Here is a 72,089-nt window from a genome sequence, read left to right as displayed (position 1 = left end):
GTGCATTCTACACCCTCCCCCATGCTTGAATGACACTGTCCCAGTGGCACTCCCCCATGCTTATATGAAACTACGTGAATGCACATGAGAGAAATAAATGAGAGAAAAGAGTAGAATGACCTGACATGAATTAAAAATACACGTTCTATGAATGTAATAAATGCAATGTATACATGAAAAAACATGAAACTCATACAAAAAGATAGAAAACGAAAGATAAAATCAAATAAAATCTACAAATCCTAACAACAAATGTAATACTGTACAGAATATGGGTTGCCTCCCATAAAGCGCTAAGTTTCACGTCTCCAGCCAGACGGATCCCTGAAAAAATCCTTCATCGTCCATGAGATCAATGGACATGAAGTCAGGCTCAACCGGGCTCTATGTAAAAAATAGTGTCATCTGTGACACTACGCACTGTGTTTCCATCCCTTCTACCTCCAAATGTAGCACCATGACTCTCTTGACATGAAGAACGGAGATTAGTCTCATCTGAGAGACTGGTCAAGAATCGAGAGTCTAGGACCGACCGAGTACCAATGAATGCAACTTCAGACAAGTGGTGAATATGATCAGGCTTGACTTGATCAAGCACCTTCTGCATCTGTACCTCTTGCTTACTAAAAATTGGTGATCCTAAAGGCTGAGAAAATGGGGCTTTATATGAAGACTGTAACAACTGAGGGCCTTGCCCCTTCTGCTGAGGTAATATGGAAATCGACTCGTCAGTAGAAGTGATATGGGGCTCATGAGTCGATTCCTGAGTGGAGTGACACGCCTTCCCATACTGAAAGGATGTAACAGATTTGACTGGCTCATGATGTGAAGTAGGTTGCAAGTCAAATGACATGGAATCCTTTCCCTTGGATGTGACAACAGACTGACTAGATGGGTTCCCCTCGCTTTGCCTATTGAAGGTCTCAACCAACTGTCCCATTTGAATCTCTAGCTTGGCTATTGACTGCGTATGGGAGCTCAAAACTTGTAATATCCTATCTTGGAAGGATTGACTAAATGAAGGCTCATGAGGATGGGGTTGAGTATAAGCATGTTGGGCTGGGGGATGAACCTGTGGAAAAATGGGATGCGAGTACCCTTGTGAAGGGTTACTGGGTCTATACTGTGTCTGGGAGGGCTGATGGGATGGAAAAATAGACTGGTTTCGCCAACCTGGGTTATATGATGATGTAAACGAATCAGGCATGGGTCTAGCAAAACCTTGGGCAGCATTCACCTGCTCCTGAACGAATTCAGGATATAATGGTGCTGCCGGACAATCTGAAACATAGTGTGCAGGGCTAGCACATAGCTCGCACACTCTTTCTACTGGACTTCTCGAAGAATTGGCTAGGAATTGATCTAACTTCCTAGTCAACTGGTCAACCTTGGTACGCAATTCTAACTCAGACCCAACTTCAGAAATCCCAACTTTCCTAGGACCACTAGACAGAGATGTAGTCCTATCGAGCCGTGAAGACAAGGTATGATGCATCGTGTTTTCACTCAAGGTCTCGAATAGAGACCACGCCTTGTCCTCACTCTTGAGCATAAAAGTGCCCCCACAAGACGAATCAACCATTTGACGATGCTTTTCAGTAAGCCCGTCATAAAAATACTGCACCAACTGCCAACGAGGCACCTGGTGATAGGGACACTTGCGGAGAAGATCTTTCAATCTCTCCCAAGACTCGTGAAATTGTTCTCCCTCAATTTGAGAAAAACTGGTTATAGCTTTACGAAACTGGTTCGTCTTACTAATTGGGAAATATTTTTTTAAAAATTCTCTTTGCATTCCTTCCCAAGTAGTAATATGAACCGTCTCAAGAGATTTTAACCAGTGCTTGGCTTTATCTTTGAGAGAGAACGGAAACAAAGTTAACCTCATAGCATCATCTCCAAAGTTATTGATTCGCACAGTCGAGCAAATCTCAAGGAATTCGTCGAGATGACGATATGGGTCCTCATTGCTAAGGCCATAAAACGAAGGTAACATTTGAATCACACTGGCCTTAATCTCAAAATGGCTCGCTCCTACATCAGGTCTCGTGATGCACAAGGCGGGAGTATACATATTTGGCATGAAGTACTCCCTCAAAGGACGGATCAAATGATGATCGTCAGCCATTTCGTACACCTTGGAGTAGACCGGTGTAGCACACGTCCTAACTTTGGGTTTTCTACCTAACTAACGCACTAAGCGGCCAAACCACGCAAACCACAAAGCGAGTGAACTAAAAACAATACAAAATTAAACAAACACCACGCAGTTACACATAAAAGAGATTATACATAAGAAATATAAAATCTATGTGTACGGTACCAATCGTACACAGTCACCTCTAAGGGAATCCTATTAGGTGGGCTGTGCAGAAAAGTAAGCTCGTCTCTAAGATATGCACATATGTGGTTCTAAACCTAAATGCAACACAAACACTAGGCAATAAAGTGAATACTAATATTACGCCGTCCCCGGCAACGGCGCCAAAAATTTGATGTCTTCTTTAAAATCGTTGTAATTTTGAAAAGATTTTTATATGAAAAGCATGTGAAAACCAGACATCAAATAATATAAACCGGTTCTCACTAGTGGATGAGACCGGGTCGAACTCAGGGAACGGGAATATATCGTATTCAAGTACACAAGTCTAAACTAATCTTTATTGCCGAATTATTGAAATATAAAATGTTCAGAAAAGTAAAAACAACTAGCTATTACAACAAATGAATACCTTTCGTAGAGGGCGTAAAGTGCAATATTTACAAACCCAGAATTAAATGCCTAAATTCTAAAATAAAAGAAAAACATCTTCTATTCTTGTACTTCCCGTGTCACGTATTGCTTTAGCTCCACTCCTGTGCGATCCTGCACAAATCAAATGAACACAAGCAGTACAAGAGAAAGAAGTAGAAAATATACTCAACAAAACATACTACTAAGTGCTAAACATTATGAAAGAACTCTAAATGACAAGTAAAATTCTATTAATTTTGAATTATTTCAAGTCAATTACGTAATCTAATTGCAACTTGTTAAATCAAACACATGCTAATGCATAAAATGCTACTAACCTAAATTGCCAAATACTAATGTAAAGATCTAATACTAAACACCTAAGTAACCATATGCTAACTATTTACAACTCACTAAGTTAATGGTAATTACTTCAATTAACTAACACTTAACTAGTTACCTAGCTAACATCTAAAACTACTACTCAAAACAATAGAAACCAGTGAAAATCAGTAAAAACAGTAGTTAACGATTAACAAACAGTGAATCACATTTATACAATCAACTAAAAACCACACCAGGAATCAATTTTATTTAAGAAGATAGCAACATCAATAGAAATATTAGCTCAGCACTCAAACTGGATCCAAATATTCAGTTTAACCAGCTTAATCGATCCACATCACAACCGATAACCGAATGATCAAATTATTGCCCAAAAACGGATGAGAATCGATCAAATGCAATGATAATCCTTCACACAATCAATTATCAACGATTCACGATTGAATCACAATACACGACCTCACACAGATGAGTTCGGTTCCCACCAATTCAGGGAGCTGAACCACCAGAATTTCCGAGGGAGCTGAGCCACCAAAACTTCCGGCGAATCCTCCACCGGAAATCACAACATCTTCCACCGGAACTCTCAACAGCTTCAACCGAAAATCTTCAACAGCCGTGAAATGAATTTCACGGCAACTCAAATAAAAGTGCCTCTTTCACATTTTCACGATAAATGTGATGTGAATCCGGCTACATCAGAGGTTTTCAACTATCAATTTAGTAAGCTTTGAAAATAATGATCGCCGGATAAAAAATTTAATGGAAATCGATCCAGATGATCGATCAAGCTTCTGTAGAAATTTGTTGAAATCCGGCGACAGATTTCAGATCAAAGGATCGATGAACTTTAAATCCAATTTCTGAAGTCAATTATCAATATGCTCAAAATACAGCAGAACAAAACATTTTGAAGAAAAAATAAAAAACTAAATTCTGAAACACATGATTAAACAAAATGTAATCTACATTTTTTTTCATTTTGATTTTAAGCAACCGATCGACTACTGTAATGAACAATAGAAAAAAATTAGGAAAAGAAGATTAGGAGAAGAAGAAGATGATGAAAAAGAAGCTGAAGAAGAGGAAGAAGAAATTGGAAGAAGAAGATCAGAAAAATAAGATTCGGCTGAAGAAGAAGAAATGAAAAAGAATAGGAAGAAGAAAACTCACCGTGAACCAGAAAGGAATTGGAAGGGTTAGAAGAGAGGTTGGAATCCTCTCTCTTGCTTCAGCCGTTGTCGGAAATCTCCACCGGAAAGAGGATGAGAAAAAGAGGAGAAAATAGGGAGAAGGAGAAGAAGAGGTAAGAAGAGGTGGAGAAGAAGGGGAAGAAGAGAGGGCTTGGGCAAAAGAGAGAAGACAAGCCTCTCTTCCCCCTACGTATGATATTTATAATTTTGAACTTTTCTCCATAAGTCCCTCTTCTTTGTAAAATTGCATTTCGAAAACCTCTCTTCAAAAAGTTATTTACAAAACAACTCAAAATGACTATGTTTTAGAAAATACAAAACTAAGTCTATTTTAACTCTAATTTTTTTTATGATTTTCAAAAACTAAACTACTACAATTATGTCAAACACTAAAATATGCATTAAAATGTAAAATAAAACTATTTTCATGCATTTTCTATTTTTAAATCATTTCAGCACATTTACTCGAAACTAACATAAAATTGGGTTTTTAAATTATTTTCTCATGAAATCATGCATATTTTTATATGAAAAATCCCTAAAATATATGCATGATCATCCTCACCCTGCGTGAGGGCTATAAACGCCCTCACGCAGCCTCCCTCCACCGCATCTCAACGAGCGGCAGAGGGAGAGACAGAGAGAGAAGGGGAGCAAGAGAGAGAGTGAGGCGCTTATCGGCGACGACGGCGACGATAGTGACCACGGCGAGGTAAGTGTCTGCCTTCCCCATCTTCTTCTTCGTTCTTCTTTTCTGATCTGAGCACAAAAGGGGGCCGGCAGCCATTGCTGTCGGCGAGTTGCAAGAAAGGGAAAAAAAATCGATAGAGGGGGGTCGGTCGGCCCCGATGACCGGCCGACACCGATGGCCGGTCCCGGAGGTCGGCCCAGGCCTGATGGGAGCAGAGAGAGGGTCGGCAGGGGCCGACCCCCTGCACCTGAAATCAGAAGGGGCGCAGCCTCTTTCGCTCTTTTAATGGGGACCGGTTCGGTCTGGGTGCGACCCAGACCGAGCCCACTGGTCTAGGTCGCGCCCAGACCGAGCAATAAAAAAAAAAGTCAGAGGGGGGCTGGATCGGCCTGGGTGCGACCCAGACCAAACTAGGTCGGTCCGTATCGCACCCAGAGTGAACCGAGACAGGCGGTTTGGGTGAACCGGTTCGGATCGAACCGGTTCAGGCCAAACCGGTTTGGGTCGAACCGGTTCAAGCCAAACCGGTTCAGTTAACTCTGGTTCAAGTAGAACTAGTTCAGACCGAATCGGGTCTAAACCGATCCGGTTTGAACCAAGGTCCGAACTGAACCAGTCGGGTCTGGATCTGCGTTTTCAGTCCGGACCCAGTTCGATCTAGACCTGAATTCAGATTAACTAGGTCTGGATCCGAGTGGATCAGTCTCGGGTCTAGACCCAGTTTGACAAGTCTGGACCTAGTTAGATTATCCTGGATCTAGTCAAGCAGATCTGAATCTAATCAGACTGTTCAAGATCCAGTCAGGCAGGTCCAGATCCAGTCAGGCAGGTCCAGAATCCAGTCAGACTATTCTGGATCCAATCAGAATAGAATGGATCCAGTCAGACCAGTTCAGATCCAATCAGACTGTTCTGGATCCAGACTGGATGTCCCAGATCGGTTTGGATCAGTCCATATCAGGAATGGATATGGATCAGATCAAACGAAAGTCTCGTATGGTACCGAAATCCAAAATGTACCAAGATATCCAATTGGATATTTGAGATCCATTTTAGTAAAATAGACATATCTTCGCACTCCGAACTCAGAATCAAGTGAGGTTTGGTGCGTTGGATTCATATTGAAGAGGGAAATCCATTGGTTCATGAAATTTAGTTAAACCAGTAATGCAAAAATAGAGGTTTCTTGAGTAAAATTTGGGAAGGGTATTTTGGTAATTTGGTAAGAGGTTTTGTGAATTAATATGTTGTTTTAATGACCAGATCCTACTGATAGAGCATCTTGAGACTCACTTTTGGTGAAAGTACAATGTTCTCACTTAAGCTAAGGGATATTATAAGCAATCATAGATGTCAATAAACATTTTTACGTTGTTTGTTAATGTAATGTTGTAATTGAATAACATGATTGTTTTTGGGTGAAACTACGACATGCATAACTTCTATGCTTGACATTATAAGTAGAATTATATACATGTTTGTGTGATGTGCAAGTTAGTTTTGATTTGCCATGCATGATGAAAAGAAATTTTATTGTGATTGCATGTCTAAATATTCATTAATATCATGCATTGTGATGAGAACATATTTAGATTTGAGTCCCAATTAGTCTATTCATGTTGTATGAATGAATATTTAGAGTTCAGCATGCATGACACCTTAAATCCTGAAAGTGGCGACCTGTGGCAAGGGCTACCTGGTTCGTGATCAGAGTGCAACCACCATGGAGAGTGGGCCGTCGGTGATTTAACAATGTAGAGACACTACATCATTGCGTGCTAAGTGAGAGAGGTGTGAGTCTTAATGTCATCATGAGATTAAGAATGAGATTGTTGTGATTAGTCATGACACCACTCGTGAGAGAACAAGTGAACTTTGAATTTGAGAATATTGTTCAATGTATGAACTTAGATATGACTTAGGATTTCACTCACACTGTTTTGGGACTCTGGAGGACCTTAGATGGTTGATAACCATCATGGTTAGGAGGTAGCATGAACTATGCCGAGATTAAGAGCTTGACCTTCAGGCTAGCTACCGGTGGGGTCTCCGTGGTGGTTCACTGTAGTGCCTGGTGGTCCGGGGACCACTGGGAGTGTATGGTTCATTGTCTGGACAACTTGTAGAATTGGGGTATTCTACAGGGTTGCTACGCTTATAGATGGATATTACCGGTATAGTCAACCTAGTGATAGTTGTGTGAATAAGAGTATTTGAGAATGATAATGGGGGTAATTAAAATATACAATATGTGTGGTGTGTCGAGAACTAAAAAAAGACTAGGGGCTTAAAGCCCAGTACAGTTGTAAATTGATTGTTTATTTACTTATAATTATTTCTTACTGTGTTGTAGACTCACCCCCATTTTGTTTAATTACAACTGTAGGTTCCAGGCATTAGTATCAGTCAACGTGTGAGCAGTCTTCAGTAGAGCATTTGTTTTAATTTATTTTCCTTGTCATTGAATAAATTGTAATTACTTTTATTTTGTTATGAATGATGAACATTGTAAGAAAAAGTTGATTATGAAAATAAAATGAATAGTTTTTTTTTAGCCATGTTTTCTCTGTGTAAGCTTTGCACTCTTCTCTCTGGGAAGTAATACCAACCGAACTCGAACTCCTGAGTTCTCAGATCGGGGTGTTACAAAGTGGTATCATAGTCAGGTTTACATAGAAAAAAGGTTCATCATTCATAACAAGATTCAATGACAAGATGTTAGTCTCTATTTGAATAAGACACGTTAGTGATTAAATTATTGCGTATTTAGGAATGACTAACGAATAATAAAACAACGAAGTCCCACGGGCTCAAGACTCTGCTGATCCTCCCATGGTAGGGAGAAAGGAATTCTTCGCCGCAATGGCAATGATTACCGGAGTCATCACCAGCATGACTCAAGTGGTTAGAGAGTTGACACCACAGTCTCCTCTGATCTACATCATACTTGGAGATCGAGACTCTTACCATCAGAACTACCCCTACACTATACATGGGCGACATCCACCACCTTACGAAAGAAGGAATCACCAGTGCAATTGTTAGAAAGCGAGGTCTGCACGTGGACGGATGGGGAGAAATCGGATGGCGGCTCGAAGAGGAATCGGGAGTAGAGTATCTCCGAACACAAACTTTGTGCCTCGGAGAAGGTCTCGTATGGCCAGCGCATGGGGATGACATATGTCCTGAGCTAGATATGTGGCTGCCATGAGTGGGGAAAACCAGAGGCTTCCACCTCCATTATAAGAGTTTCTGTCTGAAGAAACTTGAAGAGCTGCATTCCAGGCAGCCAAAGAAGCTTGACGAACAGCGGGAGTCAACCGAAGCGACTCAGGGTTTGAGCAAGGGCGAGCAATTTCGAGAAATTTGGAAGAGGGAGGCGAGGATGAAGACTCGAGTGATGATCCTGCCTCACCTACATACACTCCTGCCACACCTACCTACACATCTTCATCACCAACGTACACTCCTGCTTCGCCTCAGTATGACCTGAACGCTCCTTCTAAGACTCAGACTCAAGGGAGTACAAGGAACAGGCCTTGCTTCGGATGGATTGAAGAGTCGCATTAGTTTGCTAGGTAGAGTCGCATTATTTGAATTGCATTGTTCTTTCTTTTTGCTTGCTAATAAAGTTTCTCGTGCATATATGAGACTCTTTGAATGAAATAAAATGAATAATTTTATATATATTACGTGAGATGCGATAAAATCTTGTATGAATCCAATGAACCATGTGATGTTAAGTGATAATTTTTCTACAGTACAAATGGCCACTCGCAGAGGAACATCTTATCTTTCAAAAGACACAGTAGCAACTAGGTGGGAAAGGGAGCTCCTTGGCAGACCATCGCGAAGGGCACCCTCATCATCCCCTACTACAGAAGGAGCACAACTTCAGGAAAGCCACGCAGCAACACACACACCATAAAGATATACTCCACGAGAGGGTAGAGAAGAAAGTATGAAGATCCCACCTAGATCCTCAATGAGTCAAAGTACAAGGATACCGCCAGAGTACACTACCAACCGCATATTGTATGAACTTCTACAAACGACCCGAGCCCAACAAAGTCAACCTCAGACGGTGATTTCTGGTATCACCTCACGGGTGGAGAGGTTCAAGAACATGCAACCTCTGCTCTTCAATGGCACTCCTGACGGGGTCGTGGCAGAAAATTGGTTGATGCAGGTCGAGAAGGCATTGAATGCCATCCATTGTCCAGAGGTTCAGAAGGTATGGATAGATGTATCCAATCTGACCAGCGATGGAGAGCACTGGTGGAGGTCCATCAGGGACACCTTGAAACCGGATACGTACTTGCCTTGGTCCACATTCGTGAGAAGATTTTACAGGCAATTCTTTCCAAAGTGTCAGAGGGTGGAAAAGGAAGAAGAGTTCAGGAAGTTGAAGCAGTGTGACATGACGGTCGCCCAATATACTGCTCGTTTTAACTCTCTCTCGTTTTGTCAAGTCCTTGGTGGCAAACGAGAAAGAGAAGTGCAGGAGGTTCAAGAGGGGTTTGAGGCCCGAAATTTTGAGATTGGTCGGACCACAGCAAATAAAGAAATACAGCCGACTCATAGACCATGCCTCTATGTACGAGTTTTGGGAGATGCGGACAGCTGAGAAGCCGCAAGCGAAAGAAAAAGCCAAGACGGAAGAAAAGACCTAGCATAGCGGTGGAAATATGGTAGAATCCTCTCGAAGGAAGTTTTATTCTAAAGGAAGATTCCAGCGGGACAACAAGAGGCATTTCGGAGAACAAAACCCTGGTCAGAACCAGGGTAAGCAAGTCAAGTATGCAAGCAATCAACAAGCCAAGCGACAAAAGTTCCAGAAGTCGGTCCAGTCGGATAACGCTTGTAAGACTTGTGGTCTCCAGAGGCACGAGGGTAAATGTGACTTGAGGTACGTGAAATGCTTCAACTGCCAGCAGATGGGTCATTATGCCAATGATTTCCCACAACCTGATTGAAGAAACAACGCCCCACCAAAGCCGAAGCCAGCAGTACCAGGCCGCACCTATGCGACTGCTCTTCAAGAAGCTCTTGCCAACCCTGAAGTGGTTGAATATACACTTCTTATTTCTGGTGTTCTTGCTCGTGTATTATTCGACTCAGGAGCCACACATAGTTTCACTTCTTCAACTTTTAAAAAACGGTTGCTAGTGGAACCTTCTTGATTGAGTGTTTCTTACTTAATAGAGACACCTATAGGAGCAACCACCATTGTGGATATTGTGTATTCTAACTGCATTGTAATAATCGAAGATTGCGAGTTGCTTGTGAACTTGTTGCAACTCGACTTCAAAGATATAGACGTTGTTCTGGGCATGGATTGGTTGTCGAACCATCATGCCACTATTGATTGTAGAAGAAAGTGTGTCAACTTTCAAATACCCCATACTCCAACTTTCACATAACAGGGTGTTAAAAAGTTACCTAAGCCAGCTATCATATCTTGTTTAAAGGCCAATATATATATATTGAAAAAGGATGCATGGGATTCCTGGCTTACATGAAAAGTGAAGAGAAAGAAGACCTCTCAATATCAGATGTAGACATAGTTCGTGAATATGATGATGTTTTTCCAGAAGATCTTCCAGGTCTCCCTCCTGATCGTGAGATTGAATTTCAAATCGATCTAGTTCCGGGAACAACACCCATTTCAAAGGCTCCCTATCGGATGGGACCTGCGAAACTCAAGGAACTCAAGGAGCAAATACAGGAGTTATTAGAGAAAGGATTTATTCGACCTTCAGTATCTCCTTAGGGTGCTCCAATTTTGTTCGTGAAGAAGAAGGATGAATCACGGTGTATGTGTATTGACTATCGTCAATTAAATGCAGTAACCATAAAGAATAAATACCCATTGTCGAGAATTGATGATTTGTTTGATCAACTTCAAGGAGCGGCATGTTTCTCAAAGTTAGATTTGAGATCGGGTTATCATCAACTGAGAATTAAGATGGAAGATGTAGCCAAGACAGCATTCAGATCAAGATATAGCCATTATGAATTCATGGTCATGCCTTTTGGTCTAACTAATGCACCAGCTGCTTTCATGAATATGATGAATAGAGTCTTCAGACCCTATTTGGATAAGTTCGTAGTAGTTTTTGTCGATGACATTCTCATATACTCTACCTCGAAGGAGCAACATGAAGAGCATCTGAGGATAGTTCTGCAGACACTTAGAGAACATCAGCTTTATGCCAAATTCTCTAAGTGCGCTTTTTGGTTAGAACAAATGTCCTTTCTTGAACACATTGTTTCTAAAGACGGAATTACGGTAGACCCTGCAAAGATTGAAGCAGTTACCAATTGGTCTAGACCCAAGAATCCTACTGAGATTCGCAGTTTCTTGGGAGTAGCTGGGTACTACCGATGATTCGTAGAAGGATTTTCCTTGTTAGCGGCTTCTATGACCAAGCTCACAAAGAAAGACATAAAGTTTGAATGGAATGATAAATGTGAGCAGAGCTTTCAGGAGATAAAGAAGCGTTTGACCACTACCCCAGTGTTGGTCTTACCTTTTGGATCTGGAGGTTTCATTATTTATAGCGATGCCTCTCATAAAGGATTGGGTTGTGTTCTGATGCAACACGGAAAAGTGATAGCTTATGCATCTTGTCAACTTAAAACTCATGAAGTCAACTATCCGACGCATGATCTGGAGCTAGCAGCGGTGGTATTTGCCCTTAAGATATGGAGACACTATCTCCATGGTGAGCAATTTGAGGTCTTTATCGACCATCAAAGGCTTAAGTATTTATTTTCTCAGAAAGATTTGAACTTGAGGCAAAGGAGATGGTTGAAATTTCTGAAAGATTATGATTTGGTGCTAAAATATCATCCGGGTAAGGCGAATGTAGTCGCTAATGCTCTTAGCAGAAAGGCAGGAGCACTAGCTAGACTTGCAGATTGGGAGTTATTCTCCTCGGTGGCTCATCAAAAGGCAGAAGCTCAATGCTTAACAGGTCAGTTATTATTCATGCAAAACACATTGAAGTCAGAATTGTGGGATCAAATTAAGGAAAAGCAACCCTTAGATCCAGAATTAATCCAAGTAAGAAAGAAGATTTCAGAAAATGAAGAATCAGAATTCAAAATTGATGATCAAGGACTTCCTAGATTTCGTCAGAGAGTGTGCATTCCTAAGGATGATCAACTTAGAAATCAATTGTTGGAAGATGCACATCATTCTAGATATGTCATCCATCCTGACAGCACCAAAATGTATCGAGATCTGAAAGATACTTTTTGGTGGAGTGGTATGAAGAGAGACATTGCTGAGTTTGTTAGCAAATGTCTAGTATGTCAGCAGGTGAAAATTGAGCACCAAAAACCAGGTGGTCTTTTGCAACCACTTCCCATACCCGAGTGGAAATGGGCGGATATCTCAATGGACTTCGTTTCGGGGCTTCCAAAGACAAAGAATGAGATGGATTCAGTATGGGTGATCGTCGACAGGCTAACTAAGTATGCCCACTTTTTAGCTTGTAAGACAACTCACTCGTGTGACCAATTGACTCAATTGTTTATTAGAGAGATTGTTAGACTTCATGGAGTACCTAATTCAATTGTTTGAGATAGAGACTCAAAGTTTATATCACGATTTTGGCAAAGTTTTCAAGAAGCAATAGGAACTCAATTAAAAATGAGTATAATTTTTCACCCTCAGTCAGATGGACAGTCAGAGCGATCCATTCAGACCTTAGAAGACATGCTCCGGGCATGCAGTTTGGAATATAGTGACTCGTGGAATGATATTCTGCCATTAATGTAGTTTGCCTACAACAACAGTTTTCAAGCAAGTATAGGCATGGCTCCATTTAAGGCATTATATGGTTGACAATGTCGAACTCCCTTGTGTTGGGATGAAGTCGAAGAAAGGAGTTTGTTAGGGCCCAAGATGGTTCAGCGAATGGCAGACCAAGTGAGATTCATTCAAGAGCGTCTTCTCACAGCACAAAGTCGACAAAAGAGTTATGCGGACCAAAGATGTCGTGAGTTGGAATTTGAGCAGGGTGATCACGTATTTTTGAAGATATCTCCGTTTAAGGGAGTAATGCATTTTGGTCGAAGGGAAAAATTGAATCTCAGATATATTGGGTCATTTGAGATACTTGCGAGGGTTGGTCAGACAACATACCGTTTAGCCCTACCACCTTCCTTATCTCAAATTCATAATGTGTTACATGTTTCTATATTGCGAAAGTACGTGTCAGATCCCTCTCATATATTGGATACAATCGAGACTGTATTAGATATACAAGATGACTTAAGTATGAGAGAAAAGCCCATAGAGATTCTGGACACGAAAGTGTAAAAGCTGAGAAACAAAGAGTTATCTCTAGTATTGATTAGATAGAGTCATCACAGTAATAAGGAGGCTACTTGGGAGCGTGAATCTGATATCCGCGAGCAATTTCCATATTTGTTTCTAGGTAAGATTCGATACGAATCTTCTTTGAAGTGGGGTAGAATTGTAAAAAACCCTCCGGCAAAGTCACCAGAGGGGATAAGCATAAAAAAAACAGTGGTTTCCCCAAAGGGGAAACCGCGTAACGGGAGGGGTGAGGATAAACCTCATCCCCCAAAATCCGCGGAGGGTGAGGGTTATCCTCACTCTGCGTGAGGGCTATAAAAGCCCTCATGCAGCCTCCCTTCACCGCATCTCAACAAGCGGCAGAGGGAGAGACAAAGAGAGAAGGGGAGCGAGAGAGAGAGTGAGGCGCTTACCGGCGACGACAGTGACGACGGTGAGGTAAGTCTTCGCCTTCCCCATCTTCTTCTTCGTTCTTCTTTTCTGATTCGAGCACAAAAGGGGGTCGGCAGCCATTGCTGTCGACGAGTTGCAAGAAAGGGAAAAAAAATTCGACAGAGGGAGAGAGACAGAGGGGGGTCGGCCGGCTCTGATGATCGACCGACTCCGATGGCCGGCCCCGGCAACCGGCTGACACCGATGGTCGGCCCAAGCCTGATGGGAGCAGAGAGAGGGTCGGCAGGGGCCGACCCCCTGCACCTGGAATCGGAAGGGGCGCAACCCCTTCCGCTCTTTTAATGTGGACCGGTTCGGTCCGGGCACCCGGACCGAACCGGGTCGATCTGGGTGCGACCCAGACCGAGCAATCAAAAAAAAAAAGTGAGAGGGGGCTGGTTCGGCCTAAGTGCGACCCAGACCAAACCAGGTCGGTCCGGGTCGCACCCAGACCGAACTGAGACAGGCGGTTTGGGTGAACCAGTTTGGATCGAACCGGTTCAGGCCAAATCGGTTTGGGACAAACCGGTTCGGTTAACTCTGGTTCAAGTATAACCAGTTCAGACCGAATCGGGTCTGAATCGATCCGGTTTGAACCAAGGTCCGAACCGAACCAGTTGGGTTTGGATCTGGGTTTTCAGTCCGGACCCAGTTCGATCTAGACCTGAATCCAGATTAACTAGGTCTAGATCCGAGTGGATCAGTCTTGGGTCTAGACCCAGTCTGACAAATCTGGACCCAGTTAGATTATCCTGGATCCAATCAGACTGTTCAGGATCCAGTCATGCAGGTCTAGATCTAGTCAGACTGTCCTGGATCCAGTCAGAATAGAATGGATCCAGTCAGACCAGTTCGGATCCAATCAGACTATTCTGGATCTAGACTGGATGTCCCATATCGGTTTAGATCAGTCTATATCAGGAATGGATATGGATCGGATCAAACGAAAGTCTCGTATGGTACCGAAATCCAAAATGTACCAAGATATCCAATTGGATACTTGAGATTCATTTTAGTAAAATAGACATATCTTCGCACTCCAAACTCAAAATCGAGTGAGGTTTGATGCGTTGGATTTGTATTGAAGAGGGGAATCCATTGGTCTATGAAATTTAGTCAAACCAATAATGCAAAAATAGAGGTTTCTTGAGTAAAGTTCAGGAGGAGTATTTTGGTAATTTTGTAAGAGGTTTTATGAATTAATATGTTGCTTTAAAGACCAGATCCTACTAATAGAGCATTTTGAGACTCACTTTTGGTGAAAGTACAGTGTTCACACTTGAGATAAGGGATATTATAAGCAATCATAGATGTCAATAAACATTTTTACGTTGTTTGTTAATGTAATGTTGTAATTGAATAGCATGATTGTTTTTGGGTGAAACTACGACATGCATAACTTCTATGCTTGACATTATGAGTAGAATTATATACATGTTTGTGTGATATGCAAGTTAGTTTTGATATGTCATGCATGATGAAAAGAAATTTTATTGTGATTGCATGTCTAAATATTCATTAATATCATGCATTGTGATGAGAACATATTTAGATTTGAGTCCCAATTAATCTATTCATGTTGTATGAATGGATATTTAGAGTTCAGCATGCATGACTCCTTAAATCCAAGAAGTGGCGACCTGTGTAAAGGGCTACCTGCTTCATGATCAGAGTGCAACCACCATGGAGAGTGGGCCACCGGTGATTTAACGATGTAGAGACACTACATCATTGCGTGCTAAGTGAGAGAGGTGTGAGTCCTAATGTCATCATGAGATTAAGAATGAGATTGTTGTGATCAGTCATGACACCACTCGTGAGAGAACGAGTGAACTATGAATTTGAGAATATTGTTCAATGTGTGAACTTAGTTATGACTTAGGATTTCACTCACACTGGTTTGGGACTCTGGAGGACCCTAGATGGTTGATAATCATCATGGTTAGGAGGTAGCATGAACTGTGCCGAAATTGAGAGCTTGACCTCTCGGCTAGCTACCGGTGGGGTCCCCGTGGTGGTTTACTGCAGTGCCAGTTGGTCCGGGGACCACTAGGAGTGTATGGTTTATTGTCTGGCCAACTTGTAGAATTGGGGTGTTCTACAGGGTTGCTACGCTTATAGATGGCTATTACCGGCATAGCCAACCTAGTGATAGTTGTGTGAAAGAAAGTATTTAAGAATGATAATGGGGGTAATTAAAATATACAACATGTGTGGTGTGTCGAGAACTAAAAAAAGACTAGGGGCTTAGAGCCCACTACAGTTATAAATTGATTGTTTATTTACTTATAATTATTTCTTACTGGGTTGTAGACTCACCGCCATTTTGTTTAATTACAACTATAGGTTCCAGGCATTAGTATCAGTCAACGTGTGAGCAGTCTTCAACAGAGCATTTGATATAATTTCTTTTCCTTGTCATTGAATAAATTGTAATTGCTTTTATTCTGTTATGAATGATGAACATTGTAAGAAAAAGTTGATTATGGAAATAAAATAAATAGTTTTTTTTAGCCATGTTTTGTCTGTGTAAGCTTTGCACTCTTCCCTCTGAAAAGTATTACCAACCGAACTTGGACTCCTGAGTTTTCAGATCGGGGTGTTACAAAGTGGTATCAGAGTCAGGTTTACAGAGAAAAAGGGTTCATCATTCATAACAAGATTCAATGACAAGATGTTAGTCTCTGTTCGAATAAGACACGTTAGTGATTAAATTATTGCGTATTTAGGAATGACTAACGAATAATGAAACAACAAAGTCCCACGAGCTCAAGACTCTGTTGATCCTCCCATAGTAGGGAGAGAGAAATTCTTCGCCGCAATGGAAATGATTATCGGAGTCATCACCAGCATGACTCAAGTGGTTAAATAGTTGACACCACAGCCTCCTCCGATCTATATCATACTCAGAGATCAAGACTCTTACCATCAGAACTACCCCTACATTATACAGGGGCGACATCCACCACCTTACGGAAGGAGGAATCACCAGTGCAATTGTCAAAGAGCGAGGTCTGCACGTGGGCGGATGGGGAAAAATCGGATGGCGGCTCGAGGAGGAATCGGAAGAAGAGCATCTCTGAACACAAACTTTGTGCCTCAGAGAAGGTCTCATATGGCCAGCGCACGGGGACGACATATGTCCCGAGCTAGATATGTGGCTGCCATGAGTGGGAAAAACCAGAGGGTTCCACCTCTATTACAAGAGTTTCTGTCTGAAGAAACTCGGAGAGTTGCATTCCAGGCAGCCAAAGCAGCTCGACGGGCAGCGGGAGTCAACCGAAGCGACTCAGGGTTTGGGCAAGGGCGAGCAATTTACTACTGATAGGATCCCCTATTTACTTTTGTTCATAGTTACTGCATTCCCTATTTACTTTTGTTCAACGATTCTTCACAGGTTTCGGAAGTTTGCTTCTAAAAGCAAGGATTGGGGTGTATAATCTTAATGTGATGAGCCTGAACAGCCCAAGCTTGGCTAGTTTACCACCTACTTGAACCCCCTGTCCACAAACTCAATCAAATGTTCCTGTTAATCTCACCCATCACGCTGGGTGGGATTACTAATCTCACCCAACGTTTTACATGATCACCTCTCGCCCCATGGCATTAAGGGCATTTCGAAAGTTAAAAAATAATAAAAAAAAGTGTGGATTATAAAACATTTAATAACAATTCCATCCATTTCAAATAAAAACAAATTGAATGGACGCTTTTTTTAAAAATATAGATTTTTGATGATAAAAATTCCTACCCACTGGGAAGAGGACTTTTTCTTGCATTAGGGCAACCATTTAACAAAACGCTCTCGCTACCTTCCTCTCAATCTCCGTCAAACACCCTTATTTCATTTGCTGCCTTTCTCCTTACTCACCTTCTTGCCTTAGTACTGCAGGTCTAGGTCTCTCTTTTATATATATATATATATATATATATATATATATATATATATATATATATATATATATATATTACAAATGATTGTACCTACAATCTAATTTGAATAAGTTTTTTAAAGAATCCAGCCTCATAAATGTATTCTGCTCAATTAGTAGGAATTGACTCTAATAAGGTTTTTTTTTATGATAACCCATATTTTATGCGTTGAAAAAAATTGATGCCTTTACAGCTGTTGATTTTTGGATCATCTAAAAAACCTATATACAAGTAGGATTCTTTGAGGTTACTGTCGCGAGCTGAAACCATCGGAATTCATAAAATGACCGTTTTGCCTTCAAGGATGAATAAGAAAAAAGGATAAGGTAGGATGGAATGAGAACCATTAATAAGATAGGGAAGAATTTGGAAACCGAGTAAGATGTTGACAAATATAGAGGTTGTTTATAAGTTGGTGATAAATTTGGTAAATGAGATAAGATAGTTTCGTAATTTACCACTTGTGTTGATCTGCACATGGCTCTCCTCTACCTATAAAACAAGGGTAAGAAGGTGGGATTTGATCCATCACATTCATCAAAATCAATGGCGGTTTTCAAGAACCAAAGCTTCCTCCCTGCTCTCCTCTTGCTCTTCTTGCTGCTACCGGCCTTTGGTACTCTCTCTCTCTCTACTCAATTTGCTAAAAGAGTAATAAGCTGGCCATTTTTTTTAAAAAAAATAAAATACTTTGAGAAACTGTCCCAGGCGGCAGAGACCTAGCCGCGCTGGCTCAGCCAGTCGTACTTATTATTCTGTCAGTGTAAAACTCCGAAAGCTTACCCCCTCGACTAGCTCCAGATAGTCGTCAAGCTTCAGGTTACCCAGGAAGGTGACGCTCATGGGATTTTAGCCTAGACTGCGCCCCGTCAAACGGCCTAGGCCCCATCCCATTCTGATTCACAATTGGAATCTGCAAGGCTATATTGCACCTGTTTGTTTTGCTTAATTTACATAAACATATGAACTTTTCTTTTCCCAAACTTTTAAACAGGCCGGGGAGCAATCAATGAAGATCACTACTGCTCAGCAAGAAGCGAAAGATTCACTGGGCTGTGTATCAGTAGCAACAACTGTGCAAGCATCTGCCGCTACGAAAACTTCGAGGGTGGAGCTTGCAGTGCCTTCCTAAGAGAGTGCATCTGCACAAAGCCCTGTTAAGTTTTAAGCTTGGTAGATCGTTCTTACGTAACCATCTTGGCCTGCAAGGAATAAAGCAACCAGAAGCGTTCTTTTGTACTGCAATCTTGGCATCCAACTCTTTTCTTTTGCTTCTATGCTTGTGCTGTTTCTCTGAGACTTGGACAAATAAAAGAACGGCAGTGCCGTTCTGATGTATGTATGGCTTCATCGATCCTATACGCATATGGGTTTCCCTATTTACTTTTGTTCATTGATTCCTATTGGATTCCCTATTTACTTTTGTTCAGCGATTCTTCACAGGTTTCGGAAGTTTGCTTCTAAAAGCAAGGATTGTGGTTCGATTCTTCAGGCACACCTCTGCAAGGCATTTACTACATGCTTTTTGGGATGGGGATAGAAACACTGATGGTTTCTCTCTCTTTGAAATCCAAAATTTGGAGGTCCCTAAAAAATAGGAGGCCCGAAGCAACGGCCTCAAATCTCATAGAGGCCAACCGACCCTCCTTGCAGGGGAAGTTATGTTGGTTGCATCACAGACATATTCAATCATCGTTCCAGACATAGGCAATAGTTTTGATCTTCCTTTCCGGTCTTGATAGGATCGACGCTAGACCTTTGGTCAACACAAAATCTCATTCACATAAACCATGACATGCCAACATTAGTTAGAGGCGTGGTTGTCAAACTAAAAGATTGGATTTGATCAGGATCCCAACAAAGATACGTAAAAAAGTATTGATCAAAATCTGAATATTCCATAAAGATTCTGACCTTGTAAGCCGAAGACCAATCATAAAAATCTTAGAATCCTACTTTAAGGTCCATGGGTAAAAGTAACGATACAGATTTGGATCTGAGGTCTAATATGCTCCATGTACACATAATCAGGCCCCTTGTCTATATTTGCATGTAAAATGGGTTGGACTTGGTTTAGATCACTACCCAATTTGATTAATCGCATAACAAGATCCATGTCCTGACTTTCACATGTTAATGTCCTCACATATTTGCGGATGTCCTCAAACACTATTTTTTTTAGTAAGAGGAGGTTTGCACATATTTGCAACATTAAAAAATGTTTTGTAAGTGTCGTGCTATATTTGTGGAAGGATAAAAATATCATAAAAAGGTCTAAAATCACATTTTTGGATACGGAAAGGATTTTCGTAAATTGAGAGGCATTTCTGAAAATGTGCTATTTTACAAAGATATTATGGTCATTTTTTAAATATTTATTCCATCTCTTCATATGGATAGGTGTCTGGTCTAATCTTATTGGATCGAATCCAATGAACATTTGCAAAAAGAAAGTGAACGAAAAGATTTAAGAAAACTGCATAAGGGGGATTCACTGACCTAGTCAAGGCTCTCATTAACACTAATCCTTTGTTAAGAAACGAGTTTTTGCCTGAAATTACAACAATTAAGGCTAGTCACTATATCTTGCAGATTAAAGAAACAAAGAGGAGGAAGATTGAAAAGCCAATCAAGATTGCCATGAATCAGCATGTAGGAAGCCTCTGACCTAGATGAAGCATCCTTAAAACCCCCTCTCAATTGAAGCGAATCATTGTCTGTGTGGCAAAGGTGCAATGCAGAGGAGAACAAGAAGAAGAGAGAAGTTGGTTTCTTTCTTTATTGCCATGGTTGATCTGATCAAAGAAGATGGAACCATGTTAGGGTCCATATGGTCCGACTCTAATCTGTGTGCAGCAGGACCATGTTCGGGTACTGATGGCCGAAACTAAACCAATTGGGTATATTAAAGTGAAACCAGGGTGGGGGCGGTGGACAAGGTCTCCACCCATGCCCTGTCTCAAAATCCTACTCTCCATCCCTGCCACCATCCTCATACGGGTTTTGATTTTATCCTCCATCCCTCTTTCATGTCCTCCATCCCCGGTCCAATCGGGGCGCGGCGAGGCCTCGTTTCCCCTCGGTCCATTGCCATCCCAAAATACGGATTGGGGATGGGGCGGGGCAGGGCAAGGTGGGGATCCGTCCAGGGCGGGGGAAAGCATAAGTCCATCCCCACCTCCATTCCCGCACGGGTTTTGATTTTAACCTCCATCCCGGCCTCCATCCCCGTTTCATGTCCTCCATCCCCGGTCCAAACGGGGAGAGGCGGGGTGGGTTCACGTTTCCACTGCCATCCTTATGTAAAATTCTAGCTTGAATCTTAATTGGATCTTGGGTAAGATTTAGGATCTTGATTATGAATCTCTCAACTTGCATTGGGTCTGTTTACTTTTCAGGACCTGTGGATCCAGGGACAGATCGATTAGCTAAGCGGACCTGCAATAGTAGGTCCAGACCCAAATATTATCAAGTTGGTTCCACATATACTTGTGTAAGACCCGAGCCATTGACTCTAATTGGACCTACCACAGTAAAATCCAATACATCTGCCGCTAAACAATGGTAATATTCGTACTATCTTGGATTCACTTAATCTCGGTTGTCACAAATAAATTGACCCTCCTCCCAGAGCAGAAGACGATTTCCACACTTGACCTTTATTATCGGGAACAACAGATATTGGCTGGGAAAGGTATCATAAAAAATCAATTTCCCAAAACGAAACAATTTCCTAAAATCAAATGCTCACTGAAATTGTTTTATTCAAGAACACTGAAATTGCATAGTTTTTTGGTCCACCTTTTGGTGAAGTATTCCAATTTCTGCAATTACGAGAGTACCATGTAATTATTAGCAAATACTAACAGCTTTATATATTACAGGAGAAAATGTGAAGAAAAAAATATACGGTTGCTCCAATAAATTTGACTCCTAGGAAAAAAAGAGATGTAATGTGGCAATGTGATCTGTGAATGATATTTACAATAAGAATGCATTGAATGCACTATACCCATTTGCATGTACGGGCAGTTAATGCTCTCTTTCTATATATACAATGTTGGTGTTCAGGTGTAGTCATCCTCATCTTCAAACAAATCCTTTCTGAAAGACTCCCATCTACAAGTGACCATGGATGCTGGCAAGGACTCACAGTCCCACAATAAGAAGGCTGCAGGCACAGAGGGTGGTCCAAAGAAGGACCATGACGCCATGAAAGCTCCTGGAACAGGCGGGGCTGCAGAAATTTCAAGGAATGAATTTGAGGCCAACCCTCAGGCATATTTCAGCACTCTGCAAGAGGCTGAGAAGAACAAGAAATAGGGTCATCTGATTTTCTGGTCATGGGGTAGTTTCATTTTGGTATGGGATATTTTGCAGCCTCTAGATAGAATGACAATAATGGGTTGCATTGTTATTGTGATGGATCAGGCCTTTTAGTTTGAAGTTTAAAATTTGAACAGCAACTAAACTATGTGTTGTTTCTGCCTTATTCGAATCATTTTGTGTGTGTGTGTGCTTGCCTTGCTGAATACTTTGTCAAGGACTCGGCCCGGAAAATGGATTTAATCTCTCACAACAAGGTCTGTATTTTTTGTCCATTAAAGTCTGGACTTAACATAATTTATTCACAATCCTTTACCCTCTCAACAGATCCAACTCTAGATCATAGTCATAAACATCATCTTGCGTAACTTGAAAATTAATCGTTTTCACAATTTGAAAATAGTTACTTAAAAAAGCAAGCCCATTGGGAAGCCTCTTTTTTCTGTTTGTTGAAAGGCAAGCTGGGGTTAGGCAGACCCTCCATGTGGCAGAGGGATTACCACATGGCATACCACCTCGGTGGTGGGAAGCCTCATTTTTTCAAGCATGCTAATAATCCCACTTCTAAAATTAATAATAATAAATTAGAGCTGTTTTTTACATACCTCCACGTGAACAGCTACTTACAAAATCAATGCTGTTTTAAGTGGGGGAGTAATGCTTCTAAAATAGAGGTGGGAATGGGCATTCCCTCTCACCTTCGATATGGGACTAACTTTGCTATCGTTTACTATAAACCACAATAACCAGAATATGAGAACTGCCGTGTGAATTGGGCATTTTCAATATTTTTTTTTGGAATTCAACCATGTAGATGCGTTGGGCATGGTGAATTTGCTAGGAATCAGTTGTTGGATCATGTATTTTCAATGAAAAAATATGATTTTTGGGTGCTTGAATATTTATGAAGATTATGAGACGCTGATTTTAAAGTTTGAAAAAAAAATCTTGTTTTATAAAACCAAGCATTTAGATCACATCCATACCGTTAGATTCAAGAGAAAAGAATAAAAAATCTATGATAATCACGGTTCACATAGTAGTTCTCATATTTAGATGATTCTATAGATCATGAGCTTTTCTTTTACTCTTCGTATAAATACCATAAAAATCTTGCATTCATCCTCTCTACTCCAATATTGAACCGTATGAGTATGCATGTTTGTATGCTAAGGTAACATAACCTACCTGATATATATATATATATATATGATACTTTTATTATACATTTATTTATATTATTATTTAAAACTTGTATTTTTCCCGAACCCGACCCGCCAACCCGTCAACCCGACCCGACCCATTTATTAAACGGGTTAACCGTGTCGTGTCCAGTTACCCGTTTAATAAATGGGTCGGTTCGTGTTTGCCACAGCCGACCCTTTTAATAAACGGGTCAGGTTCGTGTTGAGGTATGCTGACCCGCCAACCCGACCCGATTGCCACCCCTAACATGTACCCACATAAGTAGATCCAAGATAATAAAAGATATTGGATCAGAAACAAGACCAAGCTACGCAAGTCATGGTTATGCTGTAAATATTATAAAAAACAAGTACAGATTGATTAACTGACCGCAATCTCACAGCTAGTGTGATACAGAGAGGGGTGGGCATCGGGCTGGGCTGGCCCTGCCCAGGCCCAATTAGAGTTCGGCTCATTGGAATTTGTGTGTGACCCGACACATTTATTAATGGGCTGTGTTTTGGCCTGGGTTCTTAATGGGCTTGGGTTTGAAAGGCAACCCATCACCCGGCCCTTTGGGTCCAATGTCCAATGTTTAGTGGCCTGCTGGTTTGAGTTAACAAATTATAGTTAACAAATTAATTTCAAAAGCAATAAATTAATAAAAATCATAAAATTTTCAATACATTTAATGCAATTGTTAGATTTAGTTTCTATATTACTTATAAAGCAATTAATCAGGTAGATCAGGACCATTGGGTCAGACCAACTCTTGGTAGTGTGGTATCGGTCTGCGCTCATATTTAACACCGACCTCACAGAAGAGTCCAGGGACTTGGCTAGGATCTGATTTCATGAACCATGATGCGGTTTCTCTAAAATGGGCAAATTTTGTTAATTTTCTGCTTGTATTAATGCTTAAACATTTTGAGAGTCGATTCAGACCGGATATGAGTTATGACTATCTATTTACTCAATTCTGACCTGAATTTGAATGGACCCAACATATTTGCTTTGAATTATATCAAATCTACAATCGGATATATATATATATATATATATATATATATATATAGTACGTGGACTCAGGAATACAAGCCAAATCTGTTTCAAACCTGGTTGAAAGTTGAGACTACAACCAATTTGCCTACTTAATGACAAAGATGACCCCTTTTAGCCAATCGGAGAGAGAGCAATCTGATCACTTTGTTTTAAAAGATTTAATCATCTAATTAACACTTCTCACAAATCTACAAGGGAATCACTTCAATACTTGTATTTATTAGTATTAGCCTAGTAGAGTATTAGGTAATAATTCTAAGAATTGGATCTATATGTTGTTGGAGGTTTGGCTCAAAACTATCTAGGTTTGTCTACCCATTATCCTCCATTTACCTAAGTTAGTGGGTGTTCATTTATTCCTATTAGTTTAGTTTCAGGTTGAAGGCTGTGAGAACTTCACTTGGCTTTATTTAGTAGGGTGTTGCTTTTAAGGGCACGGCATATTTGGGCTATATTAATTTGTACCTTGAACCTTGGATCTTAGGCTTTGAATTTGGGTTTTGGTTTCAATTTCGGTTCGGGCTGGCTAGGCATGATTTTAATCCCCAAATCTAAGATCGATCGTTGACTGACTCATTTATGAAGCTTGACCTAGACTTATTACTCATTAAAACCTTTTTTACCTTGACCAAAACATGCTCAATGTCTTTTGCATCGGGCATTTATAGTCAAACAGTTTATTAGGCACTCTTTCCTGTTGATTGTTGACCACAATCTAAGTTTTGAACATTTTTTACCTCGGTAGGGTCGTTTTGGATAAAGGTTATACCCTTTTTGTTCGTTGACCATTAGCCCCCTTGTCTAGACTTTTGAGACATTTTCCAGCCTAGGCCCTTTATTGCTTTCCATTTGGGTCCTTATAATGACCTTTATGGGCCTTGATTACTAGTTGTTGAGTTGAAGCCTATATATACCTCAACCCTCTATCTCTCTCTAACTCACTAAAACTCTCTTTGTTTCTTTAGTAATTTTCTTATTCTCACTCTAGTGAATCTAAGCCTTACCTCAAGGCTTTGCTTAAGTTAAGCCTAGGGTACCTATAGTTAAGCATATGTCAACCTATCCTAGTCAAGCGGCTATTCAAGGTGGGTTCGTGCGGAGTTACTCAGTCTCACCCAGCGTAGGACGTGAATCGATCTTCAAAACAAGGCAAAAGCTTGATCGATTGTATCCCAGGAACGTAGTTGCCCGAATACCTATTGTACCAAGAACTTGATCCTAAGTAGGGCAACTATTGTTTGAAAGACAACATGTGTAACGTGTATGTCTGAGTGTACCTGATTCAAGTTTAATAATTTTTAAATGATAGTTTTATAAATTGACAACTATGAATGTTGAAAATTAAGAGCTGCCCAAGTTGTCTCAATTGATGGCACACATTTCAAAAGGTGACAACACAAGGGTTCTCATTTTCTTCACAATTATAAATATGATATACATTATCATGAAGGAATGTCTAAACAAACAGAAAAAAGAGACCATCGTTGAGAACTGAAAGACACGAAAGTGGAAGGAGGATGACATCGTGTGTCGTTTCCACATACTGAATGCACTCTTAAAACCATGTTCGACCTCTACTCGAAAGTCTTTGTGGCTTTTCTTTTACTCTTCGTATAAATACACTAAAAATCATGCATTCATCCTATCTACTCCAATATTGCACCTTATGAGTATGCATGTTTGTATGCTAAGGTAACATAACCTACCATGCATATATATATATATATATGCCCACTTCCATATGCAGATACATATTCGCATCGATCCAAGCTAGATCCAATTGGGGCAAGATGGCTAGGGTGTGGACTTGAACTCACAGGATCTGGACCGAGATCAAGCTGTTCAAATATCTAGTCTAGAGCCATTCCAGGTCTAGACAAGCCAGACTAAATCTGGGTGCATCCCGATGCATAGAGGAACGGGTCCAAAATCCTAGATATTATCACATGGAAACATCGAGTCAAGTTACCCAAGACTGGGTCGACCCAGCTTTTGGTGTTTATTGACACTCCAACAAGCATCAACGAATGGGCTGGATATGGTCGGGTTATGAATGAATTGACAGTTTATCCAACTCTTGGTAGTGTGGTATCGGTCTACGCCCATATTTAACACGGACCTCACAGAAGAGTCCAGGGTCTTGGCTAGGATCTGATTTTATGAACCATGATGCAGTTTCTCTAAAATGGGCAAATTCTGTTAATTTTCTACTTGTATTAATGCTTAAACATTTTGAGAGTCGATTCTGACCGGATACGAGTTATGACTATCTATTTACGCGGATTTATATATAGTACTTGGACTCAGGAATACAAGCCAAATCTTTTTCAAACCTAGTTGAAAGTTGAGACTCCAACCAATTTGGATACTTAATGACAAAGATGACCCCTTTTAGCCAATTGGAGAGAGAGCAATCTGATCACTTTTTTGTAATGGATTTAATCATCTAATTAATGCTCTTGACTAGTGTAACACTTCTCACAAATCAATAAGGAAATCACTTCAATACTTGTTTTTATTAGTATTAGCCTAGCAGAGTATTAGGTAATAATCCTAAGAATTGGAACTATATGTTATTGGAGGTTTGGCTCAAGGTTTGTCTACCCATTATCCTCTATTTAACTAAGTTAGTGGGTGTTCATTTATTCCTATTAGTTTAGTTTCACTTTAAAGGGTGTGAGAACTTCACTTAGCTTTATTTAGTAGGGTGTTGCTTTTAAGGGCGAGGCATATTGGGAGTATATTAATTTGTACCTTGAACCTTGGATCTTAGGCTTTGAATTTTGGTTTTGGTTTCAATTTCGGTTCGGTCTGGCTAGGCATGATTTTAGTCCCCAAGTCTAAGATCGATTGTTGACTGACTCATTTATGAAGCTTGACCTAGACTTATTACTCATTGAAACCTTTTTTACCTTGACCAGAAACGTCTTTTGCTCCAGGCGTTTATAGTCAAACAGTTTATTAGGCACTCCTTCCTGTTGATTGTTGACCACAATCCAAGTTTTGAACATTTTTGACCTCAGTAGGGTCATTTTGGATAAAGGTTATACCCTTTTTGTTTGTTGACCATGAGCCCCAGTTGTCTAGACTTTTGAGCCATTGGCTAGCCTAGGCCCTTTATTGCTAGTCATTTGGATCCTTATAATGACCTTTATGGGCCTTGATTACTAGTTGGGTTGAAACCTATATATACCTCAACCCACTCTCCCTCTTTCTAGCTCACTAAATCTCTCCTTGTTTCTTTAGTGATTTTCCTATTCTCACTCTAGTGAGTCTAAGCCTTGACTAACTCAAAGCTTTGCCTAAGTTAAGCCTAGGGTACCTATAGTTGAGCATATGTCAACCTATCCTAGTCAAGCGGCTATTCAACGTGGGTTCATGCGGAGTTACTAGATCTCACCTAGTGTAGGACGTGGATTGATCTTCACAAGAAGGCAAAAATTTGATCGATTGTATCCCAGGAACGTAGTTGTCCGAATACCTATTATACCAAGAACTTGATCCTAAGTGGAACAACTATCGTGTAACGTGTGTCACTGAGTACCTGATTCAAGCTTAATAATTTTTAAATGATAGTTTCGTAAATTGACAACTATGAAGGTTGAAAATTAGGAGCTTCCCAAGTTGTTCCAATTCAATGGCATACATTTCAAAAAGTGACAACACAAGGTTCTCATTTTCTTCACAATTGTAAATATGATGTACGTGATCATAAAGAAATGTCTAAACAAATAGAAAAATGAGACCATCGTTGAGAACCAATGGACATGAAAGTGGAAGGAGGATATCATCGTGTGTCGTGGCCACATACTGAATGCACTCGCAAAACCATGTTCGACCTCTACTCAAAAGTCTTTGTGGCAAAGAAGTTGTGGCTTGTTCTTGAAAGCAAATACAAGATCGAGGATGCGGAAAATCATAAGTTTTTTATTAATAAATTTATGGATTTCAAAATTTTTGATGATAAGTCATTGCTACCTCACGTCTATGAGATGCAAATTTTAGCTAATAAAAATCAAGTTTGAGGATATGCACCTTGATGAATCATTTTAAGTGGTCGTAATCATTAGTAGATTGTCTCTATCTTGAAAAAATTATAGAAATAAATAAAAACATAAAAATAAAGAATTTACTTTAGAACAACTTCTTCAACATCTTAGAATCGAGAAGAAATCTTGATCTCGATATAAGAAAGATGAGATTAAAAAAGTTTGTACTAAAGTGAACATGGTTGAACACAAACCAAGTTTAAACTCGGACTTAGAATAAGAATAAAAAATCCAAGACCATTGTTAAGAAGAGAAATTGTATAGATTTCTTGTTATACTTGTAGTAAAACAAGTTAGTATGTGAGATAATGCCTACATAGGAAGAAGTTCCAAGATAATATGGCCAGTAAATTCGATGACAATCAAGTAGTTATAGTAAGTGACATATTTATGATAAATTCAAATAAAAAGGTGTACGTGAATTATGGATCAATGATCCATTCATGCAATGATAGAAGTATGTTTAAAATATACAAAATTGTGGGGAAAGACTATAAGATCTACATGAAGCTAAGGTTCATAAAAAAAATCAGTGTGGAGCTTTGCTTCACCTTTGAAAAGTATTTAACCCTCCAAAATGTGTATCACATACCTAAATAATCTTGTATCTACCTGCTTGCTTACAACTTATGGTTTCAAAATTGTAATGAAATTCGATAGTATTATACTGTCAAAGAACCACATGTTTGTCGGCAAAGGCTACTCCACCAATGAATTGTTTAAGCTCAATTTGATCAATAAAATTGAGAAAACCTCTATTTATATACTAGACTCGTATGATTTATGACATGCTAGATTAAAACATGTTAATTATAAATCTTTAAGAAACATGGGTAACCTAGGACTTATTTTTAAATGTAAAATTAAGAATGTTAGAAAATGTGATGTTTCAAGCAAAATTTGTGAAAAAACATTTTTCAAGTGTTGAAAGAAATTCAAAATTACTTGGCTTAATACATAGTGATATATGTGATTTAAAAAATACTCCAACTTTTTGGAGGAAACAACTACTTTATAACTTTTATTGATGATTTTTTAAAATATGCTTATGTCTATCTCATGAAAATAAAAGATGATTTTTTAAAAAAAAATAAATTTTCAAATAAGAGGTAGTGAATATATTTCAAATAAATTCATCAAATTTCATGAAATTCATATGATATATAGACAAAATACTGGTTCATGTACTCCTCAACATAATGGTGTAGCTGAACATAAAAATAGGACTTTGAGAGATATGGTTAATTTGATGCTCATAAGTTCAAAAATAAAATATAATCTATGAGGTGATGCTTTACATAGTTCATGTCATATCTCAAATAGAGTTTTATATTTAGATTCAAACACCACACCTCATGAACTTTAAAAATGTAGGAAATTAAATTTAAGTTATTTAAAAGTTTGGGGTTGCATTGATTATGTAAAACTTACTAAACCAAAATTAACCAAACTTTGTCCAAAAACCCAAACGTGTGTCTTCATTGGATATTCTCAAAATAGCAAAACTTATAGATTTATGGATATTCAAACTAAAGTGATTTTAGAAGTTATCTAAGCCGAATTTAGAGAAGATTTAATTTTAAAATCTCTTGAATCTCAAAAAAATATTGAAAATAAACAAAGAAAAATGAATTTATGAGCCTGAAAATCCTGAAATACAAAAAAGTAAAATATTAAGAAAAGCAAAAGATTTTGGTCATGATTTTCATCTTTATATGATAGATAGAAACTCAATTTCTTTTTTGGAAGTTATGAATAATCCAGACGCCACTTCTTGAAAAGAGGCTAATAGAGAGTAAACTAGATTTTATTCTTGAAAATAAAGCTTTATTTTTTCTTGATTTACACTATGGTCTTAAACCTTTGGGATGCAAATAGATTTTCAAGAGAAAACTTTGAATCGATAGTTCTATCGAAAAATTTAAAGCTAAACTTGTAGCTAAAGGTTTTAAACAGAAACCTGGACTTGATTATTTTGACATATATGCTTTTGTAAGTAAGAATGCATTTATTAAAACAATGGTTGTTTTGATATCGATTTTCAAACCTAAAATTCATCAAATGAATGTTAAAACTATATTTTTGAATAATATCTTAGATAAAGAGATTTATATGAAACAACCTGAAGGTTATCTTGTACTAAGTCAAGAAAAAAAATTATAAACTACTAAGGTCCTTATATGATTTGAAACAATCACTTAAACAATGACATGAAAAAAATGATGATCTGATCATATCATATGCATTTAAGATTCATAACTTTGTTAAATGCATATATAAAGAATAATCATGTTATAAATACTAGCCTTTATATAGATGATATGTTGATTATAAGCAATAGTGTAGAATGCATAAATAATATCAAGCACTTGCTTTCATCTAAATTTGACATGAAAGATATAGACTTAACTGATGTTATACTTAGTATTAAGTTGATTAGACATGAGAATAGGGATGGCAGTGGACTGCGGCGGAGGCCAGGGACAAGGTCTCCACCCCACCTTATCTCAAAATTCTGCCCTCCATCCCTGCCTTCATTCCCACACAGGTTTTGATTTTAACCTTCATCCCCATTTTATGTCGTCTATCCCTGATACAAACGGGGTGAAGTGGGGTAGAGCCCCATTTCTTCCCAATCTATTGTCGTCTTTAAAGGTATTTTAGTTATTTTACTAACGAAGAACCAAGATGGGGCAGGGCAGGGGGCAGGATAGAGGAAAGTGTAAGTCCATCCTTGCCTCCATTATTGTTTCATGTCCTCCATCCCCTGTCCAAACGGGGTGAGATAGGGTGATGCCCCGTTTCACCCTGGTCCACTACCATCCCTACATGAGAACATATGCATTAACTTAAGCTCACTATATTAAAAAAATTTAAGAAAATATAATCATTATGCTTGTAAGCATGTTGTTACTCCGTTTAATTCTAGTATTAAGCTATCGATTAATACTAGAAAAAAGTATATCTTAGTTAGAGTATGCATGTATTATTGACAGTCTCATGTACGCTATGAGTAAAACTAGACCAGATATAATATTTTGCATGAGTAAGTTGAGCCGATATATTAGTAATCCAGGACATGAACATTGAGATGCTATCTTTCGAGTTTTGTTGTACTTGAGAGAAACTCTAGAGTATGTGATATTCTATGAGAAAGAACTTGTTGTACTTGAAAAATATAATGATGCAAACTGAAATTCTGATTTTAATGAGTCATTATTTATAAGTAGTTGGATATTTAACCTTGAATCTGGAGTTGTTACTTGGAGATTCAACAAATAATGATAACCCATTCTACAATGAAATAAAGGTTGATAGCGAAGCTTAACGACTAAAGAATGGATATATCATTAAGAGATAAGACAATATCCTTGATAGCTATGCATTGTGATAGTCAAGCAATTATATACAAAATGAAAAGTAATATTTATGGTAAAAAATCTAAACATATTAGTCTAAAGCACAATTATATGAATTGTTTACTCACGCAAAGAGTAATTTTTATTGAGTATGTGAAATCTTGTTAAAACTTAGCAAATCCCACATTTAAGAGTGTGCAAACTTCACTTGACTTTATTTAGTGGGGTGTTAGCTTCAAGACATCGAGGAGAATGTGGCTAAAGTCTATAAAAATAATCACCATTAATGAAAACCCTACCATATGATAAGGGTCAAACCAAGTCTATTAGGGTCCTAGACTGACTTGAGTCGTTTTCATAGTTTTGATCAACATGGAGGATTGTTGAGGTTTTGGCTCAAAACTATCTAGGTTTGTATACACATTATCCTATATTTACCTAAGTTAGTAGGGGTTCATTTATCCCTGCTAGTTTAATCCCACATTGAAGAGTGTGCAAACTTCACTTGACTTTATTTAGTGGGGTGTTAGCTTTACGAAAAAGGTTTATTTGGGCCATATCAATTTGAACTATGAACCTTAAACTTAGGACTTTGAATCTTGGACCTTAGACCTTGAATTTTAGATCTTAGATCTTAGATCTTAGATCTTAAATTTAGATTAAGTTGGGTTTAGTTTGTTTTGGTCTTTACCATTCTTTTTAGTACTTGGAATGATTTTAGTCCCTAAGTCTAAGATTGACCGTTGACTGACCCAATTATGAACCTTGACTCAGGCTTATTACTCGTTGGAACCCTTTTGACCTTGATCAGAATTTGCCCAACGTCTTTTATATGGGGCATTTATGGTCAAACAATCCATTAATAAGCTCTCATTCCTGTTGACCATTGACCACGACCCAAGTTTTGAATATTCTTGATCTCGGTAAGATCTTTTGGGACCATGGTTATACCTTTTTGTTCGTTGACCAAGAGCCTCCCTTGTCTAGACTTTTGAGCCATTAAGGCTAGCCATTTGGCCAACCTAGGCCCTTTATGGGTCTTGATTACTAGTTGTTGGGTTGAGACTGCTCTCTCTCTCTCACATGCTCTCTTTATTTCCCTAGTGTTTTTCCTATTCTCACTCAAGTGAGTCCAAACTTTGATTTAGTGTTAAACCTAGGGTCCTTGCCTAAGTTGAGCCTAGGGTCTAGCCTATAGTTGAGCACAGGTCAACCTATCCTAGTCAAAAGGCTATTCAAGGTGAGTTCGTGTCGAGTTACTTAGTCTCACCCTGTGCAGAGAGTAGACCGATCTTCGCGAGAAGGTAAAAGCTTGGTTGTATCCTTGGAACAAAGTTGCACGAATACCCATTGCATCAAAGACTTAATCTTAAGTGGGGCAACTATCGTTTGAAAGACAACACATATAATGTATGCCTCCAAGCGCACCTTGTTCAAGCTCAATTGCCTTACCCACTTAGTAAAATATTTTTCAACATATGTTTATTCCAATGAAATGAAATAGTAGAATTTGAGACTCATACCATTTTTGTGAAAAATTGTGTATCAAGGAATGCCAAATTTTTAAGCCGTGTAATTAGGTGCCAATGGGTCATACCTTCTATTGGACCTAGTGGGTCAAGACCCAGATCCTATAGGGGTGACGTAAACCGGATAATGTAAAATACCAATCATTTACACATTTTAAATTAAGAAAATGGAGATGTTAATCAAAGACTTGGGTCAGACTAGGGGTGGCAATCTGGTCGGGTTGGCGGGTTGGCGTGTCAGCATACCTCAACCCGAACCCGACCCGTTTATTAAACGGGTCAGCTGTGGCAAACACGAACCCGACCCGTTTAATAAACGGGTAACCCGACACGACCCGCCAACCCATTTAATAAATGGGTTGGGTCGGGTAAACGGGTTTTCAGGTTGGCGGGTTGACGGATCGGGTTGGCAGGTAGTCAGGTTGGCGGGTCGGGTTGGCGGGTTGGCAGACGGGTTGGCGGGTCGGGTTGGCGGGTCGGGTTGGCGGGTTGACCCACCCGGCTAACCCGTTTATTAAACGGGTCAGCCAGGTTGGCGGGTTGGCATACCCCGAACCCGACCTGTTTAATAAACGGGTTACGCGGGTCGACCCGTTTATTAAACGGGTTGGCTTAAGCCCAACCCGAACCCGCCTAAGAGGCGGGTTGGCGGGTCGGGTTGGCTGGTCGTGTCAGAAATTGCCACCCCTAGGTCAGACCCAGGTCTAGTATGAAATTTGATGACTCGTACCTTGTGTATGCTAATCGAATCTCACTTGCCTTGGGAACCCACAACTGCAGGGACCTGACTGTTGACATGGGCAGTTGAAAATGTAATTGAAGCGGCCCATCTTGGCTTACATAATAAGCACATCAAGTTGGACCACAAAGGATTTGAACATTATTTGGTCCCTTATCTGATCTAGTATTTGCAGCTATAATCCAGAAAAGACCCAAAATACTTCTATGAACAAACAGAAATAAGGATCTACTTAATAAAGACGACTTTGTAGTTAGAACTTGGAGTCAAAACCACCTATACCAGATCCAGGCAGTATTTTTCATCTAGAGGATGGATTTTTTTTATGGTTAAAGACATAATTAATGCATAATTCAAGAAGTGATTTAAAATATCATAATACAAATTTATCAATACTTGACCAAATACTTATAATTAATGCATGATTGAGTAGTTAATTCTTAGTTACCAGACCAAGGCACATGAAAACACACCCTTCAAAAGAGACATTCAGCAATGAATTCCAAAGATTTGAAATCAGTTGAGGATTTTGAAAACTGGAATTCTGGTAATCTAGAAATTTGCTCTAAATCAAATTGCATGTCCAGAGTCTAAACATGTGAACTGTTAGCTGGTTTAGATTTCCAGTTTGGGAACACAAAATCCATCTATCAGACTCACCTTAAGATCATGTACAAAAGCTCGGTTCTTATTATGATCAATCGTAGATTTCCTTTTTTGGGGATAAAAGATCATATTGACTTGGTGTCTCAGTGATCTTATATTGGGTTTTAATAACACAAGGCTCTTAATAGCCTTTTATTAAACTTCTGCTTTCATTAGTCTAGAACAAAAGAATTCAATAGAGAAAAAAAGGCAAAAAAAAAAACGATGCACACATAAAAATATCAAAGAGAATATTACCTATATGCCAGGCATATCCTGTTAAAATTTTGGAAAAGAGCGATAACAATATGCTTAGGTTGCATAGTTGAAAACACATTGAAGAAGGGACCGATTATCACATTCAAAAGAAAAACTGAATCTCATGGAGCATCTTTTTTTCATTTTTACTCTTAAAGCATTGTCATCAGTATACACAGGATTTCTTCAACACAATGTGGAGCAAACCACAATCGCTAAGAGTAGAATCTAGAGGACTGGAGAAATGATAAAAGAAACAAACTGTTACAACTAATGGTGATGAATTAAGTGATTCCAAATTGCAGCATTAAAGGAAAAGACAGGACCTTCAGTCAAGACCCGACCCTTCTCACAAATGCAGCAGTTGCTACCCGGCTCCCTTCCACACCACCAAACGTAAATGTTGGATACGACTTGACATGATCCAGATATCTGAATGGAGGGAGAATAGGCTCACTGGCTTGTGCATTCAATGCTGCAGGTACAGTCGGCCTAGGACGGAAGCTCTCAGCTTCTTGCACCAATTCGTCTTTTGTGTTATTACATGATGTGATCACCTATAACCACAGGGAGAATCTAGCTTTAATCACACACACACACACACACACACACAAGGATTTTGAAAGCATAAACTGCCAGAGCTTATAAGCATTCCCAGTGGGCAGGGAAGTAGCCCTTTCAGCATAGAGCCTAGCGGCCGGGGATCATTGAACCCAGGTTTGGAATTCCACCAGCCTCATAAATTTCTAATATCTAAAAGTTCCATCAGACCCAGCTACCATTTAATAGCCAGGACTATCCTGGTATCTGCTGGGCCACGTCCTCCTCTTGATGAAGGGATGATTGCAAAAAAATACTCAAACCTCCAAATGCTGACAGAATATGAAGTAGCTAAAGAGCATGAAACATATGCAGGAATTCATAAGGCAGAAATAGTACCAGTAATCCACCAGGAGCAACCAACTTTGAGACTGATTCCCAATACATAATCCTGCCAAATTAGCAGAATAATGCAATATCAGTTTCCATCAATCTTTTTCCATAAAACAAGTGTTCTATTTATACTCTGAACTTGGCTGCAGAGTTAGGATAGATTTGAAGAAGTCCATAATTCCTTCGTCACTAAAAAACACAACCATTTGATGCCCATTGGCAGAAAATAAAAGCTGTCAGTAAGAGGAGTTCAAAACTAAAAGTAGGGGTGGTACTTAGGCAAATTAGACAAGACAATGGTACAACCTGAGATTGGATCTTTGTGGTTTGATCCATAACTTGTCAAAAATATCAAGCCTTCAAAAAGCAACATGATTGTAACCATTGACATGCTACGAAGTACATAATTCTGACACAGAATAGTCCTACTCGAATCTCCATCTCATCTAAGGTGTATAAGCGAGTTTTTGTAAACACAATGATCAAAGTTAATCACTTAGGCACAGTTAAATATTCTTGAACTGTGATGTTATTAATTGATATTCTTAACATGTGAAATCTAATATTTGTTTTAGTTCTTTCATTTTGATCATTGATCTTGATGGCTAGTCATGATGTATGTCAAATAATATAAAGTTATACAATAGCTTAGTTGTTCAATTTCTTATTACCAAATGAGTAATGTAGCCTATGTGCAGCTTTGTATGACGTTATATGACTTATTTCTTGATTTTACAAGTAATCATGTCATTATATAGCTTTTTTGCTATTGATATGATAATTAATGCACTATTCATATATAGAATTAAAAGTTAACAAAACCTGGCCGAGTCACCAAGTTGACCCACCCAAGTCACGAGTCAACTGCAGGGGGAGTCAGTTCCTGAGTCATTGGGTTTCTGAACATTGATTAAAACTCTTTCCCTTATCACTTTTCTAACCAGATATATCATTTTCAGCCTTCCTATAGCTAGCTGAGCACCTGAAAACCGAAAGGAGAATGAAGTATTTTTCAGTCACTCCATAGCTGGATGGGCATCCAAAATTGAAAGAAAAACAAGAGGGTTTTTGTTGAAATAAAAAGTATTCAAAAAGTTTTTGAAAGCAAACATTGGCAGCCAAATAGCATTTTGAAGATCTTTGATTTTCAAGAATTTGATTTAAGCAATCTGGATTCCAAAATTAATTTTTAGAAAATCAATTTGGAAAGTCTCGCTCTCTCTCAAAAAAAAATTAATTTTGGAAAGTCATCCAAATGGTGCCTTAGAAACATGAAGCAGCATTACCATGGATAAGCGAGGCTAAATATTACAATAAATCAAAGACGAGAGTCAAGCTATACATAATACAATTAGAAAGGATTGGAGCCCTGTAGGTAAGCAACCAAGCAGACCATATAAGCCATCAGTTCAGGTACAAGATCATTTCATTAATGCTTGGACAATTAAGCATTCAACCAAAGAGAACCTATCAAAGTAGGGGTACCATTACCGCTTGTCAGGGCCATCAGGATGCAGCCCTATAGCATCAAATGTCCCTTTATCTGTAACAAGTTGGAATTTCTTCTCCAGTTTTGTCTCAAGAACATCATCAACCTACAATAAATAAGTTAAAAATAATAACTTACCATATATTTTTTCTATAAAACCAAAAGCACTGCAAGAGGATAATTGCAAGGTACAAAATAAAGTCTAATTTAAAACTAAACTGTCACACAAACACTTCACTTAGCATGTGTATCCCCCGTCAACATGACATGACACTCAAACACACCAGGACACTTCATGAACACAGTCAAACATGTGTCAGACACAATAACATTGTGTTATTAACTTTATCTATTTCTTTTTATGATCTTGATTACTTGTTTTCTATTCACTTGTATTCTGTTTCTATTAAAATTTGACATCATTTACATTTTAATTTCAACTTAGTTTTATTATTTGATATTTTTAATTATAGCAATCTAGAATTGTTGCTCAAGAGAGTGCACCTAGTTGATATTCATGTTTTATTGCTTCAGGTTAAGAATTATATACATACATATATATATATATATATGAAAATGCATAGCTACTTGATGAATAGGTGCCTAACCTGTGCTTAATCACGCTGACCGTCCATCGCACGCGTGTAATGAACGGTCAGTGCGAAAAGGGCAAAAAAATGCTAAAAAAACAACTTTTTGAGCCAAATAAGGCTTTAGCAGAGCTTTTGAAGCACCACTAAAGGTCCCAGTTCTGCTGGGACTTTTAGCGGCACATAAAATCACCGTTAAATGGTCCACATGGACACATGGCATTTTGAAATTGTTTTTTAGCAGCGTTTTTATGAGCCACTAAAGGTCCCAGCAGAACTGGGACCTTTAGCGGTGCTTCGCTAAATCCTTTTTCCACCCATTTTTGCATGTTTTTGTGTAAAAAAAGGATGAGTGTCCATCGTGCACGTGATGGACGCTCAGCAACATCAAGTAGGTGTTGAAGCACCTACGCATCACTATATATATAGGCCTTATTGGGGACCTAGGTGCAGGCTTTGCCTGGCTTCCCTAAGTGCACTAGAGTATAATGTCCAAAAAGAAAAAAGGTCACCTAATTGCTTGCCCCACATCACATAGTTTCTTACTTAAGCTTGTTAAGTCCTTGCATAGCTCACTTAAACCCGCTCTTAGTTTCTGTTGAGTAAGAAAGTATAGTCTGGTTACCACCTAATGCTTGGGCAGATTAGGTCAACAACACCAGGCCTAGATTTACTACAGTTTACTAGGCAATGATGAAGTCATTTAAAAATTTGCAAGTAACAGCCCTATAATTAGAGAATTGTTGAAACACATATAGGTCAAATTGCTTCAGAGATCTTCAAGATTTTCTGCCATTGACCAAGTGTGATAAACCCTAGTTTTCTAGACCTTTTATTGAGACAGATAAGTGAAAGCACAAGCTTCCAAAAGGAGTTCCAATGGTGGAATTTTCCTCATTAAAGAATAGTTCTAACCAGCCAACAGAAACAGAAGCCAGTTCTTTTGTATGGAGGGACAAACAAACACCCCTGAAGAATTAATTCAGAACCATGGTATTTCAATAGGAAACAGCAGAACTGAAAAGTATAATGCTTGTCAACTGTATGTCATTAAAAGCACAAGTGAACATGTGAAAATTTGGTTTTTTTTCCATGTTAAGTATAACCGTATTATCTGCCAATAGAAAAATGATATTGCTAATAAAATACAATAATCATGCAAAATGCCTGATTCCAAGTTGGATGATCTAACATTTCTGGTCAAGTCTCCACTCATAGAATGGATGCTTATTTCTTATAGTTCACTTCCTTCAAAAATAAATTTGTGCACAGAAGGAAATTGATTTTACTATTAACATACAGGAAACAAGTACCTTGGTGCATAGAGGATCAGATCATAAGTAACTCTATACCAAGTGCAGAAAATATGAGTACAAATGTGAAAAGTTTTCCAGAAATGGAAGTACCAAAAACTGGATATTAGGAAAGCCATCACGGTCAGCAAGATTTCTTGCAAGGTCTACTGCTCCTTCACTATAGTCAACTCCAGTCAGATCTGAGAACCTAGATAGAGAAATTAAAGAAGGGTGTTACATTTTTGCCGTCAATATTGAGATCCAACAGTGTAGTAATCATTGAAAAGAAAAAAACTAAGTCGCTGAAGAGATACTTAAACAACCTTTTGTAATGAAATACGCGGAAGCACAAAAACTAGCCACTAAGGGCTTACAAGATTACACTTAGACTCGTGCACATACACAAGTTCACTATGGAACTAAACAAAAGCCAATAAGGCAATAACAAGAGTTAAAAAATATACGATATTATTCACCAAATGCTTAACAAAAAGCATTAAAGAACAACGGGGTTTTAACCCCTATTTATACACAAAAAGACCCATGTAGGAGGGGCTGTTGGGAGCTCCCAACGACTCTTTGGGTCAATGCCCAAAGAGCCCCTAGTCTTTAGATAAAAGACAAAAGAAAAGAAAAGAAATAAAAATACTAAAAACAATTATCCCTAGTGGATATTTTATTGCAAGGTAAAAGACCAAAAATACCCCTGACTCAAAACAGAAATTACATACATATAATTTAACACCTTTCCAATCTAAAAACTACAAAAAGGATGGGCATGTGCACTTGACAGAAGGAACTTACTGCACTTAAGAACATGTTAAATGTTTTGGCTGTCCATGACACATTTGATAGTTGCTTCTTGCAAGTGCATCATCAAGATATAAACAAAATTTAGGATGTGAATGTTGAAGACCATTGTTAGCTCTTATAGACAAAGGATGCCTCAACATTGACAAGGAATTAACAAGAAGGATTCTTGTTCTATATCACTCTGTCTCGCTTGACATTTGTGGATAAAATGTAATACATTCATCACTACAAAATGAAATAGCAGTTTTTCATGATCATCGTCAAGATTACATCCATATAGCAGTTCTTCATGGCCATCCAGCTCATGAGTCATGACACATCTTCAACCTCAAAAAACACCAGCCCAACCAAGGCCCTTGATTCTACTTGTCCCTTTAGTTCTGAAATTGCTTAAACAGTTCCACAGAAACATTAATTGAATTACGTTGTTTGTCACATACAATATCACCATGCACCTTATTTATGTGATATCATATTTGTACCTGAGGATAATCACAAGCAAGCCAATTTTCAAGCTGCTCACAGAATTCCACTTTCCATCTATCTAGGTTTGAAGCTAATTGCACAAAACCCCTTCATTCTAATTTAAACTCATCAAGTAAATGCAAGTGACCAGATCAAACCCCACTGGTGCATGGGTGTGTCTGTATCTTTTAGAGGTGGACCAGTAGCCATGGGGCCCCACCTGGGGTTTTCCCTCGCTTCAGTGAGGGTTCCTCGTCATAAAAAAAAATACCTTGATGAGATGTTAATTCTGAAAAGTAATGACACTCTTCCTAGGGGCAAAAGAAAAATAACAGTAAAATAGATCAAATGGATATTCACATTTTTATCACCAAAGAATTTGCAACTGAACAAAAAAATATGGTTGTCACAATCCAGCATTGCTTCTGTTATCAATGTCACATGCCAAGGTTGCCAAGATGAGAAGTGGAACTAAGGAAGTAACATGGAAAGTGGAAATAAGAAGCAAATATCTAATAGGTTCATGTGAAATGAAAGTAGAAAGCAAAGGCTGTTTTTAATTTTCAATGTTAAAAAGGTTCAAATGAATAATAATCTATAAATCTTGAAGGTTTTTTCATGACTTGTCCTCTTATACCAGCATAAAAACAAGCTTATATCTAACTTGCACTGCATTTATTAGTATAATTCATAGAATATTGTTAAACAAGCATCCAGAATATTGATTGAGCAGCCAGTCCTGAAAGATGTGTTACCTTCCACTCAACCTCTCACATGGCATGTTTAACTAAAGTAAAAAGTTTAAATATTGATGATCTCTTTCTATTTCGTAACTTCCACTTATTTGCAAAGAACTCCTAAAACATAACTGTCCTCCCTACATAAAGGGGGAAAATCAAATAATATTGCTCTAAAAAGTTTAGGCATGTCCATGAAAAGCAGCATACATAAACAAGACTTATTAAATACAAATTTAAGTGAACTAAGAGAATGATAAAATCAACAACATTCTAGAAAACAAATATGACTGACAGTTAAAAAAATAAAGATTATAGCATAATATAACCAGGATATCTACTTTGCGCTGCAACTAGGGATGTAAATGAGCCAAATGAGCTGACATTGACAATAATAGGCAACTGCTATACACTTTAAAATAGAATTGTGCATCCGTTACTTATGCTTGGCTCAGTAAAATTCACATGCAGCTTGTAGCTTGGCTTGTAGAACCTACTTTATGAGCTTGAATGAGCTCTTAACAAGCTATCAGCTATGAGATGCTTGTCTTTTTTCTGAGCCTTACCTAACAATCAGCAACCTACAGTCCAGCCTTCTGAGCAAAGCAGGGCCTATGCCAACATACAAGTCCTTGAGGATATGGTTTCTTGCAAAATACACTCTATAACACCAGTAACTGTGGGCTATTACCACTGCCACTTTATATTCCTAGGCAACTGTGGGACCACCAAATGACATATAGGATCCAAATAATTAAAAATTGCAAGTATATGAACATCAAGCAAGTGAACCATGAATACTAAGATATCAAGTGATCTAAATATGCAAGAAAACAGTATTTAAATGCAAAAGCAACTCAAAGTGGTACCCTTGTTTGGCAAGTTGTTGAAGAAATAAGCCATTCCCAGTCCCAAGATCAAGCACACTCCATCTAGCCAAAACCTTTGAGACTTCTTCACCAGGATTGGATTTGGGGATTATCACACCACTCATATTATTACAATGGCCTTGAGGAAAATTGACACAGAGATTCTTTGTCCAAACTGCCACAATTTCCATCACTTCAACACCAAACCTATATGAAGATCATAAAGGGATCAAACGTTTTGTCATACAATCACACAGATCTTTAGTACCAAGCTCTAGCATGCAAAAGGAACTCAAAGATACAGCAAACCATTAAACCCATTTTTCCTTGTAGATTTAGTTGGTTCTTTCCAATCAAATTTTATGAATATGCACCAAGTTGTCACTGAGTGGTTTCTAACTAATCTAAATGTTTTCTAACTATAAAATATAAATGTTATGATGAAAGACTTCCATGGGCAGAAATTTTCCTTCGTGTTTTTTTTTTGACAAGCAAACAAGGTTTAGTCCTATGAGATTCAAACCTGAGACCCCCTTGGTAATGATAATGCAACCTTACCATCCACATATCTCACTTGGCTACCGGAAGATAGCTAATCATAAGAAATGTCAAAAAAAATGTGAAACTGAGGCAGAAAGCATACATGTTTAGGAAACTACAGCGAAATGGGTTGGCAGAAATGGAAACTTTTTGAGTTGTAGTTTGCTCTTTTACTTGATCTTTAATCCTCGATTTGTCTTAACAAGTCATTCAGACCTAGATTTTGTCATAACAAGTTGCAGGCTGACTGATGCCTCAGGCACAGGATAGGGGTGATTATTGTTGTCCACAAACTGCATTTCACTTTTTGACAGGAGTGATGGCTGGCATAATGCTCAATTGAGACAAGAAACTGAAACTGAGAAAAATAAGTTTGCTAAAGAAAATAATGGTTTTAAGACAGTAGTGCAGTTTTTGATAGCAATGAAAGACTAAATAAAGATGTTGAAGCAAGAGAACATGCTGATCAAACATTTAGTATGTCATCTTCCTTGCAATAACAGTGAGCCTCTCTTGCATGGCAAAGGAAAAACATAGGGAAGAAAGAAGAAAAAGAGGCTAGTATCTAGAATAGATCAGATCTCATAATTGAGGGACCCTTTTGCACTGCTAGAAATTTTGACACAAATCCCCCAAATAAAAATCAGACAAAGTGCACAAAGGCCATCACAATGAGATTCTATCATCACCATATGATTTTTGTCAATTGATCTCTCAAAGGGGTATTTAGTTACTTGGACAAACAATAATGAAACAAATAGAAGAAAAGGAAAGATAAAGAAAGAAGAAATCCCCTTCATCTCCTTCCTTTACAACTGATTGAACCCCTTAAATTGTGTTTTTACAAAACTGAATGAATAATATTATCCAGAGCTTTCAATTGACCCGTAGGAACCAGTCAATTACTCATCAGTCCTTTTCAAATGTCACTATATTTGCATTAGATGCATTTGTGAAGAGTCTCTAAAATTGCTACATGATAATGAGACCAAACTCATCTCTCCATAGACCAAAATGCGAGATTTGAATCTATTCAAGATTTTGGTTCAAAATTAAGATGTCTTTGAAATGAAATGGGGATCTTCGAAACACGTGCTTTGATTAACAAGAGCAAGTGTCAAGAATGACACTAAAGCATAACCCTTAAAAAGGGTATAACTGGAAACAAAATAAAAATAAAAATGTATTCTTTATTGATATGAAAAACCAATTGCTTAAGAAGCATTGGGGTAAAATACAAGAGGGGCTGCACCCCTTTATATACACAGCTGAAAGAGGACTCAATAGAGCTGTTGGGCACAATCCAACAGCTTTATTTAGAGCTGTTGGAATGTGTCAGTCCAACAGCTCTATTAAGAGCTGTTGGACTGTGTCAGTCCAACAGCTCTATTGCTAGTCAAGTCTGGACAGGACTTGACTAGCAACAGTCATTCTAGTTCAAACTGAACTAGATGACATAAAGACAAAAAATAAAAATAAAGGAAAAAAAATACAGAAAAGAAAGAAATTAAAAATGTATTTATATATATATAATAATATAATATTATTATATATACATATATGTACAGTTTTACATTTTAACACTCCCCCTCAAACTTACGGTACAATGAGCGAAAGTTTGTCTAAGAGAAAGTGAAATCGGGGAGCAGCGAGAGGCTTTGTAAAGAAGTCTGCTAACTGATATTCTGAAGTGACATATGGCAGATCAATTATCCCGTGTAGATATTCCTCTCTGACGTAGTGACAATCCATTTCGATGTGTTTGGTGCGTTCGTGGAATGTTCTGTTACTGGCAATGTAGATCGCACTTTTGTTGTCACAACACATTTGTGAAGCCTTTGTTGCTTCAACTCCCATGTCAGCAAGCAGTCGTAGGAGCCAAACTACTTCCATGGTCGTGGTTGCCATGGCTCTGTATTCAGCTTCGGTGGATGAGAGAGATACCTTCTGCTGCTTTTTACACCTCCACGAGATTAATGATTCCCCTAAAAAGACACAAAAGCCAGTGGTTGAGTGTCTGTTATTGGGATCACCTCCCCAATCAGCATCAGTATATGCAATTAAATCAAGAGAAGAGGAGGAAGATAAGAAAAGTCCTCGTGAAAGAGAGGACTTGATGTATCTGATAATACGCATGACTGCTCCCATATGAACAGAAGTAGGAGCATGTTGAAATTGACTTGCTGTATGAACAGCATGTGCTATATCTGGTCTGGTAATGGATAGATAGGAAAGTGCCCCGACAAGCTGTCTGTAAGGAGTAGGGTCTGCAAGAAGTTCTCCATCATCAATCTTCATTTTAACATTAACAACTTCTGGAGTGTCAATTTTCTTATCATCAGTAATACCAGACCTGAAAACAATATCAAAAGCAAATTTAGTTTGAGATAATAAATATCCTCTAGGAGAATAAGCAACTTCAATGCCTAAAAAATATCTCAACAAGCCCAAATCAGTCATTTCAAAATGAGATTTAAGAAGTGTTTTGATTGTTTCAACTCCCTGTTTATCGCTTCCGGTGATGATCATATCATCCACATAGAGAAGAAGCACAATGATCCCTGCATCAGAATTCTTAATAAACAAAGCAGTGTCAGTTAAACAGAATTGAAAACCAATATCAATCATAACACGACTAAACCTATCATACCAAGCTTTTGGTGCTTGTTTAAGTCCATAAAGAGCTTTTTCTAAGCGAAGGACTTTACCCTTAGGAATACTTAGACCAGGAGGGGGTTCCATATATACTTCTTCAACTAGCTTTCCATTTAAAAAAGCATTTTTGACATCCATTTGAAAAATAGACCATTTTTTGATAGAAGCTAAGGCAATTAAGGTTCGGACAGTAGTCATACGAGCCACCGGAGCAAAGGTTTCTTCATAATCAATCCCATATTCTTGGGCATAACCTTTGGCTACTAAACGGGTTTTATATCTTTCAAGAGTACCATCACTCTTGGTTTTAATTTTATAAACCCATCGACATCCTATAGTTTTCTTCCCTGGAGGAAGATCTTGAATATTCCATGTAGAAGCCTTTTCAAGTGCATCTAATTCAGCTTTCATGGCTTCTATCCATTTGATATCATTTTTTGCTTGAAAATATGTGGATGGTTCTTCATATGAGTGAATTAATGCAATAACTGCCTTATATGTGGGTGAGAAAGACTCGTATGATACAAACTTTTCTAGAGGCCTCGAGATTCGGGATGATTGTCTAGTTGGAATGTTAGAATATTTCTCAAGTGCACATGGAGTATTAGACTCTTGTCGCCTGGAATATTGAATACTAGTATCTCTATGAACTTCTTCATTTTCAACATTAAGATCAATAATTCTTTGATTATCATCAAAGTTACAATCAAGGTCATATTCATTAGATGTTGATGTTAGATCTAGCAAAAAAGGAGTACTCAGTGACGTCTTTTAATTTTCTAAAATCAAAGAAGCTCTCCTTTTCAAGAAAGGAAACATTTCTAGACACATATAGTTTATTATTTTTGAAGTCAAAACATCTATAACCTTTCTGGTTTTCAGCATATCCTAAAAAGGCACAGGGAATCGCACGAGGGGAAAGTTTATCATTTTTGTCAGTAAATATGAAACATTTGCACCCAAATATTCTTAATCTAGAGTAGTCTGGAGAAATGTTCATAAGTTTTTCAATGGGAGTGATATTTTGTAACGAAGAAGATGGCATCCTATTAATGAGATAGGTGGCAGTTAAGGCAGCTTCTGCCCAAAAGTCTTTAGGGACTTGATTTGCTATTAATAAAGTTCTAGTGGTTTCTATAATATGGCGATGTTTTCGTTCTGCCAGTCCATTTTGTTGAGGTGTATAAGGACAAGATCTTTGATGTGTGATGCCATGCAATTTAAGATAATTTTGAAAATCTGTGGATAAAAACTCTCCCCCTGAATCTGTGCGAAAAATAGTAATATCATTTTGAAATTTATTTTTAACCATATTATGAAAAGTTTGAAAGTATGAAAATACTTCAGACTTATGTTTGAGAAAGTACATCCACGTATGTCGGGAGAAATCATCGACAAAAATAACATAGTAAACAAATCCTCCTTTAGAAATTACTGGTGCAGGACCCCAAACATCCGAGTGTATTAATTCAAGTGGTCTTGAAGAGAAAAAGGTTCTGTTCTGAAATGGTAATCTTTTCATTTTGCCGAGAATACAATCTTTACAATCAAATGATTCAGAGTTACAAAATTTTCCTAGATTTGGAAAATGTTGGATTTTGGCTATATGTGGGTGACCAAGTCTCTTATGCCACAGTTCCAACTCTATTTTTTGAATATTATAACAAAAAGCTTTCTTCGGCATTTCCAAAAAATACATGTAATAGAGTCCTCCTTCTCTATGGCCTTCCCCAATCAGCTTGCCTAACTGGCGATCCTGTACCCAACAACCATGAGAAGAAAAAGAAATATTACACCCATAATCAGAAATTTGAGATACAGATAAAAGATTTAAATTTAATTTGGGAACATGTCTAATTTCTGGAATAAAAAAATTTTTTGTTTTATAAATTTTTTCAAAATTTCCTATTCCTTCTATTTCAAGAGAAGTCCCATCAGCAGTAAAGACCTTTGACACACTTGTTTTATTTTTAACACATTTGGATAGACTTTGATTATTTGGGGTCATATGAAAAGATGCACCAGAGTCAAGAAGCCAAGAAATTTTACCTAAATCAGAAAAAGATGAGGCTGCTGCGCCGGTTGAAGCTTCAGATGAGGAAGAGGCACCTTTGATGAGAGGCTGAAGAATCTCCATTAGTTGGGCCAGGGAAACTGGTGCATCCTGATCTTTAGGCTCCGATCCAGCAATTGCAGCTCTTTTTTCTCTCAGCTCCTTAAGTTTGGGACATTGTGGCCTGTAGTGTGCCGGTTCATGACAGTGATGACAAATAACTTTCTTCTTATCATAGTCACCATTTTGTCGGTTAAAGTGAGGAGGCCTATATGATCGAACATGATTCCCTGGTCTAGACACGGCTAAAACGGAATCATCTTCAATTTTTAAAGAACCTTTCCGGAGACGATTTTCTTCCATTGTTAACTCTTCAATAGTTTCAACAATAGAAGGAATTTTTCTCCGGTGAAGTAGGGCCGATTTAGTGGTTTCAAATTCCGGCCTTAATCCAGTGATAAACTGGTAAAAATGTTCAGCATCGAGTTGTTTCTGACGAAGCTCGATGTCTTCGGCACAATGCCACTTTGGTTCTAAAAGGGAAAGTTCTTCCCAAAGTTCGGACAACCCATTGTAATATTCACGAATAGTTTTGTCTCCTTGTGTCATCATTCGAACTTTTTCTTGGAGGTTGCACACGTGTGCAATATCTTTAAGGGAATACATATTCTTAAGGTATTCCCATGCCTTATCGGCATGATCAAATTTGGCAAGACTTGAGCATTTTTTAATGTCAACGCTATTGATAAGCCATGACATTATCTTCGCATGAGATATTCTCCATTCTTTCCATTTCTTCTCGTATGAGGCAATAGCCTTGATTTTCTCTTCTTCCGATAGAGGGACCTCTTTATCTCCCTCCTTTTTAGTAAGAGATAGCTTAGGTTCCGAATCGGAACCATCCACAATCCCCCATAAGCCTTTTCCCTATAAATGGTGCTTCATGATTGAAGCCCATGTTACATAGTTCGTATCGCTTAGTTTCATAGGCATGATGGTGACTTTATCATTGTCATCCATCGATTACAAGGAGAGAAAGAATAGGGATAGGAGAGAAAGAAGAAGGAAAATGAGAAAGAAAGAAAAAAAACAATACAACAAGATGTGAAATCTTCTCCAATGAAGTGATAAAACACTTCTCTTCAAGTGGCGAACACTTTTGCAAACGGGCACGGAAACCGAGTCAGCTTTCCTTCAAGATTTAGTACTTCCGCGGCTCTGATACCATGAAATGAAATGGGGATCTTCGAAACACGTGCTTTGATTAACAAGAGCAAGTGTCAAGAATGACACTAAAGCATAACCCTTAAAAAGGGTATAACTGGAAACAAAATAAAAATAAAAATGTATTCTTTATTGATATGAAAAACCAATTGCTTAAGAAGCATAGGGGTAAAATACAAGAGGGGCTGCACCCCTTTATATACACAGCTGAAAGAGGACTCAATAGAGCTGTTGGGCACAGTCCAACAGCTCTATTTAGAGCTGTTGGAATGTGTCAGTCCAACAGCTCTATTAAGAGCTGTTGGACTGTGTCAGTCCAACAGCTCTATTGCTAGTCAAGTCTGGACAGGACTTGACTAGCAACAGTCATTCTAGTTCAAACTGAACTAGATGACATAAAGACAAAAAATAAAAATAAAGGAAAAAAAATACAGAAAAGAAAGAAATTAAAAATGTATTTATATATATATAATAATATAATATTATTATATATACATATATGTACAGTTTTACATTTTAACAGTCTTCACGTTGGAACTAAATGCATAAACAGTGGACACCAGAAATTCTCAATCTAGAAGCCATTGTGACAAATATTGCAAGATTTATAAAAATATCACGAAAAAAACGCGAAAAGTATCCAAAAAGTTAAAAACAGAATTTTCTCATGATATTTAGAAATTCTCTTGGTTTTTTCATTTGTGACAAAATATAGCAAGATTTTGTAAATATCACGAGATATCACCCACTTATTGGTTGGCGTTTTTTTTTTGTTTTGAACAAAACACCCTCGACCAGACCCTGCCCTAATCTCTTTCTCTCTCAGACTCTCACAGCAAATATCAGCACTCTCAACCTCTCAGCATGAAGGGTTCTAGAATGAAGGATTCCGGTGTGGTGTTGTCGATCCGGCAAATCCCCAATACATCAGTGAGTCTCTCTCTCATCTTCTTTCTCATTCTCCTCTTCTTCTTCCCATCATCATCATCATCGTCTTCTTCTTCTCATCATCATCGTCTTCTTCTCTGTCCTCTTTTGTGTGTCTTTAGGAAAAGGGTGGCAGGCTGGGCCCCTTTTTTTCTCAGCTAGCTGTCTATGGCTGGAAAAGGGCCTTCCCTGAGGCCCCTTTTTCTGTCATATGTTTGCTTTGGCCAGAAAGGGCCGTGAAAGAGCACCATGGATTTAATTCGCTTTTTCATGGTTATTGAATATAGTAGCTGGTTATTCTTAAATCTTATTTTGGCTCTTTTCATTTTTGAAGAAACAAGTCATTAAGATGTCTTTAGTAAAGACAAGTACATGATGCTCTTCTCTTGTTCGTCTCTCTGATATTTTCCTTAAATTATCTGCTGTTCATACTATAATTCTGAAGTGCACTATTGCATCTAGGATGAGGACAACAAGAAGAATGGTAGTAGTAATAATAATGGGACAATAGTAGGACTACATGAGTTTATTCACTTTTGTGACATTCTTTTATGCACCTTTTTTGTTATTTTTCATATACATGAATAACTAAAGCACTGGCCTAGCTTGATTTCTTTGGATTAAGTGCATGTGAGCATACATGAATGGACATTTTCTCAGCCTTAAGAGAGCATATATCTATTTGTTTCATAGTTTTTCGCATGTAAAATTTAATTGTGCAATTAGTTTATTTATTTTTTAATTTGAGATTTTTTTATTTTTTAATATTTTCCCAAGATTTTGCCAAAAAAACTCGAGAAATATTCAGAAAGTTAAAACTCTCACAAAAAATTCACGGACGAGAAATTGCAGTTTTAAACTTTTGTCACTATGATAAAGGCTAGGAGCAAAAGGATAGCGTCACAAGAGTCAAATAATGAATAATTCAAGGGCTCCAACATGGAGCTACAAGAAAAAGCATTGGGATGGGTTGAAGGAGGTAAAAAACTTAGTTGGTGATGTGGAAAGGTAGGTGATCATCGTTATTGTCAAGCCAAAAAGAGCATCCGTTAAAAAAGTAATGATAAGTTAAATGGAAGAGAAGCCAATATGGACAACTCTGTCCAGCACCACTTATCCAAATATGAGATAGTGACAGCATTCCTATCAAAATGTACTATGCCAAAAATGCAGTCATGAACATCAATACCTAAGCACAATAACAACCCCAAAAATCAAAATATATAAACCACCAAGTGTGATACAAAAAAGTGGAGAAATTTTTTTTCCCATTGCACCATACCACAAACCAATTAAGCAAAATCTCAGCAAAAGAAAAGGAAGCAACAGATTTATAATAACAATTTAAAAGGAGAACATGATCAAGACGAAGTACAAAAGAAACAAACAATTTCATCCACGGTCCAATTCGTCGCAATCCATATGGACTTACCACACTTCCCCGGTATGGCCATGCTCATGGAAGTTCACAAGGTCGTCGGCATATGCAGAATCCCAGTAACTCTGCAAACCTAGCAGCGAGTTTTCTGCTTCCGGCTCCTGCTCGTCCTTATCGGAACTGCTTAAGACCATCAAAACATAAAAAACACAGAAAACTACAGAAAATAAAGAAAGAAAAAGAGAGAAAAGCCCTCCATCGTCATGAATTTCTCAAATATATATAATCCTCCAAGAACACATCAATGTAGCATCAAAACCCCCATAACACGAAGAAAAAACAGAAGCCTAGCACTACAGAATACCAAACTAACCATTGAACTCCGCAAAACCCCCACCAAAAAAGAACACAACCCCAAAAAGATCAAAATTTGAGAGCTAGCCATATCATAACTCGAAGAAAAATGCCACCCCACCGAACGGGAAGGAAAAAAATCATGAGAAAAAGACAATTTCCGAACAAACTAGGCGAAGGACGAAATCTTCAACTAAGTGGAGGAGGGAAAGAGGAGGAAAAGGAAATAGGAGTGGGAGGAAGCCATAGAAGAGATCGGGGCTTTACCTGTAGTCGGAGGCCGCCCGGAAGGCGCCGGAGGAGAGGGCGTCGGAGGCGTCGGCATGGCGCTGTTCGTCGTCGAGTGTGCTCCCGTAGTCGCTCTTTATCGACCACGAGTCGGCCGCGACGGATCGGTCGTCGTCGGAGAACAGGTCGGCAGCGGCCAGGACGCGCACCTGCGCTGGCTCCGCGTCTTCCGGCAGCCACCGAAGTCCGCCCATCTCGATGGTTTTCCGCTCGCCGGAAAATGAGAGAGATAGAGAGAGAGAGAGAAAGAGAAGATTACCGTTCTCGCCCTTGTTGAATATGCAGGGTAGTTTAAGGAAAAGGTCCCTTTTCAAATAAAATATTACGATAACATTTTACTCGAGCTACGCTACAGCCTGTTGTTGTTTGTATCAAGCTCTCAACAGAACGGTGCCACGTGTGAAGCTTGGGAATGTTACAATGGATCAGGTTTGGCTTGAAAATATGATGATCCACTGGTTTCTGACTTTCACCACCTTTGATAAGCCTCTCAGGACCCGATCAGCTAAATGGGTCAGAACTGGTTTCCGCTTTTCACATCCAAATCCAAAAAAATAAAAATAAAAAACGCATTAGATACAGGTAACCAGCTTTCAGATCTGGGTCCGATGAAAGCTTTCCAATCCCTAGCGGAATCTTACTCTGAACCAATTAGTCTATGTCAAAATATGTTGGATTGGTTGAGGTCAACATCCGACCCGAATCTGAACTGTTTATATGATTATATCCCTACCCAAAATAGGTCTCTTTATAATCTTCTTTATGTTTGCCAACAGGTTGGATTTGACCTCGAGCTGGATATCTTATTTTAAGTTCTTATCTCATCTTAATTAGTTTCCACAAGTTTCTAATGCTCGTACACGTGGCTGCTTGGCAACATGGGCTTGAATTTGAGGTTTTCTCATATGTGATGGATTTTGCACAGAGGTGGGTTTGGGTTTGGTCCAATCTTAATGCACCTATGCTCTTGTTAAGTCCAGTTTAGATGGTCCGATCTAAATGGCCATGAACCATGTCACTTCCTCCTTTTCAACGATTTAGATGGATCCTGGGTTTGATTTGTGTCCGAGTGAAAAACACCCTAAATATGGGGATCCAATTCTGATTGTGATATTGGATCTTACTGACCTGGATAATTGATCCGGTGGGTCTGAGGTTCAATTCTCTCAGGTTGAAATGATTTCATGGTCATCTTGACACACTTTATTTATAATGAAGGCAAATTAAGTAATTGCTTATTTCATGAGTGATGCCAATTAGAAACATGTCTCAACCATAATTACCAGGAAATGAAGTGGATACAACCACAAGAAGCGATTCCTGAAATGAGAATGGGATACGGTTGTGAAGCGCTTAGGGAAGTGCATGAGAAGCAAGAAGAAAATGCAGAAGAAATATGAAATGGGAGTAGAGGCAAATAAAAAATGACATGAAAGAAGTAGAAAGCCATATAAAATTAACACGCAAGCTTGTTATAAAAAAATATTATTTTTAATATAAAAAAATGTAAGAAGTGAGTGAAACTGACAAGAAGCGAGAAGAAAACATGAAGTGTGGGGGAAACAAGTTTCTATATCTCGGAGGTGGCTTCTCCATATTTGGGGAACTTTCAAGAAACGTGCTTCTCCTTTTAACAAGAAGCTTTTAGCAATTATGATCTTAATAATTTCATTTTTTGGAGTGACAAAATAAACAAGTATATATATATATATATATATATATATATATATATATATATATATATATATATATATATATATATAGAGAGAGAGAGAGAGAGAGAGAGAGAGAGAGGTGCTCCCCTACTCTCACCTATAGAAGCTTTAGATTTTCTAATTTCTTTAACTTTTTTTGTTGATCAGACCTTATAGACATGATCTATAAGCATTATTCAGTAGAAAACATGTGATTATAGCATACATGTAGGTATTTTAAGACCTTAAAAATCAATGGCTCACAATGTATCAAAATTTTATAACTTAACAAGTTTTATTTATATGTCCAAAAACTATAATCCAAAACATTATTCTTATCAAATAAACTATGTTGAGTGCATCATAAGGTCTTATTGAGAAGATACAACCTACAACTATGACTTCTATTATGTGGGAATAGGTAGGTGCTCGTCGAGCACCTTAGCAATGATCATGTGTGTGTGAAGTGTTACAATGCACAACCATAACCATTTTATGCATTGTAATTATGGGTGTCAACCGGTTTGGTTTGGTTCAGGCCCAAGTGAAAGAAGACCTGGACCCAATTTTTGGGTATGGTAGTGGGTCCGGACCTGGGTCTAATTGTACCCAGCATAAGAGAAACTATACCTGGACCCGATAAGAACTACATGAACTAGATTCAGGCACACCTGATAAAATCATACTTTTTTATTATTTTTACATTAAAACATTGCGGGTCTTAATCAAAACTCAAGTCGGGCTTGTGTCTAGTATAAAATTTCACAAACTATACCTGAGTCCATGTATTAATCAAACCGTCGGGTCTGGACTTGGGTCTTCTTATTTATCACCATACTCGGACCCTATAGGATTTGGTACAAGTCGGGTCTGGGTAAACCTGACCCATTGACACCCCTAATTGTAATATCATGCACAAATATTTTCATGATAAAATATGGCCTTTAATTTTTTTTATTTTTTTTTTGCAAAATATGCTTTGTTATTTAATTCTTAAAAGATAGCGACCAATCAACCCATTTTGAAAACCACACATGCATACCCTTCCATGAATGGCTAAAGTGGCCACTACTCCCAAGTAAACTTTTGCTGGAAATTTGAATCGTGCGAGAGTGAGGGTTACTGATGCAGGAGTGGCATGCAAGTTGGGTTCATAAGAGATTCATTTGGATCCTGTTAAGTTTAGGATTTTTATTTAGATTTATTTAGATTTAGATATTTTTTTTGTAATGGATCCAGCTCGAATCTAAAATAGATTTAGGGTTTCTCTTCTTCTCTTATAAATATTCATTATAAGGATTGTTGAGGAGGTTGATTGGAGGGAGATTTGTTATTTTTTTTATACATTAGTACTTTATTTTGTATTAATCTTGTTTTGGTAGCCTAAATCCTTAAGAGTTTTTTTTCATGAATATGATATCAGGTTTTCATTAAAGTGGTTCCTAACTATTGGACCCTGTTCACTATCCAGGTCCATCATATTGGATCAAACCTCTCATTTTTTGCTTAAATCGAACCCAACAACCACCGGTTCAAGTCTTACCTATTGTATCCTATATGATTTTGGATCCACATCCAACCCAAAACCCTTTAGAACCATTCAAACTCAAACACCACCCTACACCCGTCAATCCCTATTCAAGTCCATTCATTACTTCAAAAATCCTTGAAATACCCATTTGACCCAGGTAAAACCAATTTGGACTCAATATATCTTAACTAGATCCAAAAACATTTACAATTAGACTTTCAACTTTGGCTCATATATTGCAAGATGAACAATTTAGCATTATTATAGATCAGTCACTATAGAGCAGCAAGCTCAAGATATTCCCCTTATTTCAATTATTGAAAAAATAGATCCCGCGACCATCGTCTTCTCTGAGATTTGGTTCTTAGCAATCGAGTGAAATTAGAAGAAGCGTAAGCAAGATCCAAACTAAAGGGTAAGTCTTCTCCAACCTGAGGATAATGATTCAGGTGCAGAGTTGCGCATAAGTCGGGTCTATAAGAGATCCATTTGGATTCAATTTAGTTTAGGATTTTTATTGGGATTATATTTTTTGTGATGTGATGTGTGGCTGAGACTAGGGTTAGGATTTTTTTGGCTAAGTAGGCTTTGGTTAGGTCAAAAGTCAAACTCGAGTAGACAGGGTTCGGTTTTCTGATAGAGTTGGATAGAAAATTCAGAACGTCCAAACGACACCATAGAAAAATCTCAAAATTTAAAAGATGTTTTTAGATAACTAAGACTCTTGGATCATGTTTTTTAACGAAAAAACATGTTTTTATGATCCAAAAAAATTTAATACATTCATAGCCATTGATTTTTGGATTGCTAGATTCATCCAAAAGCTGGTTCCCACTCAATGAAACATGCACATTTATGGTGTTAGATGTGAGAAAAAAAACAAAAGAAAGGGTTCTGCCACTTTGCTGGGTCGATCGTATTTAACTTTTTTTTTTGCAAAATTTGAACAATTTGAATAATCCATTAAAGGATTGTTGATAGTCCTTGAACTATAAATTGGTCAAGCATAGTGTTTAAAATATGTTGTTCACTCATCTCATTATGTCCAGAATTATGTCATATCAAGATTGAATGTACTATTTTGCGCCTCAGGTGGACCAAGAACCTCATTGAAATGTCCACATTATATCCAAACCATATAGTTATAATATTCAAGATAAGCTTTGAATTACATGACTTGCCAAAAAAAAAAATGAAAAAACTTGTTCGATTCTAATTCAAACAATTTAGATTCAAATCATTAACAAATACTGATTTTATCTTACTAGATTTTAGGTTCATTATCTGTTATTTCTAACACGAGTACCATGATGCCACCAAACAAGTAACAATAGAGGTCATCAAATTTGATACATAAAGAACAAGGCAAAAATTAATTCCCCATTTTTGGGGACTTGTGAATGTCACCAAGTTGATGGGATGTCACAAGTTCTATATGCTTCTCTAATTTAGAACAATGTTATGTCTTAATTGATGCATAATAAGATAATTAATGTAGGTAGAAATGGGCCTTTATAAACTACATTTAATAAGAACTAGCGATAGGAGCAGTTTGTGCAAGGCACCAGTGATGGGATGTTGCAAGTTCGAACCATAGTGACAAATATATAGCGAGATTTATGAAAATCTCGCGATAATATCCTGAGAAATTGCTTGAAAGTTTAAAATGGTAATTTCTTGCGAGATTTTCAAAAATATCATGAGAATTATGAAAAAGCATAAATACCATGATTTAAACATGCTTTTTACATTTTAAACAGCTATTTATCATGAAAAAAAACGTGTATTTTTATTTTTAAATAATTTTATTAATATTTTCTTATAAAAATATTTATTATATTTTCTAATTAATGTTTTAGTCGCTATTTTGCCGAAAAAATGCGAGATTTATGAAAAAAATTCAATTTCTCATGAGTTTTTGGAAAACGAGATTTTGCCGAAAAAAATGTTTGTCACTATTGTTCGAACCCCATTGGTATAGGTGATTAAACCTGGTTGTATGGTCACCTGTAGGGCTTGTCTACTGGAAAGGAGGAGGGCCTTAATCCTCAGGCTCGATAATAAAAAAAAAAAAAAGCCTAGCAAAGTTTAATAGCCCATCTATATGGCCAGGCCCTACATAAGTCATTTACATTAATTTTCTTATTGCCTTTCTTTCAAGTCAGCTAATACCAACCTTAGGTTGGTGTTTGACTGAACTCTTTAACCACTCATCTCGGTTCTCCTGCAACAGTTCCTTTACCATTACTCCAAAATGGGCGAGACTGAATTCAATTTTGAGGTCCGAAAAGTTTCATCTACTATGCTTTGCTATAGGTATCTTTCTTTCGGAAGAAAAGAACCTACAGATACTTAAGTCATTACTGGTTCGCTGGCCTGCCAGCGACCGTCTTACACTCTCTTTTGCTGGCTTTGCCAGGAAGTCTATAGTAGGGGTGGCAAAATCTGACATGACCTGCCAACCCAAGCTGCCAACCCGCTTCTTAGCCGGGTTCAGGTTTGGCTTAAACGGGTTTGTGTCATAAACGTGTCGACCCGCCTAACCCATTTATTAAATGGGTCGGGTTCGTGTTAGGGTTATGCCAACCCGACTGACCTGTTTAATAAACAGGTTACGTGGGCGGGTCAACCCGTTTACCCGAACCCGACCCGCCAACCTGTTTACCCAACCTGACCCGCCCGCCAACCCATTTACTTGTACCTGACCTGCCAACCCGTTTACCCGAACCCGACCCACCAACCCGCCGCTAACCTGCCAACCTGACCCATTTATTAAACGCCGTGTCGGGTTACCTGTTTAATAAACGGGTCTGGTTCGTGTTTGCCACAGCCGACCTGCCAACCCACCGACACGACCCGCCAACCTGACCCGATTGCCACCACTAGTCTATAGTATAAAAAGGTAAACGACTCGATTTAGTAAAATGATAAACAATACAGGTAAAGTAATTATCTGAATGGAATGTGACTGTATTATCCTTGCAAAAATAACATGTTTCTCTAAATGCCCCCGTAATTTGCATTATCCCTCCACGTTTGTAATCACGGATGCCTCACTTTTTAGGATATTTTTACCCTTCATTCTAGCAAATCTCTTGAGGTTCATACGACACCATGCAAATGCCCCCATGTCCCTTTCTATATTTGTCATTTTCTTCATTTGACAAAACAAAAACCAAAATCTCATTAGTTATTTGGACGAGTTTGAGTATATCCATGATGGGCTGACAACCCTAATATTAAATATCAATCAGCTATTATCATTAAATTTCTCTATTCACTGTCTACTATCATAAAAAATTGAACGAGCTCCAACTCCCAGTTGCAGGTCCATAAATAAATTAGTAATTATTTTATACAAGTGAGAGATGAGCCTTATCTATTATTTCTTCTCTGTTCTCTCCCACATACCAGGAGAATGGAACTTTGGGCTTGAGTTCTTATTTTGTCAGATTAAAAAAGTAATAGAGATTGCGAATGACGAGAGGACATTCACACTGAGTGGTTTGTGAATGTCCTTATGTTCATACGTTCACAATTTTATATATATATATATATATATATATATATATATATATATATATATATATATATTCAAACATTCATAATCGAAACCTGTAACATTCACATTTGAGAACTTTCTTGACCATCAATTACTTAAAAAAGATTTGCATGGTAGCATGCGAAGGTTATATATATATATATATATATATATATATATATATATATATATATATGCAAATACTGCTACATATTTGTGAACCTCCTTCATGATTAGTTACTTAAAGAGCTCGTGAATGTAGTACTATATATATATATATATGTGAATGTTACCATACATTTGAGAACCTCCTTGATGATTAGTCATTTAAAGGAGATTTATATGGTAGCTCGTGAATGTCATTATATATATATATATATAAAAGAATGTCATCACACATTTGTTAACTTCCTTGTTTTTTGGTTACCTAAAGGAGGTTCACATGGTAGCACCCGATAGGAGATTTGCTAGTGCGAAAAGTAAAAATGTCTTAAAAAAGTGAGGCATTTATAATTGTAGACATAAGAGGATAATGCAAATTGTTGGGCATTTTAGAAAATGTTATTTTGCAAGGATAGTACGATAATTTTTTCTTATCTAAATTAATTTTTTTGGATTAACAAGCTGGGGTTAGGCAAAATGTAACCAATTACATCATATCATCTTACCACATTAGGTGGTTTATCCTTCCAACAACAACCACAACCTATGATCTGAAGTTTCTCAAAGCACACAGGAGTGCAAATGCACTCTTTGTGGTCCAAATATATTTGAAACTATCAAATTCTAGAAATAAATTAACTAAATGCGACTAAATCAGGTGCCAGTTAATTCTTTCCTCCATTACATTCCTCATAACTTGCACTAAATTCAGTGACAAGGGCTCCGCTCATCTAATAGGGGAAGCTTATGAATGACACCAAGTTGATGGGACATCACAAGTTCAAAACCCACTTGTGGCATCCTTTGCTGCAATGTCAAAACTGGGCATACTCCCTGCACTACAAGAAATGCAGTTTTTGCTGGTGCAGTCCAGAAGTAGCGCTAGCAAAAAGTTTATTTTACTGGCGCATAAATTAACTGCGCCAATGAAAAGCGAGGAAATTACGTAGCCAGTGAAAATACTTTTTGCTGGCACACATTAAAGTTACGCCAGCAAAAACTCGATTTCTCTGGCCCAACTCCAGCTTGCGCTAAAAAAAACTATTTTTGCTGGTGCACACTAACGTTACGCCATCAAAATCTTGGTTTCTCTGTCCCAGCTCCAGCTTGCGCCAGGAGATCCCAATAAACTTTTCGTGAGAGGGGGATTTTTTTTCATTTCTTCCTTTTTCCCCTCCCGCGAAGGTTTTTCCCTCTCACGTCAGGCGTCTCCTCCTCCTCAGCAGCAGCGAGCTCCCTCATCATCGCCCGCCATTAACGACAAGAGGGGAGGTTCCTCTCCTGTCCCTCATATCTCGCCATTAACGCTCTCTCTATCTCCATTAGGGTTTGGGCTTGGGAGTCTGCTACTTCAGGATTTGTTCTCCTAGTTGAGTGTGGTTGTTAACTATAGTTTCATATGCATATTGCTTTCTTGTTGGCTAGTTGTATTGGAGTACTTTGAATGCACTCACTAAACTTAGGAGCCCCTGAGTCTTAAGATATTGTGGATTTTTTCAACTTTTCAGGTGGGATCAAGTTGATGGAGTGATTTCCTTGTTTCTTTAATGAATGGCTTGTGTCTTCTTCTTCTTCTTCAGAATCTTCCTGTTTGGCGTCCCCTGTTTTTACATGCATTGCCCCTGCTTTCATCAACGTCGTAAAAAAGGCCCAAGGTGAGACTTGGTTCTTATTAAGTATTTTATTTATTTTACATTTTTTTTTTAAGTTTAGATTTGTCTAAAGTTTTTATATTTGCTGCTTTTGTAATTTTTTCGAGTTGGGATGGCTCCTGCCTCCAAACTCGATTTTCTTTTAGGTCTAAACTATGAAGGCACACAACTTTCTCCAACTCCGCCACCCAAAACAAAATTGATGGTTTGGCTGATCCCTACTTGTCAAAGGAGAAAAGACTCTTTACCTTGAAAAATGGTCCCACACTCTCTCAAAATACGGATTCATTTCGGATCTATTTTAAATATATATTTTTAAGTGAAAAACCTTGCTTTCTTTCACATTTTTCGAAAATCCACAAAGAAGGTGTCCACATAATGACGATCATGGTGGGCGTTCGCTCAATCCAAGATTAGAGTTTCTAAAAAATTGGCGTTATGAGATTAATAGTTTTGTATTTTTTTCGTGTTTCCACCTCAGGTCCAAATCTCATTTTTCTGCATTTTGTCTTATCAAAACCTTATCACGGTGATAGAGATGTATGGAATTTTTGTTTATGCATCATTGATAACCATCCAAAATCAAACCTATAGAAAGCATGAAGTGTTGTGTGCTGGTCAACAAGATTTTTGGGCTTGAAATTACCATATGGCAACTGAAACAGGGTTAGAGAAATTGCCTCTAAGTGTACAGTTGTGGTGTCGACATGACTGGAAACTTCCAATGTCTATAAAAGAACTATAGAAAAGGTGAAGTGAACTAACATGCAAAATTTTAGGATCTAAAACTAAACTGACTAGTTTCTTGTTGGTTATCTTTCTAACCTTAGACCATATGCTGTTTGTAGAATGAATAACTGGAAAATGTTTTTTCTATAAAGTTAATTATTGCATATCTTTATTGTGCCATTCTATTATCTTCATTCAGGTTCCTGGTTTGACTCACCTCTTGAGAAAACTCCATTGCTAGAGAACTTTGTAAAAGGAGATGATGCTTATAGGAATTCTAGATTCAAACTAATACTCTATATTCAAAGTAAAGATTATTTTCATGGAAAAAACTACTTGGAGGTAACACACTATACCTCTTAAATAGTCATCTATTCTACCATATTTAAATGAAAGTATTGCTACATTTGTTTTCAATCCTGATTTGTAGGTAGTAGTCCTGCTCTCAACATTCTAAAATTTAATCACAATTGTGACTTGTGTAAGTAATTGCATAGCTTTCTCTGGTTTTAGTGGCACCACTTTCTCTGGTTTTCTCTTTTGTGTTATCCTCTCTGTTGGTGGTTGTCTTCTTTGTTGGATCATTTTTTGGATCACATAGTTTCACAATCGTCATCATGATATAAAACACGAAATAAATAAAGAAATTCAGCAGTGTAAATAGCATGATTAACAGACGACTGAAACAGCAACATGAAGCAAGCATGGCATTTTCCGCATCAGACCAAAATCCAGACGATAGCATCAGAGCAAACAGAAGCATAGAACATAAAGAAAACAACATGCACATGTTTAGATTATGCAGCAGGCTAAGGCGTACGAAAGTACTCCCCTTAGAGAAGATTCGCCCCCACATACTGTGCAAATCAGGGTCCGGCGTCCTTCCCCCAGGATACAATAGCCACGACGAACCGAACGGTGCACTCCGGCGGATCGTCCTTCAAAAACAGCCTCTTCGAACCAAAGTTGCAGAACAACCCCTTTCGGGATAACTCAGGAAAAAGAGAGAGAGAGAGAGTAACAGGGGAGATGGAAAATCGCAGAACTTTCCTTCAGAAAATTGCCTGTCTCAGCCTCTTCGAAACCCCACCCCTGACCACGCTTTTATAACCCACGAACGGTTTTGAAACGTGGAAGGAGCCCGTTACGGAATCCGAGGGGACGTGATCCGTTAACGGACTTCGAAAGATCGAGATCCGTTACGGAATCCGAAGTTCCATAACGGGCACGGAATCCGAGGAGTCGTGACCCGTTATCCATTCCCATAACCCATTACCGAAGCCAAAGAAACTTTGGGTAAAAAGATACTTGTCTTGATTGGATATGGCCCTAAAGGGCCAATTACCCGAACCCGACCCGGCTCGGCACGACACGGCACGGCAGGCGGGCGCGCGCGCGCGCATGTGTGTGTGGTGGTCATCCCACTCCCTTGTTCTCAGGAACAAGTGTATGAGTTCCCTAGTTGCTTATAAAGCCCTCAGAAAACTCAAGCAAAAGCAATATGGGACTATTCCACCTCATCAAGACCTCTATCTCTAAACAACCCATTTCTTCTTTGAATTTCTCTCCCTTCTTTCTTACACCTAACATTCCCCCACAAATTCAAAGAATGAAACGGGAGGAAACCAAGGTGCAAAAAGAGACAGTCTACAACACGACATATCATGCTTTCAGCAGTGGTACCTTCCGGTTTGAACCACTACCTTAGTTGACTAACTTTACCCCCATAGGAACGAAGTGAACTGAAGTCTTGAACTTGAACCTTTGGTGTAGGAGTGTTCATTAGCAACAACACGATAAAGGTTCTGGTTGTAATCTTTAGGGGCGGCGCGTTAAAGGCGATGCGCCCGAATCCTGTTTCATGAGTGACTTCAGGAATAACCCAATTCCTTGAACTGCGGCCACACAGTCACACTCATATAGGTGGGCTTCTCCAAAGATGCACTGCTAACATCTCGCCTAGAAGGCTTTGAACCCATTTAGAGTTTTAACTCTTCCTTAACTTGCAGCTATAACACCTTTCCAGAGTAAACAGAGGAACAGACACAGATACATAGTATCATCTTTAATAAGGTGCTATCCAGTTCACCCTACAGCTTGTTATTACCATATTGAACCTACTTTGTGGGATCTCCACTCAGATAGGTTGGGTTGCTACTGTAGATGAACTACTGATGGGTTTCAGTCCCATCCCCTCTCTGGATTTTAGGACTAAAGACTTATCTAGTCCTTTCGTTAATGGATCAGCTGTGTTCTCTTTGGATCCAACATAGTCCACAACAACCACTAACTGAGACACCAGTTCCCTTACAGATTTTATTCTGACTTGGATGTGTCTCCTCTGCTTTTGGTTATATTTTGTGCTTTTAATCTTTGCAATTGTGGCCATATTGTCACAATGCACAGATATCGCAGGAATTGGCTTGCACATTAAAGGAAGTTCCTCAAAAAGTCCCTTTAACCATTCAGCTTCCAATCCTGTAACATCTAAAGCACAGAGTTCAGCCTCAAAAGTAGACCGAGACAAGATGGTCTGCTTTACTGATCTCCAGGCGACTGTGCCGCCACCCAAGGTAAATACATACCCTGTCACGCCATAACTGCCATAGTTCATGGCTATCCAGCTTGCATCACTATATCCCTCAAGAACCGCAGGGAATCTCTTGTAATGCAAACTCAAGGAAATGGTTTCTTTCAGGTATCTAAGTACCCTGTCCAATGCCTTCCAATGAGTGCGATTTGGACAACTTGTGTATCTACTTAACTTTGTCACAGAGAACGAAATATCCGGTCTAGTGCAATTTGCTAGATACATCAAACTTCCAATAATCTGGGAATACCTCAATTGAGACACAGGAACACCAGTCGTATTCTTATGAAGAGGGATAGAAGGGTCATATGGAGTTGCTACAGATCTCTCTTGGTTATAACCAAATTTCACAAGTACTTTCTCGACAAAGTGAGATTGAGAAATGGTTAACCCTTCAGCTGAACGAGTCAGCTTTAATCCTAAGATCACGCTTGCAACACCCATATCCTTCATATCAAACTTACTACTAAGAAACGACTTTGTCTCATTAACAATTCCCATATTGGAACCAAACAGTAGAATATTATCTACATACAGACATAAAATAATACAACTATCACTTTTAACTTTACAATAAACACACTTATCAGATTCATTGACAACAAAGCCAAATGATAATATAATATTATCAAACTTCTCATGCCATTGTTTAGGGGCTTGTTTCAGTCCATATAATGACTTAACAAGTCTACAAACTTTATCTTCATTACCAGAAGCCACATAACCCTCAGGTTGATCCATATAGATCTCTTCTTCAAGATTGCCATGCAAGAAAGCGGTCTTCACGTCCATTTGATGGACCGAGAGATCATAAATGGAAGCCAGTGCAATAAGCACTCTAATAGTGGTCATCCGGGTAACCGGAGAATAGGTATCAAAATAGTCTATTCCCTCCTTTTGTTTGAACCCCTTGGCAACCAGTCTCGCCTTGTACTTGTTAATGGATCCATCTGGTTTCAACTTCTTCTTAAAGATCCACTTGCACCCAATTGTGGAACTACCACGAGGGAGGTCAACCAGTTCCCAAGTACCATTAGAGATAATGGAGTCCATTTCACTCTTGATGGCATCTTTCTAATGCTTTGCTTTCGGAGAAGCCATTGTATCTCGGAAAGTGGGAGGATCATCTTCGATAAGGTAAGTGATAAAGTCACTTTCCAAATCCTTGGTAATCCTTTGTCTCTTGCTCCTTCTAGGTTCAACCACTTCCTCAGACTCACCGGGTCTAGGATGGGAACAAGATGGTTCTACCCCCACATCTGTCATCCTTTCCACATGTTCGGGAATGGAACCAGAAGTTGAAGGTATATCTAAAGAAGACAGATTCTGAGGTACACCAACTTTCATGGGAAATACATCCTCAAAGAATGTAGCTTCTCGAAGCTCTACAATAGAGTTAACATCTATGCCAGATATCTCAGACTTAATTACTAAGAACTTGTAGGCATAGCTGTTCTCTACATAACCCAAAAAGACAACATCTACTGTTTTAGGACCCAGCTTCTTCCTATTGTGCTCTTGGACAAGTACCTTAGCAAGGCACCCCCACACTTTAAGGTATTTTAAGCAAGCTTTCCTATTTCTCCAGAGTTCGAAAGGGCTACTATCCTTATGCTTCTGAGGTACTCTATTCAGAATATGGCAAGCCGTATTCAGAGCATCCCCCCACATATAGGTAGGTAATCCAGAACTCCCAAGTAGAGTGTTTATCATGTCAGTTAGGGTTCTATTCTTTCTTTCTGCAATCCCATTGGATTGAGGAGAATATGGAGCAGTAAACTCATGAACAATTCCAACAGATTTGCAATATTCATCGAGTTTATTAGAGGTATATTCTCCTCCTCTATCAGACCTCAATCTTTTAAGTTTTCTACCAGTTTGTGTTTCTGCTTCATTCTTAAAGTTAAGAAACTTATCAAAAGCTTCATCTTTTGATTTTAGCAGATACATATAACAGTATTTAGTGCCATCATCTATAAAAGTGATAAAATACTTTTTATGATTTCTAGTTAACACTCCATTAAACTCACAGATATCTGTATGCACCAGATCCAATATTTCAGAATCTCTAACAATCGTATGGAATGGTTTCCTACATTGTTTTGCTTACACACAAATTTCACATTTTTTAGTTTTATCAATGGAATGTTCAGGAATCATTTTCAAGTTCATCATGCGTTTCACAGAGTTGAAATTCACATGACCTAATCTATTATGCCATAAGTCAGATGATTCTATGTTATAAGCAACATTAGACAATGAGTCAAAAGAAACATCATTTTCTAATTTATCACTGCAAACATGTTCAACACGAATTTTAAATAAACCATCATCTAAATACCCCTTGCCAATAAAAGTTCCAGAATGTAAAATAACAACTTTATTACATTTAAAGTTAAATTTATAACCCTCTCTAACAAGACATGAACCACTAAGAATGTTCCTTCTAACTACAGGCACATGGTGCACTCTGTGTAAAGATAGAACTCGTCCTGAAGGAAACTTCAGATCCACGCGTTCAATTCCTAACACCTTTGCAGCCGTTGAATTGCCCATAGTCACGGATCTGCCTGCAGCAGCCTGGTATGAGACAAAGATAGACTTATCAGCACAGACGTGCACATTAGCCCCAGTGTCAACCAGCCACTCAGTTGGCTCATAAACGTGATAGATTTGTGGGTTAACAGAAACATACCCAGTACTGGTCCCAACGACCTCAGTCACCATGTTGACTTGAGGCGTTCCTTCTGTGGTCCCATGAGCTTTGGCTTTCTTGGAAGGACATTCCTTAGCCCAGTGCCCAATCTGCCCACAGTTCCAGCACGGTTTGTTCTTTGCCTTTTTCTGGATTTTGGCCTTAGGTTTAAACTGGTTTTTCAATGCAGATTTCGATTTTTGTCCTTTGCCCTTAAAAGCTCCGGTCATCATGTTCACCTTAGGCGGTTCAGTTGGCATTACGATCTGTTTCTGGCTCCTATGCTCTTCTTCAATGGCAATGGCTACCATAAGATCATCTAGAGAAATTTTTCCTCTACGGTGCTTGAGAGACATACCGAAGTCTACCCAAGACTTAGGAAATTTCTCTACGATGGTCATAACCTGAAACTTCTCAGGAAGTTTCATTTCAGCCTCAGCCAAACTATGGAGCAGTAGCAGAAACTCGTGTGCCTGCTCAGTGACCGACTTGCCTTCTACCATCTGATATTTCAGAAACTTGGCAACATAGTACTTTTCAAGACCTTGGTCTTCGGTATTGTACTTCTTGTCAAGTTGATCCCATAAACCCTTAGCAGTGGTAGACGAAGAACAGTACACATCGAACAATGTGTTGGACAGAGCCAACAGTATGCAACCACGGCATATATTGTCCTTTTCTTTCCACTCTACAGCCGCAGTAACTGCAACAGGGTCAGGGTTAGTATCAGACACCGAAGGGCACTCGACTTCCAGAACATTTAACAGCCCTATCGTAGTGAACCAGATCTTCATGCGTTGCTGCCAACGCTTGAAGTTCTGTCCGACAAACTTTTCCGGCATACCAGACATGTCCACTTTTGGTACAAACGCAGAAGAAGACGACATGCTTAGAATCTTCTCTAAGACTGTTGGATCATTTTTTGGATCACACAGTTTCACAATCGTCATCATGATATAAAACACGAAATAAATAAAGAAATTCAGCAGTGTAAATAGCATGATTAACAGACGACCGAAACAGCAACAGGAAGCAAGCATGACATTTTCCGCATCAGACCAAAATCCAGACGATAGCATCCGAGCAAACAGAAGCATAGAACATAAAGAAAACAACATGCACATGTTTAGATTATGCAGCAGGCTAAGGCGTACTAAAGTACTCCCCTTAGAGAAGATTCGCCCCAATCCGAGGAGTCGTGACCCGTTATCCATTCCCATAACCCATTACCGAAGCCAAAGAAACTTTGGGTAAAAAGATACTTGTCTTGATTGGATATGGCCCTAAAGGGCCAATTACCCGACCCGACCCGACCCGACCCGGCTCGGCCCGGCACGAGCGGGCGGGCGCGCGCGCGTGTGTGTGTGGTGGTCATCCCACTCCCTTGTTCTCAGGAACAAGTGTATGAGTTCCCTAGTTGCTTATAAAGCCCTCAGAAAACTCAAGCAAAAGCAATATGGGACTATTCCACCTCATCAAGACCTCTATCTCTAAACAACCCATTTCTTCTTTGAATTTCTCTCCCTTCTTTCTTACACCTAACATTCTTTAACATAGCACTTGATTATTAATTGAAGTGCCCGGAATTTACTTTTATATTTCACATTCTCTTTAGACTTTCAGGGAAAGCAGAATGGGCAGCCATGGAGTGAGGCCGTTGAAAGAAAAGGATCTTCATCTTGGAAAGAAATGCTGGAGCTATGCTATAGTTTAGCTGGACCTGAAGAAAAAAACTCAAATGGAGTAGATGTACAGTATGTTCTGCCGGACCTGTTTTACATCTTTCATTGCTTATTTTGAATGCTTATATTGTTAATAATGTTAACTTATTATTCAATTTTCAACAAATGCTTCCTAGATGTGTATCATCACAAGCATCGACACAAGAATATCTCTCTCAAAAATCTCAAAGTTTACGCAAGAATAGATTTGAAAGATACTGTTGAAGTCACTTCCCTTAAGCCATGTGTATTGACCACAATTGAAGGTAAGATTTTGTGCATTCATTCATGTTTCTCTTGAAAGGGAAAGTCCATCGTCATCTTCACTTGGATCAGAACTCTGTATTTTTTTTAAAAATTAAAGTGGATTATATCTTTTATGTCCTGCAACCATATTCTTGGTTCTAATTCTATATTCAATATCTGATCATCATCAGGGATTTTGTTGTTAATTTACTCAATACAAAGTGCATTTCATTTGATAATCACTGCAAATAAGTTTAATAAGATCAGCCTATGGTATGTGTTAGTGGACCTAAAAAATTGCTTGGTTAACTGACATTCATTTTGACATTGATCTTTATAACGTAGGTGTTACTTGCAGAAACATGTGCTCAATGTTTCAAAAGGACATTAGCATGTCTTCTCTAGGACCTAAATAATAATCTATAATGTAGGTGTTACTTGCAGAAACATGATATTTGGTGGCCCTGATATTAGTGATTGTTTGCATGTTTAACTAAGGGATTGCTTTCAAAGCCAATGAGGGGCTTTTACATGACTATTCAAAATGAAAAACAAAGTGCTCTGCTTAGTAAAAACTTATGAAAAAATAAATACTATTAACTTTTGCAGATTATCGAGAACCATGTTAATGGTAAGGAGATAAATTTGGATGAGTTAGAGGGACGAGCAGACAATGGAAAGATACAGAAGTTTTGCAATGGCTAAGACTTTTGAGGTATTTGTTTTTTGGCTTTTCAAATAGGTACTGATTTTGCTTATATACCTCAGCAGTAAAAGATATCAAGCCTGACGTTGGGGATATCCTCACTTGAAGATTCTATAACCTTTCGGATTGCTGGTAGAGATTCACTGTAAAGAAATTGAGGGTTTTACCAGGTGAGATTGCATAAGTTCTAGGCTCTTGGTTTCAGCACAATCTTTGTGTAATGACAATGCTGAATAGGAAAGCATGACAGATGAATATTTAGTGACGTTATACATTTCCTTAGTTAGATGCTTGATGCTAAATGCCACAAACCGAGGATCATATGATCATTTTCACTTTTTTAATTTCCTTCACATGTAGTGGTAACTCTCCATAATCTATAAAGGTTAAGGTGGTCTAGCTCCTGCTTGTGAAACACAAGAGGACAATTCAATGTAGAAGTGGAAATTAAAAACAATAGACAATTTTCATCATTAATTATGCGTGTAAAATCTTGAACCTATTTTGCCTTATGGCTTTTCAACTTTTCAGTGGTTTCATCACAGTTGTAGAGTTAATATGCTTCTTGTTCAAGACAATGTTTCCTCATCTAAGATAAATGATTCTCTCTCTATGAAAATGGATTGAAGTGGGGAAGTTACTTTTTTTTTTCTTTAGGTATTTATTTTTCTTGGACATGCATTTTCTATGCTATCAATTGTTGGTTTTTGTAAGATGCAATTTTTTTTCGCATCTTAGTTCATTTTTCCTGTTCATATATATATATTCCATGATTATGGAATCCTCATCCACACCTTGGAAACCATGTTTTCTTTTATAGAAAGAAAGAAGAGAGGGCCTCTCTCTCTCTCTGTGTGTGTGTGTGTGTGTTCGATGTCCATGACATTCACATCCATACCTTGTGGCCGTCATTGCCAGACCAATGAAGGGTAATGAATGGTCTGCTTTCTGTGTTGGTCAAATTTGGAAGGATTTACATCTTGGGACTAGAAAATTTTGGGTTTTTGGTCAATTTGAGCTGTGGAGTTCTATTCTAATTAAGAGTCATCTTATGGTTGTAGGATCATTTGCATTTTTGTTAGTATGCCTTAGCAAATTCCACAAACTATGAGTTCTTCTCATGGAGAACAAACTATGATTTTTAGCTTTTGCGTAGTGCTTCCGTTCTGCAGCCATCAAACATATGTTATTAGAAGAAGCGGATTTTTTATTTCTTTTAGGCTAGTTTTCTTTTTCAAGGAACACATGCTTAAGGTTTTTTTTTTTTTTCATATTTTAGTCTTTGGTTAGCCATCAGAATTGTAGTTGCATGTGTCATAAGCTAGCATTTTGTTCAGCTATTAGTTTGAAAAATAACCTTTTATAATTATCTTTGTTAGAACTGTTTGACAGATCAAGTAAAGAACTCTGGTGGATCTGGCTGTTGACCGTGGCCGCTACATAGATCAGAGCCAGAGTCTGAACATCCACATGGACCAACCTAATTTTGGGAAGCTCAGTTCTTTGCATTTCTATGCTTGGTCCAAGGTAATACTTGTGCATGTTCCATTATCTTTTGTAGCCACTCTACTGTGTTCAGTCCTATTCAAAATAATTTTTGCAACCATAATAATTTTTATGCAGTACCATTGTGAATTAATTAAAGTAATTAACACCATGTTACAAGTACTTTATCTTTATTTGAATAGATTGGAAGTATTGATGTTTAAGGTTGGAATGAATGATGACAAGTTCTAAGTTCATTGATCATTAGTTTCTTTGTGTGAATCTTGTTTTATTTTATCTGCTTCTACTGTTCTTTGCGTGGGATATTAGTTGATATCAGGAGTTTTTGTAGTGAATAAGATTGAATATATCTTAGGAGGACCTAAATCTTGTAGGAGGTATTTATGGTATATCATGAGGAGATTCTATTACTTTTATCCCTCTTTCGCTTTTCTCTAGCTTTTTATGGTGTTGGTGGCAATTTTTCCCACACTGAGACTCGAGGAAGCTTTAAAACTGTGTATGTTTTCTTAGGAGAGGGTGCTGCCATCTATTCGTGGATACTGATCTCCTTTCTGATTTACTTTTTCCATGGTTATTATGCTCATTTCCAAATTTTCAATACCTGCTATATTCATTTTGTTGTTCAGCTGAAGAAAATCCAAGAAGAAGTTCATACCGAGTCAGAGATTTCAGTGCAAAGTAGTGGGCAAAAACAGAGCGCTGCAAATGGCCTTTCAAAATGGCTAAAGGACTTTCAAGCACTGAATGATGCAAACAGTAAAAAAGGTAATGCCCTCCGGCCATTTGTTATGGTTTCTGATTTCATATTATCATCCCTATGCTTGTTGTTTAATTTAAAAATTCATACAAATTTATTATCAAATTCTTTTTTTGTCTAAAAATAAAATGAAAGAGAAAAGAAAGAGGAGGGAGTGTATATAAACCGTGTACCTAGGACATAAAGGAAGAAGGTAGATCCAAAAGAAGTTGTAGGCCAATTAGTGGTACTCTTTATTACGATTGATACATGAGAAGAAAAGTTGGGTTCAAATTTGACAGCTGGACAGGTGGTTCACACTTACCATAACTAAGGGGTCAGGTTGAATCTCCTTGGTACCATCTCCCAGCTTGTCTATCATAAAGGAAAAGGTAGATGAGAACAAAGAACAATATTGTTGTATGTGGAAACTTTTCATACTACGAATTAGTGCAACTGCGTTCATGCCCCTCTATCTATAAAGATAGGGTCCTAATAACCCAACAACTATTTCATCTCTGTCCATTGAACCAGAGTTGTACAATCCACCTTTTGCTGGATTATCATTGATGTAAACATGAGAAGCTAATTTATAAGGGATTTTAGACCAAGATTATTATAATCTCAGATTTTTGATAACTCTTCAATATATTCCTTGCTGGAAATATCCCTGATCCAACTGATAATGAGTAGGAGCAAGTAAATCGATAGGAGTAATCTGTGCATGTGCGTGTATATGCACATTGGTGCTTGGTGTGAATGTTATTTAGTAGGTAATCTAGTTCACTTTTACCAAGTACAGCTGCCAGCATATATATATATATATATATATATATATATATATATATAGAGAGAGAGAGAGAGAGAGAGAGAGAGAGAGAGAGAGAGAGAGAGAGAGGGTTTCCACATTTATTACCATGTATAGCATGTATAACTACCTTATGTTCAAGGTTCTCATGTTCAATTTTCCACTTACACTGACTGGAGGTATGGAAAATTCTTTATGTATGGCACTCTCAAGAACTTTGGTGGTAGCAATCTCAATTCATATTCAGGTAAGGAACTCTTAGCATAAATGGTCGATTGCTTTACCAAAAGGAGGTGAGGTACTCTTCATTGCATTGATACATCAACTGACAAAGGCCCTTAGGGATC

The 72,089-nt window shown here is 38.3% G+C and overlaps 1 protein-coding gene across 1 annotated transcript; it reads right to left on the bottom strand.

The window, feature by feature from the left end:
* Nucleotides 1-34,934: 34,934 nt before the first annotated feature.
* Nucleotides 34,935-51,687, bottom strand: LOC149815664 (uncharacterized). Its single transcript, XM_089988438.1, has 7 exons — nucleotides 51,402-51,687; nucleotides 50,835-50,960; nucleotides 42,004-42,210; nucleotides 39,231-39,327; nucleotides 37,237-37,340; nucleotides 35,752-35,803; nucleotides 34,935-35,369 (listed from the first exon to the last, which is right to left on the bottom strand). Exons 1-7 carry the CDS (start codon nucleotides 51,614-51,616, stop codon nucleotides 35,145-35,147), a joined length of 1,026 nt encoding a protein of 341 aa, XP_089844564.1. The 5' UTR covers nucleotides 51,617-51,687; the 3' UTR covers nucleotides 34,935-35,144.
* Nucleotides 51,688-72,089: the final 20,402 nt, after the last annotated feature.

This window comes from Nuphar pumila, chromosome 15, assembly GCF_984573655.1.
Source record: "Nuphar pumila chromosome 15, dmNupPumi1.hap1.1, whole genome shotgun sequence".
NCBI lineage: Eukaryota > Viridiplantae > Streptophyta > Magnoliopsida > Nymphaeales > Nymphaeaceae > Nuphar > Nuphar pumila.
The sequence above is the reverse complement of the archived record's forward strand: the minus strand, read 5'-3'. Positions and strand labels throughout refer to the sequence as shown.

Coding starts and splice junctions, on each gene's coding strand:
- LOC149815664 (XM_089988438.1), bottom strand. CDS start 51,616: ATGGGCGGACTTCGGTGGCTGCCGGAAGACGCGGAGCCAGCGCAGGTG. Junction 50,961..51,401: donor CGGGCGGCCTCCGACTACAG/GTAAAGCCCCGA, acceptor GGTCTTAAGCAG/TTCCGATAAGGACGAGCAGG. Junction 37,341..39,230: donor TTCCTAATATCCAGTTTTTG/GTACTTCCATTT, acceptor TATTTATTGTAG/GTTGATGATGTTCTTGAGAC.